Raw genomic sequence first — 72089 nt, forward strand, 5'->3', positions numbered from 1 at the left:
GATGAAACATGGCTAAATGCATGCTAGATACAGAGGAAAAGCTGTCAAATTAACCAGGGATCCCAGCTCTTAAAACCTAGATCTGGGTATCCTCCTGTATCAGAAGCACTGGACAAATTATTATATAAACACTAGGTATCATTCTCTCGGGAGATATTTTGTTTTCTTCCCTGTGCCCTATCTACATGTTGTATGTGGCCCTGTACATAAAGACTTGAGGTGTTTTAAAAGCAGCCATATGTATATGTGGCCCTTTAGAGAACATGGTGCTCTACATGAGTAAATTCCCAGAAAATCTGGGCTTATTTCTGGAAACATTAGCACTCCTTTCAGCAGCTTCTAACCTATTTTACTCAGAGCCAGTATGAGGAGCACCAACATTGTTCTGTGCTGAGCTACTGTGACTTGCTACAGCTTGTTCAGGTGTGTAGATCTGAACCCAGATAATGGAGCACTTTTTATTTTTAAAGTTTTATTTGCTGTTTGTTTCCTTGCTTATTTTTTGTCTTTGTTCTTTCCTCTGCAGTCAACTCTCTTATTGCCCTTGCCTTTTTGTTTTATTTTGTACTTTTTTGTTTTATACCTCACTGCCTAGAAGAGGGCTTAAAGGCAACTCAATGCTTTCCCAAATGTATATCAACTGAGCTCTGTGACTCTTTGTTTCTCAAAATGAGGCTTGTTAAACTTCCTATCAGGATGATGGGGTTAAAAGGCTAATCTTCATAGGGTTATTTGGGTATGAAAGTCTGTTTTTAGAAATCAATAATTAATTCATAAAATAATTATTTGCATTAATAAATCTGCTTTTTTAAATAGGGAAAGCCATGGGCACTGTGGGGTGAGCACTAAAGGGGAAATAAAATGTTGAGAAATCAGGGCAAGTTCTTGCTCTATGAAATGTGAAAGACTGCCTCTCTCCTTGAACTTCATGTTTTTTTAATCTGCAAAATGAGAATAGGAACATGCACCACAGAGTTACTGTGGAGTTCAAATGAGATAAAATGTATAAAAGTACTTTGCAAAGACAATTGTTATGACATAGCATTGCATTATAGTTATTTGTAAGCATATCTCATCATCTAAACTATAAGCTATTTCAAAACAAGAAGTTTGCCTTACCCAGGTGATATTCAAAATTGTTATATTCAAAATATTTAACAACTGGTAGAGCATCAACCAATCAGACTGGACATTGGCCTAATCAAAGCAGACACTGGCTATGGACAGCCAGAATGCCTAAGCCCAGGCTCACAACAGCCCTGCACATGCCCATGGGAATATTCCAAAGGGACTAGTACAGTGCCTTGCATATAAGGTATGCTCAGTGAATTAATTTGAAACGTTGTCTGCTTTGTGAAACTTTATTTTGCTCACAACATTTTTGGAAGAACTTCCAGTATAAAATGAGCTACGTCTCTCTATATTTCCCCAAGATTTCTTAGGGGCATGTGATCTATTCTTGCCCTACTTGACTCCCCAACAGAATATTTTTTTTCCCAAGCTTAGTTCCAGGTACTAGTCCCTGAACACTTGAAGCCTCTTTTCTTTTACCTAAGTTACAGATTCATTAACCCAGACTTTTAAAAAATGTTATTATTAGAAGTTTAATCACCCATGTCCTCCTTTTAAGTTCTTTCTAAAATTACTTTCTGGCAATAATAATTATGTCAATCAGGGGCCAGCCGAATATAGCTGTGGCCCTTGGGCCAAATCAAGACGGGAGTTTCCAGCCATAATCTATTATTTAGCTCCAAATGGTTGTGCTAGTTTCCCCACCCCCACTCCCTCTCTGTCCTACCTACCATTCTTTTGGCATAAAGTGACAATCTAGCAGGTGAAGTCCTAAAGACCAGGATAGAATGTCAGAACTGGGGCTGTTTTACTATCTTTGCTACATTGGTGTCTGTGGCCAAATTTTGCAAGTTGTATCTTATAGGAATGCAAAGACAAAAATTAAATGGTAAGTCAAGGACAGAAGCCAAAATGGTGATGGTGTCTGTAGTGATGGGGAAGGGGAATGGTAATATTAGGGTTGGAAGAGAGAGAAGCCAGGGAAACCTAGAAATGAAGAGTAGCAGACAAAGTGCATGGATGGTAAGATTCTCATTTTGAAAGATGATCTCAGGCACAGCTGATTTTGATGTAATCCAGGAACACTTTCATGAATGTACCAGATTCAGTGAAGGAAGCCACAACCAGTAGATGCATTTCAGTAGTGGCTTTCCTACCTTTCAGCCTCCACAGCACTCCACATCCATTGTTGGGGTTCTGTGACTTTCTCTATCGGCTCTGGGATCTGAAACCACCTTGACCATAATCAAGAAGCATTTAATGACACCACTTTCATGAGCTCTGCTCAGTATGAAATCAATTGTTATTCCTTGGCTTCATTTATTCATTCAACAAACATGTACTGGATGCCTACTATTTTCCAGGAACTGTTCTGGGTGTTTGGAATAACCAAATGTCTATTCTTAGTGTTAAGGAACTAAGAGGCAACAGAAATATAGGCCAAAAATCTTACGTGAAGGAAACAACATGCACAAAAACTCAGAGATCAAGGAAAGGACAGATTCCAGTATTTCGAAATGCCAGGCTTATGGAGAGTTAACTGATCCATGTCTGGTGTTTACATGGGCTATAAGGAAGCAGCAGAGGGTCAACCAGTGGAATAAAGTGTTAAGATTTGGACTTTTGACAGCTCACTGGAGCAGCAGTGTACAGAAAGCCTTGCTTGGATTTGCCTGGCAATATCCAGGCAAAATTTCAAGGTGGCCTAGACTAGATTGGTGGTAATAAGGATAGAGAGAAGAGGGTGGATTTGAGAGCTATGTAGGGGAGAATATCAACTAGGCTGGTGAATGATTAGTCAAGGCAGGTGAAGAGGAATACTCCTCCATATTTCTGGCTTGATGCCTTGGTGATGGAAGGCACCAACTCACGAGGAAGAGTAAACAAACAGAAGAAAGTATAGGAAGTAAGGTGATGAGTTCAGGTTGGTTAGAGACATCTCTGAAGTATTGAAATTGATATGTCAGTAGGAAATTGTGTGGATCAGTGTTTCCCAAAAGTACCTGCTCTGGACACTGTGATGAGAAACAGAGTGCTGCCAGAAGTTAAATTAATGCTGTGCTTCTTTCAAAGAGAAGAAGAAAATCAGTTGTTTACTTGCATTCCAACACAAGCTTCTTCTCTGAATTTGAGCCAGAAACAAACAATCTGTAGTCCCGCACTGGACCAAGGGACCCCGACTTTGAGAAGCTCAGGTCTAGGTTAGGAGTTCAGGAGAGTGGGGACTAGATATTCAGGTAGACCATCCACATATGATGCTGTCTTCACTCTCCATAGCTGGTCTTTTCTCCTTCTTCACCTCTTCAACTGCCCTTCTCTCCTCTCAACATATAGCTAAATGTTTATCCATATTTCCATTTCATCTCAGAAGCAAAGGTGCCTCCTCACTTTTGAAGGCTATCAAATGCCCCTGGCCGGGTGTGGTGGCTTATGCCTCTAATCCCAGCACTTTGAGAAGCCAAAGCAGGTGGATCACTTGAGATCAGGAGTTTGAGACCAGCCTGGCCAACACGGTGAAACCCATATCTACTGAAAATACACAATTAGCCAGGCGTAGTGGCATGCACCTGTAATCCCAACTACTTGGGAGACTGAGGCAGGAGAATCACTTGAACCCGGGAGGCAAAGGTTGCAGTGAGCTGAGATTGAGTCACTGCACTCCAGCCTGGGTGACAGAGCAAGACTCCATCTCAAAAAAATAAAAATAAAAAATACAATAATTGCCCCCGATCCTGCTGACCTATTCATTCATTCTCCTTCATTCAGGACATGGTGCTGACAATGATCTCCCCTTTGTACTTTCCATGTATTGAAAGGAGTTCATTTCCATGAACTCCTCAACACAGCCTCCAATACACTCAAGTCCTCCATTCCGAAAAAAAATAAACAGGAAATCTCCTGGGTACCCCTGGCTACTGTGTCTAGCTCCTTAGCTCTCTCTTCTCCTTTATCACACACTGTCTTGAAAGAGGAGTTTTTGTCTGTCTGTCTCTACATCCTCACCTCCACTGTCCCTCAGGGGACAACTCCCTCCCTCTCTGCAACCTGTTTTTGGTGAGATTCTCAGTTGTTATGGCCACGTATTTTTCCATCTTCTACCTACTAAAATTCTCTACAATGTTAGTCAAACATCAGTTACTCTTCTTGAAACTTGCTCATTTCTAAGGTCCTCATTCTCCCAGTTTTTCCCTCAATTCTCTGACCACTTGGCCACAAATTCTTCTCCTTCCACAAATGCCTAGCAGATATGACTAATTTCTGAAATAGTTTTCAAAACTACCAAAAATAGTTTTTGAAAGTAGTTTGAAAATAGTTTCTTTTGAAGAGTTTCTTTTCTGAAACTATTATTGAAAGTACATTCCTGCATAAGTTTCTTATGAACATAGAAACTTTTAATGAAAGTATGTTCCTGCTATAGTTTCTTTTGAAAATAGTTTCTTTTCTGAAACTACTATTGAAAGTATGTTTCTGGGTAAGTCACTCCAACTTTGCCTTTTTTCTTCCACAAAATGAGCAGGGTTGTGTTGTGACACTTCCAAAGTCTATTCCAGGTATAGTTTGATTCAAGAAACACTTATTGCATGTTTTATATGTGCCAAGAATAGATTTAGAAAATATACTCAAGAAGTGTGAGTTACATCAGGAGTCAAAATTCATCTACAATCTGCCATGCAACAATAACCTAACCAGCTACTGAAAACACTTTGTAGAATGAGGCAGCATGTAAATAAAAAACTAAATACGGTTAGGGTGCTTCGTTGTTTTAGCCATCCAAAAACCATTCATTGAGCACCTACTCTCTGTGTCAGACACGATGCTAAGTACACAAATAGAATCATTATTTCTAATCCTCACAATACTCAGGTAGGCAGTGTTATTATTCCCATTTTACCAAAAAATAAACTGAGGTTCAGAAACAGTAAGGAATTTTTATACAAGAAAAAAGGTAAGTTGGGGTTGTGTTTTTTAATTACATATTTATTAATGTGCCTTCTGGTTTAATGTCTACTTTCTCTTCTAAATAGTACATTCTTTAAAGCAGAGAAAGTGTTCACTTTGTTCGTTACTGAACCGCTAGCACTTAAGAGGTAGGTACAGAGTAGGCTACTGAACAATCTAATCAATCAGTTGATCAAATTAAACTCCAGGGTCTCTTGATTCTAAAGCCCATGCCCTGTTTCCTAGGAGACTTGGTCCTTTATAAATGCAACGTTTGTGTCACAAAGTTTTTTGGGAACACAAAGGAGAGCCCCATTAATGAATTTTTGAGAGATCTTTCATGTCATTTTTGGCTATATCTTGCTAGAAGGTGTATATCCTGTCAGATAGCATCCTAGATGGCCAAGTAGTGTTGGGAGCAACCATGAAGGGGCCTAGAGGAGGAATGCAGAAATAAATAGTTTCACAGCAGCTCCAAGGAGCGGAGGAGATAGATTAAGAGATGGATCGAGTACCTGGTGAAAAGTGACCAAAGGAGCAGAGAAGTTACTCTCCCTCACAGTCTCTCCAAGTCCAGCTCTGTTGATCTAGAGGAGCACTATCCAAAAGAAATATAATGTAACCAGCAATTGCAAACAACATAAGTAATTTGAAATCTTCTAGTAACTACATGTTTAAACATAACAAGAAACAGGTGAAATAAATTTTAGTAATATGTTTTATTTAACCTAATATATCTAAAATGTTATTTCAGCATGTGATCAATAAAAAGTTATCAATGAAATATTTTGTTCATTTTTTCCTACTGAATCTTGGAAATCTGGTATGCATTTTATACTTAGATTAGATCTTAATTCAGACAAGCCACAATTCAAGGACTCAAAGAGCCACATGTGGCTAGTGGCTACTATATTGGAGGGTGTGAATTTAGACAAGCATAGTGTGGTACGTGGTCCAGTTGCTTCAGAATTGATGGAAAGCATGCAAGGAAATGTAGAATTTCCAGTCCTATCCCAAACCTACTGAACCAAGCCCCCAGGGATCTGTGTGCCTTTAGAGTTGGAGCAATGCTGGTCTGGCTAACAGGTGGGGAGTTTTCAGTCTACTAGAAATGAGGGAGAATGACATGTAAAACCACATATTCACAGTCAAGCACTCTACATATCTCTGATAAAGAGCCAGGGAAACCAAAAACATAAGGCAGCTGCAAAAATGGCACGCATTTTTATCTCTGATTTGCTTTTGTGAACTGTGAACCCTTCTTGAGAAATCCACTCCTTAGGCTCTTAGCCGAGATTTTATAATTCAACTATATGTCAATTAACTTGGGAAAGCAGAAGTAACAAATAAATAACCTCAACAAGATGTCAACATTGATACTGAGATTTAAAATGGTTTTCTTAATACAGGCTATAAAATTGGGAAAGCAATCTATTCTTACTATGAAAACTCCTGACAGTCTCAAAATTCAGGATGTTTAGAAAAAGATTAAATATGCATTGAGAGAAAGTAAAAATATTCATATATTTCTTCCTTCAGGCTGAGTGGACACAAATCAGAGGCCCAGAAACTGTATCTTAGGTTTATTTTTATCATTCCAATCTCTAGATTTCTTTAGAATCCCAAAGCCAGAAATTTCAACTGGGATTTTCTATTTTTCCTTAATAAATTGTAGGGGGGAAATTTGTTTTTCTTTGGCATCAATAATTCTATCTTAGATCTATTAAGTGTATTCTCATCACCTTTTTAGGGTAGTTTTAAACTCATGGCAATTATGTTACTCAAAGATGAAGATGAACTCAATTCAGTACATTTTTAGTAATACAGGAAAGGATTGCAGGACACTTGGTACAATGCTCATCTTTTAGGCTATGCTTTGCTCTGTCCACCAGAGAGGAAGAAGGGTGTATTAGGATTCTCTAGAGAAACAGAACCAATAGGATGTGTATGTGTATATATGGAGATTTATTCTAAGGAATTGGCTCATGCAATATGGAGGCTGGCAAGTTCAAAATCTGCAGAGTAGGCAAATGGACTGGTGAGCCAGGAAAGAACAAACGTTGCAGTTCAAGTCTGAAGGCCAACTGGCAGAATTCCCCTTGCTCAGGAGAAGTCAGTTGTTTGTTCCATTCAGGCCTTTCACTGACTAGATGAGGCCCACCCAAATTATGGAGGGTAATCTGCTTTACTCAAAGTCCACCCCTTTACATGTTAATCTCATTCAAAAACAGCCTAACAGAAACAAACACCTTCACAGAAACAAGCAGAATAACACTTGACCACATATGCCATGATCCATTCAAGTTGGCCACAGAATCAACCATCAGAAAGGAAGACTGCACTAGCTTAAACATACAAAGGGAAAAGTTCTGCATCCACACAGAGAGAGGCACAAACTACTCCTCATACCATGGGACTAGCGGAACTTGTCTTTGAGGTTCTCCTGGGTTTAAAGAGAGGGGCCCCAGGTGTGTGCTTGACATTCCTCAACTGTACAAAAGCAGTTGGCTCCTGTCTAAGCTAGTGCAGCGTTCCTTAACATGCACCAACAGGGACAGCCCTATTCCTTCTTTCTTATCCTGGGTGGTGGGGCCCAGTGTCTGCTGAAGTCAATCAGAATGAGTTTTAGTAATATCAATTTTTTTTTTTTTTTTTTTTTTTTTTTGCCAGCAAACATTCAACGACCCCTCTGTAACCAGATCCTGTTCTATTTAATAGCTTGTGAAATTGTAAATTTCTGGAAATAGCAAAATTCCCTCTACTTGTCCACTCCTTGTCTTCTCTCTGCCCAGAGTCACCCTTCCCAATCCTGGAGTCAAAATACAAACCAAATTTTAAAACAAAAGCAAAAACAAAACAAAACAAAACAAAAAACCCAAACAGCCCACTGTTTTTTTTGCCTGCCTACCTTACTTCTTTCAGTCCTCCTTTAATATGCTGGGCAATCTTGATGAGTTAAAATGTCTAAGTCTTTAACTCCTCTAATCCATATTCGGGAGGACTCATGTATTACATGAAGATTAGGATTGTGTTGAAAAGGGAGTCCAAATCTATTGGCATTTCTATTCTGTTGATTATAGAAAAGACACTTCATTGGACTGTTTGCTATTATTAATCCAATTTAAGGTTTAGAATGGTGGTTCATAGAGTTACATCAGTTTTCCTAGTTACTGGGAATAGGAATTGCAAACTGAAGCATGAAGGGGGCTAAGAATCCTTGTAGTTATACATCTTAGTTTACTACTGTAGAAAAATGACACAGTTTTTCTGTCACCGTACCTGTGATGGTGAGCGCTGGTAGATGAATGAAGCACAGTGCCAGCTCTCTGTTTAGCTACTTTCTGATCCAATCTATTTATCTTCCTTACATTCTAAATTTTTGTGAGCTGCAAGTTAATGGCAAAAATAACACTTCCTTCTTTTCTAACATTTCCACCTGAACTAAAATTTTAGCCAATTCCAATAGGGATTTTTCTCTTACCTGTTGAATAACTTGAATTGACTAGACCTGACCTGATTTGGATTAATTTGCCTGAGTGGTACTGTGGGCTCAGTACTTAGCATAGCATAGATGCTTACATTCACCCAGAAAGGACTTCATCCACCATGTTCATACATTCGTGGCCCTTGCTGGTCATGAGTATAATTACAAAGTGTTTGCTTTATTTACCACGTAAACCAGGGAAAACACTGAACCCTCCTCTGGGTGGGAAATCCAGGTGGACCTGGGCCTGTTCACAGAGCATTAGAAACAGGACTTCTCGGGGTGCTGCTCCCCACCTAACCCAGAATCAATAGTGGCATTTCCTTTCAGAGCACATCCATGAGGAACACGAACTCATTGATGTCCAGGCTCAGGTCCTTGATTAAATGCCTTTCTGAAGAAAGCTATTTATTGGCATCAGTCACATGCTAGAAAATAAACACTGGACAATCTGTCTGTCAGGGAGATAAAACTGGGAAATGGAAAATGCATGCTTTTGAGAATTACAAGAAGGAAGGTGTTGAACGAGAAAAGGAAGATACCATCATCCTGCTGAAACTCAGTGAACAAGAAGAGGAATTTTTTCTAAGCATTAAAGACAATTATAACTGCAAAGAGCACTGACCTAACAAAAATCAGGTATGGTATGGAGTATAATGAGAAGGATTATAACGAGAAAGATGTTGATATTTTCTAAATTCTATGGGGGAAAAATGGAGTTAAACTGTAAAGAGGGAAATATGGTCACAACAAAACAAAACGAGTGATGTGTAATCAGTGTAGCTCCCCAGAGATAGACACTTGGCTAATATCTGCATAAATTATTCAAAAGAGGATTGAATTTAGGGAGTTTGGAGGTTTCTAAGTTTCCAGCTATTACAGAAGGCCAAATCAGTAGCTGGAAAGCTATCATCAGATGGACCAGGGTATGCCTCTAGAAAAAAGAATAATTCAAAGATACGTTCGTGCTACAGCCTGAATATTTGTGTCCCCCCCGAATTCATATGTTGAAATCCTAAGGTCCAAGGTGATAATGGGGGCAGAACCCTTACAAATGGGATTTGTAAGAGGCCCTAGAGAGACCCCTCGCACCTTCCACCATGCGAGGACACAGCCAGAAGTTAATAGTCTGTAACCTGCAAGAGAGTCCTTACCGGAACCCGACCATGCTGGCACCTTGATCTTGGACTTTCAGCCTTCAAACTGTGAGAAATAAATTTCTGTTGTTTGTAAGCCATTCAGTTTGTGATATTTTGTTATAGCAGCCTGAATGGACAAAGACAGTATGTTTAAAAAACATTCTCAGTTCATTCATTCATTCAGTCACTCACTCACTGAACCGAAGCTTAATGAGTTCAAACTATGTGCTAGCTCCTGGGCCACCTGCTAGGGATGGGATGGCAAATAAGACATGGTTTTCCTAATAGAGGTGTCATAGACTCTTCCTTGAATTTACCAGTCCAATCTGCAGTAGCAACCATGCCTTTGACACGATTTAGGGCAATATTTGAGACTGTTCTGGAAATAAAGTGGAGGTTTGGATCCATTTCCCAATGTGGAGGCTGCAGTTGTAAGATTGAGATCACATGGAGATACACATCATAATGGACTTAGAAAAGTCTGGAAGAAAACAAAAGAAAAAAACAGCAAATTCTTATGAAGAGGCAATTAAAAATATACTGCAGTCTGGAGACTGAGGGGGACACGATAGAAGTTTATAAAATCACAACAAGAGTGAATGAAACAACACACAATGGTTAAAAGCAGATGCTCTGGTGCCAGATTGTCTGGGTTTAAATGTTGACTCTGCTGCTTTCTAGTTTTGTGACCTTGGGCAAATTACTTACCCCATCTGTATTTCTGTTTTCTCATCTTTAAATTAAGCTAATAAAAATGTACTTACTTACAGATCGATGTGACTGTGAAGATTTAAGTGAGTTAATGCATGTAAACCACTTACAGCAATGCTTAGCACACAGCAAAACACTTAGTAAATGTTACCTATGATTATTTTTCCCCAAATTCTAGATCTTTAAAATCAGTTCAGTTAACATTCAATTATAAAGATAAAGTACATTATGATGCACTTTGTCATCTAAAGGAACTTCTTACATGTAGAAGTGGTACAGTGTGAACCTACTAGGAGATGCTGAGAACGTTAGATTAATTCCTTAGTGTTAGACCTGAAACAAGTCTTGAGGGGGTTTAGGAATGCTTTGCGTGCATGTTTACCTTATAACTTTTCATCCCTCAGTAACACAGTCAGACCCAGCCTCCTGGGGTTGAGAAACTGGCGCTGACAGCATATCGTAATGATAAAACATGATTGCTCAGTTTAGTGAGGAGGAAAATGTTAACAGACTTTGATGTAGCAACACATAATAATAACAGGCCATCCGCCACTGAGGAGGGCATTGTTGGAGACCCAAGGCCAGTGAATGTTTTATGTGTGTTATAAAGAAAATAAGTTTACATCCATGGTCCACACACTTGGGCTGAGGCAGAATCCTCTTCTGAGAAAGAGCAGCAGATGTTTGTGGGGTTACAAATAGGGGACCAGTGAAGCGGAAGAGAAAACTGAAAGGGATCCACTTGCCTAAATGAAGATAGGGAGCATATTAATTCTCCTAACCAGCCAGTCACCTCTGTGTGATCAGTAGAGGCCAGGATGAACCTTGAAAAGGGGTCTGAGGTCACCCATGCTTTGGCCATGCCATCCAGTGAAATTACTTTACAAAAAAAAAAAAAAAGGAACAGGATTAAAAAACAAAACAGAGGATGGGCGTGGTGGTTCACGCCTATAATCCCAGCACTTTGGGAGGCTGAGGTGGAGGTGGGTGGATCATGGGGTCAGGAGTTTGAGACTAGCCTGACCAACATGGTGAAACCCCGACTCTACTAAAAGTACAAAAATTAGCCAGGCATGGTAGTGTGTGCCTGTAGTCCCAGCTACTCAGGAGGCTGAAGCAGGAGAATCGCTTGATCTTGGGAGGTGTGGGTTGCAGTGAGCCAAGACTGTGCCACTGCACTCCAGCCTGGGTGGCAGAGCAAGACTCCATCTCAAAAACAAAAAAACAAAAATCAAACAACAACAACAAAAAAACAGAACCACCACAACAAAAAAATCCCAACCAGGATCCTTCCTTTAACTGAAATTTTACTTCAGAACCCCACAAATAAGACATACATCTATCCATAGCTATATCTACATCTGTCAAGTGTGGAGGTGTGGAGAACAAGATTGTGGTCACAGAGGCTCTACCAGTTCACCTCTGCCCCCATTTCTATTGCCCCCACTTGTATTTTAAGCTTATGGCACACCTCAATTCAGACTAGGCACACTTCGAGTGGCCGATACATGTGTCAAATGACCACCACACTGGAAAATACAGATATAGAGCCTTAAATGCTTCAGAGTCTTTTCCTGAGTCACAAACACACCTGCCCATGAATTTTGTAGGAAAGAACTGCAGGCCTCTTGTGTCCAAACATGTGGATAGTGGGACAAGCACATGGCCCTGCCTCTGTTTCCATCATTGCAGTAGCCACTGTCTTAGTCCAGTTGTGCTGCTATAACAAAATAGCTGAGACTGGGGAAGTTCTAAGGAACAGAAATTTGTTGCTTACATGAGTTCTGGAGGCTGGGAAGTCCAAGATCAAGGTGCCACCTGCAGGTTCACTGCCTGGTGAGGGTCCAGTCTCTGCTTTCAAGATAGCACCTTGTTGCTGTGTCCTCCAGAGAGGATGAAAGTTGTGTCCCTACAGGGGAATGGAAGAAAACTCACTCACTCCCTGAAGCCCTTGTGTAATGGCCCTAATCCCTTCCATGAGGCCTCTGCCTTCACGACTTAACCACCTCCTAAAGGCCTCACCTCTTAATACTGTCACACTGGCAATTAGGTTTCAACATATAATTTTCGGGGAACACATTCAAATCATAGAAGCTCCTTCCTTCAGGGAATCCTTTTAATCAGCCCTTCCCTAGGACTGGAGAGTATTGTTGGATGTTTTGCCAGACTAGCCTCAATGACCTCAAACACTTACCATGCCACTTTCCTATTCTTCAGCTTATTCCCTACTCCTTCTAGTATGATATCATCTTTAGCCTGGATTATTATTTAAGTTTTCTCCAAGCCATTCTTTGCCTTAATTCTAGTACCTCCAGAAATCTACCTTGACCTTGAGGATTATTTTGAAGGCCACACCTTCTGTCATTACCCCACACACTTAACCATTTGAGTGCACAAAAAAGAAGTAATTTAATTAATACCGTTGCTTAATATTATCCATATTATATCTTACATGTTGGCCTAAGTTATCTTCAGTTTTTGTCTTTAATACATAGCACTTTGCACTGAAACAGTCAATATTTTTCTTATGATGTTTGTGGGAACAAAGATATGACTCAATACAATCACGTTACAACATCCAAATTGAACGAAGATGCTTCACTGTTTCTTTGGGACTGAAACTAACATTAAGGCTCTGCTGCTGGTTATTGACATACAGATCAGGTTTGTAGCCATTGGCTGACTAGCATTATGAATTTAAGTCTCAGGGCAGTATATTTCGGTGTAGTATTTTCACATTTATGACTCAAAAACAGGAACCAAATCACCTCTTCTTGTCCAAAAGATGTTTTGAAGAGTAGTGAATGGAAAAAAATTCCATCTATAATCTGATTTTGTTCACCAGTCTTATGACTTGAATATAAGCTTAGAGATGCCTAACTTTAACTACAGCTTTGCTTATATTCACAATCTGGTAATTATTCCATGTTTCAGTAATTATTCATGTTTCAGGTTTGATACATGATAAGGAATTTTGCCATCTTTCCCAATGTTTCAGCCTGGATGGCTTAGATGCTTAGTCAACTAAATTATAATAATCTACTAGTTTGAAACTGTAATAAAACAATCATCTCATTACAAGAGTTACCTTTCTTTTTGAAATTACTTTTCTTTTTAGGGCCTTGTGGGAAAAGCTGTTAAGAGCTCTTCTGCAATTGTATAAATCTATACTTTGGGCTTAGATATCGAGGCAGTAGCAATTACTTCATCATTTATAGATTACACATACCTTTAAAGATAGGCACCTTATTTCCTAAAGCAAGTAAATTAATTTTTTTTTCCACTGAATACCTTTTATCAGCAAGGGATCTTTTTTCCCCGCTAAGCACTTGAATGAGTTCCCTTTTTCTTCTAAGTTGGGGTATTACCATTTTATGGATAAATGAAGACAGAGACTGGATGAACAGATATAACAGATAGAGTCAGAATCAGAACTTAGAACTCTCAAACTCTGAGTTAATGAAAAATGTTCCAATAATTGTCTACAATTAGGGAAAGGTAAGCTTGCAGCCTTTCAGCTCCAGATATATCAAGGGTAGAACCTCTGGGAAGTTCTTTTCAGATTTGTATAGAAATTACCCAGCACCCAAGTTTCCTGACCATAACCTGTTGATCTTCAAACATTTAAGAACCAAATGGTGTGCCCTAAGCATTCTGCTGTTATCAGGAGGGTGAATGGATGTGTGTGTTGGTGTGTGGATGAAGAGAGGTGTAAACCAAAAATAAAATTCTAAGCTCCTCACCCCCCTTCCCAGGCAACCATCTGAATGGACTAATTTCTGAACCAGGACTCTTGTAAAATTTATTCTGAAAGACTGGTCCAGGCCATAAGGGGAAGTGAGGGTGGGATGCGCCCCATTATATATCAACATGGACTTTAAGTCTGAAAGAAACATTTTACAACCTATTCTCTCTGAACCTGCTGCCTGGAGACTTCATCCGCATAATAAAACTTTGGTCCCCACAAGCTCTTATCTTAATCCAGTCATTCCTTTCTTTAATATCAAGTCTTTAGACAAACTCAACCAACTGTCAACCAGAAAATGTTTAAATTTACATATAGCCAGAAAGCCCACCCCCTCCTTAGAGTTATCCAGCCTTTCTGGACCAAACCAATGTATTTCTTAAATGTATTTGATTGATGTCTCATGCCTCCCTAAAATGTATAAAAGCAAGCTGGACGCCAGCCACCTTGAGCACGTTCTGAGGACCTCCTGAGGGCTGTGTCACAGGCCGTAGTCACTCATATTTGGCTCAGAATAAATCTCTTCAAATATTTTACAGAGTTTGACTCTTTTCATCGACAGATGTTACAGAAAATCCTCTCCTATATAAGACTATCAGATGTACGTGATGCCAGTTGTAACACTGGTGTGAAAAGCTGGACTGGGGGGTATGTGCCTGCATGTAAGTGGAAGCGCCCAAAGATATTTCTCTTCACAGCTCATTGAGCATAGCTGACCTGCCAGCTAGGGTCTGACACCTGGTGATTTCAGATCTGCCCTGAAAACAATTACATGAATATGCCCCTGCTACTTAGTATACTATTAGGCCTGGAGTCGGAAGTAGACCTCCAAACCCCATTCAATCAGGTAAGGGAGAAAAATGATAGCCCAACATTCCCTAGTGCTCATAATGTATTATTCCATTATAATTATTTCACTTTTTATCCCTCCTCTCACAGATAAGAAAAGAAAAAGCTCTACTTCTTTAGGGTTCTTGGACGTAGACTCTCCACAGTTCATCTGGGGTTGTTCATCTCCACTTCTTTTTGTATCCCAAGGCAACTTTCCTGCAGTTTCCCTAACACGAATATTCTCCGGACTAGGCACGGGGCGGCTTGCCCCGCCCCCCAGTCGTCTCCCGGGATGCGCGCTACGGCCAGCTACCTGGTGCGGGCCAAAGTTAGGGGAGCCGGGAGAGGCGGTGTCGCCTCCTCCACGCTCCTCCGGCCCCATTCAATCTAGCTATTTGCACTCGGCTCTGGCTCTTTTCCGCCCAGCTGCGGCTGTTCCAGAAGCGCCGGGCTGGCAGTCCTGGCCTCGGCAGGGGCCGTGAGGGACTGGGGGGGAGGGTCGGCCGAGGCATGTGGGGCGGGTGGGCTGCGCGCGGCTGGCACGGCGCGGGGACCCAGCGCGCCAGGCGGGAAAGGGGGAGGTGGCGGTGGGGACCAAGTCCCGGAGGGGCGGCGGGCGCGTAGCGGGCCCCAGGACGCCCGGCCAGGGGATTGGCCTCTGCACCGCTGCTCAGGGCGCGTCCCTTGCCTCTGGCGTCGACTCAGGCCTCTTCCTCCTAGCAGCCCTCAGTGGCGCCGCCTTAGTGCTCCGGGTCGAGCCCCGGGAGAGTTAGTCTGGGGACGACAGGGGCGTGACCAGGGCGCGGAAGTAGGTGAGCAGGAGGGCGGCGCGCGGCGGTCAGGCCGGGACAGCCGGAGGGGCAGCGACATCTGCGGGCCGGCGGGAGGCGGACGCTTCCCGGGCGGAGCAGGGCTGTCCGGAGGACGCGGGCCGCGTCGAGGCTGAAGGGCCTCCCTGTCCGGTACTGTCAGCTGCCAAGCTCTGGCCCCAAGCGCGTGGCCCCGGACCTCGGCTCGGAGCGGAAGCGTCGCCCCTGCCCGCCCGTTCACGTTGGTCCTAGCGCAGAAGACCCGGCGAGGTCCGCGAGTTTTGGCTTAGGGTTTGTCAAGTCACCTCGAGCGACGCGGAGAGAACCCGGCTTTCCCACTAGGGACGGTGATCGCAGTCTCTTTCCTTTAGAAAGTTACTCCGACACTTTTGATCATCCGTCCATATTAAGGAGGAAAAATAGCGTGGTTTGCCCCCGGGTGAGGGAGTGTTGGAGGATCCCGTCCAGTGGGAAGAGCCAGTTTTAGCGGAGCGGCGCGTCCAGTCCGCTGGCGCTTCAGCCTGGTAAAGGGTTAACTGCATCCTGCCGGTTCGGTTTACAAGTAAATAGACAGCAGCTGCTCAGCGCGGCCCCGGCTGGCTCTTTTTAAGTTTTTGATTGGTTGCCAATGACATCACCGCCCGTGTTATAACACCGAGGACCCAGAGTAGCGTCGGATAAACCCTCCTTAAAGAGATGAGGCCACGCCTTCTTCCCCGCCCCCTAAGCTGCCCATTGGTCGCGGGGCTTTGTGAGGTAGCGGTCGGCTTTGTCCGGATTCTTATTGGTCCAACGCGCCGTCGGTCGGTGACGAGTCCGCCCCCTCAGAACCTTACATTTACAGTGTAGCAAAAGAGAAAGTAACTATGTTGCTGCTGGAGATCAATGAAGCCAAGTGAATGGGGGTTGAATGTGAGAGTCCATAGCTGAAGCGGAGCGCCAGATGGTGGAGGACTACACTTATTTATGAAGTAAGTGGAAGTCACCGCGACTACTCCTGAGAGCCCGGGACTGGAGGTGGAGGATTGTAAGGCGGTGCTTGCGTGAGTGTGAGTGTGTGTGTTTGTGTGTGTGTGTATGTGTGTGAGAAACAGAAACAGACAGAAAAAGAGATGCGATGCTGACGGAGGAGCTACAGCAGGTAGGGTTATAAGGTTCCGGCTGTTGGCTCCTGCTGCCCTGTGCATTTACTCTGTCTGCAGTCTACTTGGATTTGGGGCGAAGAAAAAATGAGGTTTGTTGGGATGCTTTGCGGCAGTTTTAAATGCCCGGGGTTCATTAGTGCGCTGTGTGCCGAGGAGTGAAGGCGGGTGGCGGAGGGACGGGGGGATGTTAAGTGCTCCAGGAGTGGGGAAGAAGCATTCTCTAACCACTTAATTTTCTCTCCAGCTCTTGCCTAGTGGTGGAAGGGAGAGGAGATAGCTCAGTATTTCTCCGGGAGATTTTCTGGGCCAGACTGAATGGTTTCACGGGCAGTATATACGCCCGACCCTCTGCTGCAGGGATGCAGATCTCTCTATACACTCCGTGCGTGCGTGTGTGAGCCGCGCACTCTGTGTGGAGGTGTGCGTCCCAGCGTGTGTCTCTGTGAACACGCTTATGCGTCCCTCTCAAAATAAATGGTCTGTTGATCCTGGACGTGTCCTACCAGGTAACACCATAGCGAAGACTTTTTCAGCGCTTGGTCCAACTGGGAAACAGTTATAGCTTCTGGAATAGTACTCGCTCTTCAGAAAAAAATACTACGCAAGGGAAGGGGGTTGGCTTCTTCGCTCCCATCCAAAGGTGGGTGAGAGAAACCCGAGTCGTTGGAGATCTGCCAACGTGATGGGTGCATGCCCCCGTGTGCGCGCGTGAGTGTGGATTCCGCCTGTGACACTTTGGTTCTGTGTCAGAGAATGGTGACGGTCGTGTGTAGACGGATGAGAATGGTGACGGTCGTGTGTAGACGGATGATAGATGGTATTTTTCCAGACAGCTCTTAAAGTTCGTTTAGGTGAGCGACTCTTGGCGTGGGGTTTGGTGTCTTTGCTGTGTGCATGTCTAATAGAAGAAGAACAGTTAGCAAGCCTGGGTTGTAGAGTGTCCCTGTGCCTACAAGAGGAAGGAGCCGTCTTTTTGCAGACAATATTTGAAATCAGAGATAGATCCAGTGGGCAACAATTCACTGCCCCTTTCAGTGGGTATAGGCTAATTGGGAGGTCCTCTTTATGGAGTTGGTACTCTTGAAGGAGGGATATCTGTATGGGATTGGAACCTTATACAACGTGACTGCCTCCCATTGAGAGAAGCTCTGGGATGCACAGTCTGTGCTAGCCAGGGAGATGAAGAGGGGAGGTGAGCTCAAGTTGTCCTTTCCAGGCAGGAATGAGGGTAGGGGTAGGTGGGAGAGCAAAGGGTGATGGATCTGCCAGGGTTGGGGTTTCCAGGTTTCCAGATCTGGCTCCATGGCTTGAGATTTCGTTTTAGGACACCAGTTAGTAGTGAAAAGGGGAAATGCAGATTAATTTATAAGAGGCCAAAAGACAACATGTGAGGTTTTAATATGACTATGTTGTGCGTTTCAAAGGACCCCAATAGGATGGAAGGCAAGAATAGCTCCAAGTTAAAGAGATTCACTTAAGGGGATTTGCAGAAAGTTGACATCCACTCTGATGTATATTTAGCTGCTGTACATTTCTGTGAACCATGCCAGTGCTCTTGGTTGCCCCTTTGCCTTTGCAGCGAGTGAGGGAATTAACTGGCAAGCATGCAAGGGTGGACAAATGGGTCTTTCTCAGATGTTTGCAGTGTACTTCTGCGCAAGAGCTGAGGTTCAGAATAGATGCCTCTTAAGAGCCTCCCTTCTGTCTTCAGCTTTTCTAATTATTTGTGCTTATACCTTTTCTACAGCTGAACTTTTATGTAGTTCCAGGAAATATTCATTAACATTTACAACATTACATCCAAATTTAACCTTAGATTTAGCAACCAAATTGATTGGGGCCCTCAGGTTTGCATCCTCTTTGAATACATAAAAATAAGTTTCAAGTTTTGATTATGGTATGATAGAGGGCAATTAGGAAGACTTTGCTCAGAGGGATGCAAAGGCCTTTCCTAGGGATTGGATGAGACTGCCTTTTGTGTCACGTGACTTTATCCTTTCTTTCTCCCTTCCCGTTCTTTACAGACTGTCTTGAGTTCTTCTTGAATTGCCAGTTTTCAGCCTCCTCATGCCTCCATCTCCTTTAGACGACAGGGTAGTAGTGGCACTATCTAGGCCCGTCCGACCTCAGGATCTCAACCTTTGTTTAGACTCTAGCTACCTTGGTTCTGCCACCCCAGGCAGTAACAGCCACCCTTCTGTCATCGCCACCACCGTTGTGTCCCTCAAGGCTGCGAATCTGACGTATATGCCCTCATCCAGCGGCTCTGCCCGCTCCCTGAATTGTGGATGCAGCAGTGCCAGCTGCTGCACTGTGGCAACCTACGACAAGGACAATCAGGCCCAAACCCAAGCCATTGCTGCTGGCACCACCACCACTGCCATCGGAACCTCTACCACCTGCCCTGCTAACCAGATGGTCAACAATAATGAGAATACAGGCTCTTTAAGTCCATCAGGTGGGGTGGGCAGCCCTGTGTCAGGGACCCCCAAGCAGCTAGCCAGCATCAAAATAATCTACCCCAATGACTTGGCAAAGAAGATGACCAAATGCAACAAGAGTCACCTGCCGAGTCAGGGCCCTGTCATCATTGACTGCAGGCCCTTCATGGAGTACAACAAGAGTCACATCCAAGGAGCTGTCCACATTAACTGCGCCGATAAGATCAGCCGGCGGAGACTGCAGCAGGGCAAGATCACTGTCCTAGACTTGATTTCCTGTAGGGAAGGCAAGGACTCTTTCAAGAGGATCTTTTCCAAAGAAATTATAGTTTATGATGAGAATACCAATGAGCCAAGCCGAGTGATGCCCTCCCAGCCACTTCACATAGTCCTCGAGTCCCTGAAGAGAGAAGGCAAAGAACCTCTGGTGTTGAAAGGTAATGCCCCTGCTCCCTTCCCAAGCACAGTCCTGATTAGCCGGGTTCACTTTGGGTCTTCTCGTAGAAGTGACAGCATTCTCCTTACCCTGGCTACCAAAGACCAAAATAGACTTTATTCTTGTCTTCCCTTCTATGCTCTTTATTATGTTGGTTTAGTAAGAAAAACCCAGCAGTACTGAACTGGAAGCCAGAAGATCTGGGTTCTACCCTTAATTCGGCTTCTAATTTGCATTGTGCAAGTCATTTCACCTCTCTGGGACTGTTTTCTCATCTTTCTAAAAAGGGGCTTTATATACACCAGATGGTATCTCAAGTCATGCCTGGTCTGCTAGCTCTATTCCAGTCAATCACTAGTTGGAAAGTTATTGTCTCTCAGACTTAACCAATGTTGATGGAACAGAGGAAGGAGCAACTATGGTGAACTACAAGTAAACCTACAGGTACCAGTTCTTTTTGTGGGAAATTCTTTCTCTTTTTCACCTTTCTGACCAGCTTGACTTTTATGTGGTTTATAAAGTGACCTTGAAGAAGGGCAGAGCTTCTTATTCTAAGGTTCCATATAAGGTATAAGTTCACCAGTTACATCCATTCCTCTGCCAAGGCTCCAAGGGAACAGAGACGTTTTTATGAAACACTCCCCAATCCATTGTTTTTTCTGGCCTCACCTGACAACAGTTGGCATCATGGCTCCTCCCAAGATGGAGTAGTGGGTCACTTGCCCCAGTATACTGAATGCAGAATAACTGAAATTAGTGGAACTAAGCTCCAGCAGAAGGAAGTATTCACCCAGTCTTCTTGGAGCACCGTCCATACCGTGTTGCCTAACCTTCCCAAGTAGCCTGCATCCTGTGTCCAGCCTAGTTGCACCTCTTTGCCCTCAGATACTGACTTTTGGGGCACCGTACATCACTCTCAATCAGCATCTTTTACCTGGTGGTGGTAGTGAGAGATAGTCATCTTCTTCTCTCCTCTTGTGTTGTGAGCCAAGGTACACAGTTTCTGGGTCACATCTCCAACCAGTCTCCTAAAGTGTGTTGACCAAAGGTGTTGCTGAGTTTGAACACATTGCATATTTAAATTGCAATAGGCCATGTGGGTGAGCAAGTTAGTTATTTTGTCTCTATGGGACAGCTCTGCCATTCTCCTTCTTGTCTTCCCAGTGAGGCATTCTGCCTTTTGTTAAGCAGCGTTCTGGGAACTATAGTTCTGAATTCCATTGACACAATCTCCTTTTCCCAACCTCTACTCTCCTCAAACTTGTCCTCATGGGGCTCCCCTACCACAAAGGCACATCTGTCCTTAGAGCTGGTGGGCTTTGCTGGGAAGGAGAACATGATGGAATTGTATGTAGAGAGTTCCAGAAGCTTCCAGGCATTTCCTGGTGGTGGTGGTGGTTGTGGTGGTGGGTTTTCTTGAGGTCACAAATATGTTCAGATTTCCTCGCGTAGCTCTGTATTTTATTGTTTCTGTATTCTTGTTTGGTTGACTTTGAGCGATTCCCAGGATATTTACCCTGCTATTGTCTTACCATAATCTTGGTGTGTCTGGCCTCTTACAAATGAGAAAATCCTACCTAGGAATTTCCCATTTGTAATAGTTTGTCTTGGGGAGCAAAGAGGAGGATAGCTAATGATCTTGATGATCTCCTCTTTGCTCATGCAGAGCAGGTGTTCACAATTAAAAGCAAGTCTTTTGTGTCTGCATGATTTGAGGAGAGGAAAAAACACGGATCAAGATGATCCTAGACCTCCTAATCATGACCCTAGACCTAGACCTAATCATGAGGATGATTAGAAGGAGTTGCGGACTCTGCTGTCTATTTTGCAGCGGGTGAAGTTGTGGATAGGGGTGACCCGTCAGTCACTGAAAAGTGAATCTCCTGGGTGCTACCTGTGAAAGTGGGGTGCCTCTCTCCCTTTCCTGTGGATGCAGCTGAGATTCCAGACAGCCTGGGCTTGTTCTTCAGTGTCAGAGAGTAAGATTGCCTCAATGGGGCGGGGCCGGACACACTGCTGACCTCACCACTGGGCGCCCTGGGCAGCCACTGCGAGGCCTCGTCATTTTTGAGTTGGTGAGACACCGCGTTGGTCGACTTGGAAGACGCTCTGGTGGTAGAGGTTAGATTATTTGTAGTTTTGGGGGCCTTTTCTTCAAATATCTGGGAATTTCATTGAAAATATGTAGTTCAGGAGTGAAGGGGTCTATATTCTACTTTATAATTATCATTGTCATTTTGGTATCTTTTGGGAGAACGGCCTAAAATTGGGACCAAGATGGAAAAGAAGGGAAAGGAATGGGTCAGTATTAGAATGTCCTTCATAATCCTTTCAACTTGGGAAACCAGTGATTAATACCATAGCACCATTGTGGTGAAAGACGGGGTGGGCATTCCCCAAAGGCATGACCAGCAGACCTCTCCCAAATTTTTGAGTGGGTCAAGCAACAATTCTGGTCTGGCTTCTCCTCTCAGATTTATTTGAGTAATCCCCTCCCTTGGTGATAACATTGTATTTCAGCAACAGGGGTAGTGGTACCATTTTGGAAAGAGTAATTTTTGTAGGGAAGTTGGTGGGAGGGGGGCATAGTTAGAACATAAGGAGGAAACTTCTAAGAGCCTGTTAATTTATTTTCAGAGATTTCAGTACAATCTTGGGTAATTTATGGCTGGCCCATCTGATGCTCTGGTTTATGTTTGTAAACACTGGTTGCTACCCTCCCTGTCCAAGCTCCTTGTCCCCCTGTCTCCATGCCATGCTCTCCATTTTTGGTGCTGTCTGTCAAGTAGAGCGGCTGCTAACTTGCCATTTTAGTAATGCTGTGTCAGGCTGGGAAGAAACCGATCAGAGGCATGGCAGCCCCTGGGATTAAGTTACTGTTCTAATTTACGGTGCCCTCCCTGTTGTGACCTATGTTAGAATCCATGTTTTAGTCTCATCTTCTGAAGAATAAATGGCATCAGACCTGTGCTTCCCTTCAACTTGGTGAAAATGATCCAAATGAATAAATATTTAGGGATTTGTGAGGTCTTTGAAAGAATTATATTCTGTTTTACTCAAAGCTGATTTTTAATCAACTAAAACTTGCTTTCTAGTCAAACTGAATAAGAAAGCTAAACAATTCTTAAAATTCTTTTAACAATTTTAAACAATTCTTAAAAATAAGAAAGGTAGACCATCCATAATGAGAGCTATCGTTTTTGCTATCAAGATTTTTGGGCTCCCTTTCTTTTCAGTAAAGCTGGATCCAGAGAAATAATTTGTCATTTACTTAGGTAGGAAAAAAATAGTCTACTGCCCCTTTTTCTTAAAGACAATACATGCCTCCAAAAATGTTATTATAAACATTTTCAAGCATATAGAAAAGCAGAAAAGTGTGTAATGAACACCCATGTACCTGTCAACCAGATTAAACAATTTTATTTTTCCTATTTGCTTTCTCTTTTCTGTTGAAATATTTAAAAATATAGATAACGTTTTAATGTATTTAAGTATGTTTAATGTTTAAACTTAATGTTTCCAATTCAATAAAGCTAGAAATATTTTATAGTATACTAAGAACAACATTTTCACTCCTAAACACTTGAGTGTCATGTACCCATTTTTAAGTGCTTTTCAACCTAGAATCCCCCTGTGACTGATCGGCAGTCTGGTCTACAGAGGAGCTTCCCTCCCTGGGAGTGGGAGGGCTCCAGGTGCCTCCTTGGGGTCTGTATCTCCCCCTTCCTCCCCTGGTATGTCAGAGCCCATGCCTGTACTTGCTCTATGCTATTGTAAAACAAATAATGACCAACTGCTACAATCTTTATAGGCCTGCTCTGTACCAAAGGCCTTTACTGGGGAATGAGAGAAGAGGGAAATGGTTTAAGAGGATCCATGGGGCGGATTTGACCATGCAGTGAGTTAGGCCTTTATACTGTAAAATTTCATCACTTCTTAGAATTGAGCACCATAGATTGCACACTTTTCCCTAGTTGAAAAGGATTCTGAAATATACTCTTGTTAGCAATGTAGAGTTCTATGACAAAGTGGATGGCTAGGCTCAGAAATCAGAGACCCTGTGAAAAATATTCTGTTTCTGCCTTTTCTGGGGGATGGGGAAGGGAATAAAAGTCTCCCCTTGTCTCTCAGAGATGTTATAAGGATTTTTAAAAAGGTATCTGAAATGAAGACGTATCTGCATTCACAAACGTGCTGTTGTTATTCTGTGCCTCTGGTTAACATCCAAGGCTAAAATGTCAAACATTAGCTTTGTAGCAAATGATGGGGAAATCAAGACAGAACTTTGGATCTAGTCAGTCTGTATGCTAGTCTTGGCTCCCCTCTTACTAGGTATGTGCCCTTGGGCAAGTTGCCGAATCCCCCAGTTCCTTAGTTACCTCATTAACAAAAAGAGATTATAACAATAGCTGTCTCAAAGTGTTAGTTTCTGAAATAAATGAATTAATGTGTGCAAAGTGTTCAGAACTTTACACACATACATGGTAAGCACCCCATAAATATGGTAAAATGTTGATATTGATTGAAAGGAAATGATAGTGCCAGTAAAAAGGCAAATTTTGCTTCTAAGGAGTACAAACAACAAGCTAGGTATAGTAGAGTGTGTGTTGCTATGGCCTAAAAATAACTTAATGACTGTTAACTAATTTAAGTAGCATAGAGTTGGAGTGCCAAAGTAATTGCAAAAACATACTGGGCCAGGAGGCTGGAGTAATTTGGTATATCCCATAATTATTTGTTTTAGGAAAATTTGTAAAAACATAATCTGTCCAACTAAAGTCCCATAACAAAAGTATAAAACTTTCTAGCTTTGCTTTTTGTTACTTCTCATCATCTCATCAGGAAGATTTATTTTTGGAATAAGGATTGTGGACTGACTATAAAAGGGTAGATAGAAGGAGGGGTGAGCTGGTTCCTGAGCCTGGGGTTGTGAAGGGTTGGAATGTGAAGAAAAAAGGAGGGAAGGAGTTGAATGGCCTGCTCCTGTCTTTCAAGAAGTCCTGAAACCTCTTTCTGAACTGCTATACTGTTAGTTGGCTGTCCTCTCTCTGAGCTTTCCGGTACACTCTCCTGCTTCCTAATTTAAGTGTAGGTGAACAGATAATAGAAATGAACTCTCTCTCCCAGCCATGTTCTTGCTTCATCTGTTCCTCATTCACGATGTGCTCAGCAGCGTGAAATTTTGCTCACTCACACCTGGGTTCAAATCTAGGCATTTCCATTGACCAACTGTATGCCTTTAGGCAAATCAGGGGATCTCTCAGGGGCCAAGTTTTCTTCATTGTAAAACAGGGACAGCTCCAGCATCCTAGGATGAAATGAGGTGACATAAAGTACCTGGCATTTGATGGCCCTCAATAAATCAAGCCTCTGGACCCTGCTCTCCTACTCTCATGCCCTAATGTAAGAACCGCTTACATTTCAGGGGTCGGGGGTGTTGGGGAGGATGGGCAAGTCGTTCTAAGCACAGTACTGTGGGAGCATGTTAAGTATGAATACTCTTGCCCTTACCAATTCAGAACATTCAGCTTGTCATGGACAAGTTCAAGAAACTCTTCTCCTGGCAATAGTAGATATTATTTCAGATTAGAAAAAGCAAAGCAGGGGAAGGAAACTGAATAGATAAAGCACTTTGCCTAATTCTGTTTTCAAAATGTGTGTATGGGAGAAAGGAGAAGGGAGAATGGTGAATATGTACACTTTCCTACTTGGTCCTTTGGGCAAACCCATCTGGAGGTCTGACAAAATTACAAGAGCAGAAAAACTTTCCGTCACATATTCCTGGTGCATACACCCTCAGGGAATAGGTGGGAGCTTTTGACCAGTAGCAAAATCTAGCTCCTTAAACCCAGCATTATCAGAAGCCAGAACCTCCAAGCCCCAGCATTGCTGAAGAGCAGTTTGGGCATGAATGTGTGATATATCGGAGTGCTTAGGCAATTTAATCCAAGTTGGTTGAAAAAGATAGACTACATACTAAGCAGAGAAATTCTAGTTCCAGGAGAGGTCATCTCATCTTTGTGGAATCAAAGAATCCCAGCTTTGAGAAGAGCAAGGAACTTTAGAGGGTCCCTAATCCAGTAGTTTTCACTGCAGGCTGTTCATTGGTATCACCTGAAGGTGATTTATAACTTGTGATGCCCAGTTCCTGCATCCACAAAGCCTGATTAAATTGGTCTGGGGTGCAGCCTGCACATCAAGATTTTTTTAAAGCTCCCGAAGTGATTCTAACAGGCAGCAAAGTTTGAGAACCATTGATCTAGTCCAGTATTCTCATTATGCCACTACAGGAAAGGGGCCTGGAGCAGTTTATGACCTGTCACATGCATGACCTTAATTTTGGAGATTTGGTCCTTAATGTTAAAGTAGGTCTTGCCAGGTTCAATAGATTCAACAGATATCAACAGATTGATGTATTTGTATGTATTATTATTTAATAACAGCATAATCTAATATATAGCATAAAATATAAGATAATTAACATTTTTTAGTACTGATGCCTTTTTTCTTGAATTTTGAGATTTCAATTCAGAACTAAAAAGACCAAAGTCTGAGGACTTTCAAAACCAGCAGTTCATGGTCTATATATTTACCTGGATATTATAATATGGACCAAATATTAATGTTGATTTAATCTCTTCATCTAGGGAACCTAGTAGTTTAAACTGTTAATCTAGTGGTTTAAGCTGTTAACAGCTATCAAAACAGATTTTGAAACAGGTATCAAAGAAGCCCAACCATCTTAGGCTTCTAGGGACTTTTTGGTAGGTGGTCTCCACAGATATACAAACTTGTGGGTAGAGGAGATTCATTTGTTTGTTCAATAAATATTGTTGAATGCCTTTGGTGTGCTAGGCACTAATCTGCAGGCTGGGGAATTTGCATCACAATGCTTATTCAAATACAAGAAAGACAACATATATGGATGGGACCAGGCTTCCAGATCCTTTCCGTCTTGAAAATCATGTTCATGTTTGTATTCTTCATCCTCTTCCATCACACAATCTTATTTAGGGAGTGTTCATCTTCAGGAAATTTTGTTCTGTGAGGCACATGTTTGTACTTTTTTTTTCCTTTTTCTTTTTTAAGAAATAGCCAGCTGGGCGTGGTGGCTCACGCCTGTAATCCCAGCACTTTGGGAGGTCAAGGCAGATAGATCACGAGGTCAAGAGATCGAGACCATCCTGGCCAACATGGTGAAACCCTGTCTGTACTAAAAATACAAAAATTATCTGGGTGTGGTAGTGCATGCCTGTAGTCCCAGCTACTTGGGAGGCTGAGGCAGGAGAATTGCTTGAACCTGGGAGGTGGAGGTTGCAGTGAGCCGAGATTGTGCCACTGCACTCCAACCTGGCAACGGAGCGAGACTCCATATCAAAAAAAAAAAAAAAGAAAAGAAATAGCCTGGCCTTTTCTAAATACGTCATGGGTCAATAGGATTTCTTTCCAATGTCTTGATCTGAAAAGAAATGATTTGCTGGTTTTTAATGAAAAAATAAATATATGTGCCCTCTCTGCCTCAAAAACTCAGGGCTGACAAGTCTCTGTGTGGGACAGTGAAACTTTGTAATTTTGACCCCCCTTATTTTGTACATGTTGCTGATAGGAATAAGGGCTTTGTTTATTTTCACTACATACTCTCTATGGAAAGAGGATGTGCTAAGCAAACAAGCATTGTAAACAATATTTCAGAGGCAAGGTTTTGGCCTGCTTTAAAAAAAAATGTTTGCAAGTACAATTAAAAACCAGTATAAGGGACAGGGGTGGGATGAAAACATGTCTCCAAGATTTCAAACCTGTGCTGTTTCCCCTAAATCCCCTTCGAGGAAGATTTGAATCCCTCTTCAACAAATTTTCATTGATTATGTTTCTATTATATATACTGTAGACTCTGTATTCACGAGTGTAATCATACTAATTCAGAAAAATATAGGAAGAGAAAATGAGTATGACCTGTAGCCTGAATTTCATTATAAAAGATTTAAAAATCTACATTTTATGTTAAAATTGATGTAATCTTTTAATTATGAAGTCTTCGATTCTTTAGATGTTTTCATCCATAACCCCAGAATGAGATCTTGGCATCAGTTTTTTCCAGGTTATGTGTACATCATCTATTATTACTTAAAAGTTCGAGTTACATGTACATATATAGAGAGATACAGATATATATAATTTTTTATTCATTCTAGTCCCCCACCCAAGCAAGGCCCATATTTTATGTAACTTAAAAGAAAACTTGAGCATCTGTTTTTGGATAAGGAAATGAGCTGTTCGGGCCTAGTGCTTTCATATAAGATAAAGGCTATTACCCTACGCTCTGCCTCTGGCAAAGTAGAGAATCACTTACAGAAAGAAAAGGATTTGTGGATGCATCAAATTACCTGCATTGCCCTTAATGTTTTATGTGTGGTAAAGGCCTACCCAGGCCACTGTCCCCAGCCCTGGATCCCTGACTTGAATTTCATGGAACGCAAAACAAAGCACAACTCTTCCTGAGTGCTTCCACAACGGGATTTTGGTTTCTTGCTTACCACTTCAGATAGGACCACCGTCAGGCATCTGTTGTCCATTGCACATATCAAGTAAACAGATTAAACTGCCTGAGCCAAGGGGTAGCATCAGGCCTGTCCTCCTTTTGAGGAGTTTAAACCTCTCGTGTTATAATGTGAACTCGACTGATCTTATTTTATGTGCTGAGGTAAGAAGGCAGTCACCATTTTGCATCAGAACATCACTATCTGGTTCCTTAATATCTTATATTTATTTTATGGAATAAATAATCTCACATTGTTTGTATCACAGCCCTAAGCTTCACTACCATTGAGCTAAATATTACCAGCTGTTGCTACTGGCAAGAGAGGAGCAAAACATGAAAGGAGAAAGAGGAGGGGTGGGGGAGTAGATAGAAAAGAATAACATGAGGGTAGAGGGTCTCAGGGTGACAGCAGCACGTCTTCTAGCTCCCAGACCTGAGTTCTGGGCTCCAGTATTGAAGACTGTGAGTCATTTTCTTCAATCATTACAGTATTTCTTCCTGGCTTACAATAATAAGACTAGACACAAACTTCTAAGAGGGCCTTCCTTGAAGAGACAGGGGACATTTTCAATTTTTTCTTTCAATTTACATTCTTATTGAAATGCTGTGTTTTTATGATAAGACTTTAAAGGAACGGATCTTATGGTTCTCATGAGGTGGTATTTTAATCTGCCAGCAGAACATCAGTTAATCACATAGAACTACTCTGGCTCTGACTAACCTATCATCCCTGAAATTAGAAAATTACTTTCCAGATAGTCTGGAAGAAAAAAAAGTTAAAAGCTCTTGAATGCTTTCTAGATGCTGAGCATTGGGCTGTCATATATATGTGTCTTATTTAGTTCTCAGAGAAGCTCTGTGAACGTCATTTTATATCCTGAGTTTTATAGGTAAGGAATCTGAGGAACAGATTAAATATTTTCTCCCTTCTTATTACTAGCAAATGAGAGAATAAGAATTGAAATCCAGTTCTTATGATTTCAAAGCCCAAGTTCTTTTCGGGGTGGCCATGTCTATTTGCAAGTCTCATTCCTTATGGTGGCTTTAGTTGTGCTTTACCTCTGCAGTGCCTTAGTTACAATGGCATCTTTCTTTCCCCATTTTTCTTGTATATCCTCAAATAAAAATTCCAGTGCTAAGGTGAGTAGCCTATGCTGTGTCCTTAGAGTAGACTGGCTTCCCAGTAACCTTGCCTCAAATTATATCCCAGTTTTTGGATACTTTAAATTTTGGTGATGACAGTTTTTTAAGGAATAACAATTTGAGCAAAACAAACCTTTGAAAACTGTGATAATTCTCTCTAACGTATGTGAAGTATTTCTTACATACCACACTCAGTGCTACAAGTGTTATGTCTCGTGATCACATTCCAATTTACATATGAGGGACTGAAACTCAGAGAGGTTCAGACACCTGTTCAGAGTCACTCAGCTGGTGCCTAGTGGATCCTGGGTGTAGCTCTGGTATACTTCTGCTCAGTGTGCTTTTGATGTCTGGAACCTTAGAATTCATTCTCCTAGTAGCCTGTGGATAGAAGGATGATATTTCCTGCTTTTGCACACATTAATAAACCCACTTTCTAGAGTAGGAAGTAGATGAGTGAATGTAAAGAAAAGTACAGGTACAAAGTTAGGTATAACGAGCAAGAAAGAATCTGTGATGAGTATGATGACTACATCCTAAAGATTCTAATGCCAAAGGTGTTTGATTGTTCATGCTTTATATTCATTATCTGTCCTATTAGTGCGGATGATAATGAAAACTATAGATTGTTTTCCCTCAAGTGTGTGAAGAAAGAATCTCTAGCAGGTTATGATTGCCCTTTGGGAAGGTTAATTCTCAGGGATAAGTGAACAGATCCTATCAAACCATTTCCTGTTTAGTTTCTCTCCTCTCCTTTCCTAATCTTTCTTATCTCTGTTCTTCCCTTCTACAGTCTAAGCCTACAAATATAGCTCAGGTAATCTGGAGGTGTGGCAAGGACAGACTCTGGGAAAAATAATAATGAACACATTTAAGGGACAGCAGGATGGACCCCTTGGAATCCTGTGTTGGGACAGCATTCATGGAGGCAGAATCTGTCTTCTGACAGAGCACCCAGCTTCACACAGTGGAAGTATCTGCCGGTCCTCTCAGATATCAACTATAAAGTTTCATCACTGTCTAAGTTCATTTTATGCTGCTAAAACAGAACACCTGAGATTGAGTAATTTATAAAGAACCAAAGTTTATTTGGCTTATGGTTCTGGAAGCTGTGAAGTACAAGAGCAGGGTGCCAACATCTGGCAAGGGTCAGCCCATGGTGGAAGGCATCACATGATGAGCAAGTGTGCAAGACAGTGAGAAAATGGAGGCTAAGAGTTCATCCTTTTTCTTAGGACGCACCCCTGTGATAACCCACTCCGTGGAATGGCCATGTGATTATGGCCTTAATTCACTCTTGAGAGTGAAGCCCTCATGACCTAATCACTTCTTAAAGGCCCCATCTTTTAATACTGCTACAGTGACAATTAAGTTTCCAATACATGACCTTTGGGGGACATATTCAAACCATAGCAGTCAGGCCACCCCAAACGTTCAGGTCCTCCAGTGAGAGGGGAAGGGTGGGGGATATGGGTGATCAAGGTGATAGAATGAGTGAATGGAGAACAAAATTCTGAGCATTTTTTATTCTGAAATGTAAAAGTAATCAATTTTAAGAAAGCTTAAATTCAAGGAGATTAACTTCATTGATCATAAGTTCTCACATTTACATGGCAAGGTGAGTTTTCTGAACCACAACAACCCCAGGATGACTTTAGAAATGTTGAAAAAACCACAGAATTATAGTCCATTGCACAGCAAGCATTCACTTACTCGATGTTGAATTAAAAAAGAAAGGAAGGACATTTTTCAAGGAACATGGTGTTGCAGAATTGTGAGAGATGTTATCAAGCATTTGATCTAACCATTCCATTTCACAGACATGGAAACTGATTACTTATCCAAGAGAATTTAAGTAGCTAGTAGCAGTACTGGCATAGGATTCATGTTTCCTAACTCTCAGTTTAGAACGTTTAAAAGCCCACCCAGTATATAATTCTTCGGATTAGTATCTGAGTTGTTGTTAAATAAGCAAATCTTGTGGGTTCAAGTATTTAGCCAGGTCATTCCACAATTTTTCTCATTACCTTTCTTACGAGCGTATTTAGTGACTGATTGAATGAGCCGGCTGAGGCTCCCTTATATTTGTATTCAGCCTTCCTATAAGGAGTTTATGTATTTTCTAGTGAAGGGAGTATAGTTTGGAGGTTAAGAGCACAGATTCTGGAACCAGGCTGCTGAGTTTGAATTCTGATTTTGCCAATTATTATAATTCTGAACTTGGACAAATTCACTTTTCTGTGCCTCCGTTTGCTTTTCTATAAAATGGGGAGGGTAATGGCTCTTTTCTCATGTGCTCAGTTGAGAATTAGATAAGATATGTATAAGTGCTTTAGATAATAACTAATGCATACTAGCTAACATTTATTAAAAATTAGCCATAATATTGAATATCTACAATAATAATTCATAATCTGCTTATATTCAACTGACATATGAGTGGTATAGTTCAGTAAAATGCTTTGATGTCACCACTAATGCAGTACAAGTAGGAAATACTTTTCTGATGCATGGTAGATCTTTTTGTTTAAAAGTTTGGAAAAACCCAATGTTTCTTGTGGGGTGGATAGATAACTACGTAGGTTTTTTTTTTTTTTTTTCCCCCCCGAAATAGTGCTGTGCTGAAAAATTATATACTATTTCTATGTAAGGAAATATTATAAAAGTCTTAGCAGAAACACTTTATGTATACTTATTGTTAAGATATTAAGAACATTTTAGAAAGAAAAACATAATATTACTAATCCCGCCCTGACTGGCCTAGTTTCATTTTTATGTTTCTTTTTGTTCTTTACCCATATATGTGCATGTTTTGCAGGCTTTCTCATATAGAAACTGAAATTTATTTTCACTTTACATTGCATGTACTTCTGCTTCCTGTGTTGTCATCATAGATTTTCTTCTTTAATGCTGTAACCTGTCTTATTACCACATTTTACTTACTTGCCTATTAATATAAATTAAGATTGTTTCCAACGTTTTGATATGGCAAGAGAAACCTCTTGTAGGAAACCCTTGTTTGGAATTTTCTCCACCTTCTCACCCAACTGCACTCCCCATTTAGAGAAATGGGTACTAGCTGCCATTTTGGATGCTAGTTGCCGGTTTGAGTTTATTTTTCCTCCCAATTCTCTTTCACTTTTTAACTTCTGCTTTACTTTCTTGAATGTAAGATTCAACTACCTATCAAAGTTGTGAGTTTGTAGGGACATCTTTATCCTTGACTACAGGTCTTGATACTGATCCTGAATTTGTGTGTTTACCACATGTCCTGTAAGGCACATATTGCAGATCTTGGACCTCTTTGGTGGGCAGAGTGAGGGCATGTGGAGGCACTACTCAGCGCTATTAAAAATCAGAAGCTACTGTGGAAGTGAATGATCTGGCAAGCCTAACAACGGCTCCTTGTTTCACAAATATGAGTCACTCCTAGTTTTACACTGTAGATAAAATACCCTTAAAGGGACAATAAAAACCGCAAGAGGTAGACTTAGTGAGATGTTGAGTAGATGTGTTTGTGTCTCCCTCCTTCCCAACTTTTCTAAATCCTGAGGTTTTTGTGCAGTGCTGTAGTCTTCTGGGGGCTTAAGCAAACACAGGCAGTAAAAACCCATCAGAATGGAAAGATAGTCCCCATTAGTTCTTTTTGCCAAATTGAGGTAAAGTGCCCTTTAAATAGGAGATAATTCTTTGACAGATAATTAGCTTGTCTTCCTTGATAAAATACATGAATTAGTTGAGTTTATTATAATTAATTTTGCCTATTATGTAAAAATCTATTCATGTACACTTATTAGGTGAATCTCTTCATTCCTACTTTGAGGGTGGCTAGAAAGCCCCATTTCTGCTCCAGTGATAATAGAAAGAACTGGATGAATGCTGTGGTGATGGCATCCATGAAGCCCTCTCTTACAAAGATTGGGAGGAGCTGAATGTGGGATATCACTATTAAAAGACACAGAGATTTCATATTAATGTATGCATTTATTAAAACAAACTTTGAGAATACTTTTAGGTCTGAGAATGAGATGCTACAAAGTTGCCTAAATAATTACCTTGAAATCAATCTCTTGCTAGTGACATTCTTCTGGCTTCCCAATGTGGAGCTTTTTCCAGGGAGTGGCGTGAGTGATTGGCTGGGTGCAGCTAGCTGTTGGCTGGGCAGTGGCTGTGGGAGGTAGCCTGAGAGGGCATGGAACAGTTGCTCAATGACTCAATGAGTCAAAGCTCCTCTCTGCAGTTTTTCTTTCCTCCACTCCTTAAGCCATTCTGAGTTTCTTCAGGCATCCCCATGTATCTACGCACTGCTTTTGGGGTGTCTTTTCTCATTCAAAGCTATTGTCATGGCTACTTGATTTGGCTCATATTAAAACACGTGCTGGGAGATGTGGGAGTGCTGAAATAAAAGAGCATGCTATGGTTAATCCATCAGAGAGCGTCTCTTCCCCAAGTTGAAGTGTTTCTTTTCCTGAAAAGAGTGGCTATTTGATGATGTTCCATGGGAACCGCATGACTTCTGGTGTAGTGTGGCTTATAGCACCTTAGGTTTTAGTCATTGGTCACTACCTCTCCACGTGCATGCACACACATTCACATGCAAACAAATGCATATTTTAGTTAACATTTGTAGAATGGGAACAATTATGACACTGAGCATTAACTCATTTAATGGGGATAGCAATAGTATTATTAAATCTACCTGTAGTGTCCAATATAGTAGCCTTGCCGCAAGCCAAACGTGGCCATTGAGCACTTGAAATGGGACCAGTCCAAATGGAGATGTGCTGTAGATGTAAAATATATAGTAGATTTCAAGACTTTATATAGAAAATAATGTAAAATATTTCATTAGTAATTTTTTGATATTGACTCTTGAAATAATATTTGGACATGTTAAGAAAAATATGTTAGCAATATTTTACCTGTTTGTTTTTACTTTCTTGAATGCAGCTACTGGAAAAAAATTCTTGTTATTATAGTAGCCTGAATCACTTGTCTATCAAATGTTGCCAATCTCAATGTGGTAATAACTGTTATTATCCCCACTTTTTAGATGAGGCAGTTGAGGCTGAGAGAGGTTAGGTAAGTTGCCCAAGGTCTCACAGCAGAATGCCAAATTCAGACCTGCCTGATTCCAGAGCCCACACTCTTCATCATTAAGAAACTGTTGTATAATAGAGAATTTGTCTGGCTGTTGTCCTCAGTTCCTGGGAAATAATTTCTAAACCTTTGGAACTCCCCGAATGTTAGGAGTGTCTTTGTTGTGCATGATGAGCCCCTTGGATCACACCTGTGTTTATGTTAATGAGATGACTCAGGACAAGAGTTTGTCATCAGAAAGACATCCACATGATTAGAAGTTCAGGGCTTTGTATTAGTTCATCTTCCTCAGCAGAGGAGAGTGGGACTGAAGATTGAGTTCAATCATAATGCCAATAATTTAATTAATTATGCCTAAGTAATGGAATCCCAGTAAAAACTCTGGACACCAAAGCTCAATTAAACTTCCTAGTTAGTGAACACATTGCTGTGTCAGCAGGGTAACGTGTCCTGATCCCACAGGGAGAGGGCCTAGAAGTCCCATATACAGGACCCTCCCAGATACTGCCCTGTATGTGTCTTCATCTGATCTTCCTGATTTGTAGCTTTTATAATAAAGCTATCATAAGGATAGGGCTTGCGTTCTGTGAGTCATTCTAGTGAATTATCAAACCTGAAGCATTGTAGAAGCCACAGAATTTATAACCAGCTGGTTAGAAATGTAGGTGGCCTGGGAACCCCTGAACCTGTGGCTAGAGTCTGGAAGTGAGAGCATTCTTACTGAGACTGTGGCCTTAACTTGTGGAGTCTGCATTGACTCTGCTTAGTCAGTTTCAGAATTATATAGCAGTATTGCAAGAATAGACTGCCTTTTATTTGGATGTATGTATTAGGAAAACAGCAGCTGAGAGAGCTAAGTGCTGCAGCTTAACTTGCTTATCTCTGTAACACCACTTCCTTGGTGACAATGGCCATTTGCATTCTAGACTTGGAAAATGACTCAGTCTTTGAGCAACTGCTTTTGACCACTAGGATCAGTTGGGAGGCAGGCAGGCCTCTGAGACCTTCATACTCAAAACCCTTCAGGCTATAGTCTCTTGGGCCTCTCTATTTCATCTCCCAGTTAGCATCATGTTAGTGGTGGTAACAGAGATATGTGTTGGCCCCTCTTTGGTACCAGGGATTCTTAAATGTTGGTTTTGGGATTGAGATCTTCATGGGAAGCTGACACAGGGTGATACTATGGGTAAGGAATATTTTGATTTTTTTTGTTGTGTTTTTTAATCATTTGCCTTGTCTGGAATTACTCTTTTGTGGTATGTCCTATTACATTTCATAAACAAGGTATTTAATTCAACTGTTGCTTTTTCTTTTGGGGCTTTTGTTTGAATTTTTAAGCCAAGATCCATGTGTTTTATTTATTTTGGTTTAGTTCCTTCATTCCTGCTTAAAATAGACACTGCCTCTTGTCTGTGGTCCTGGTAACCACTACTCTTCTGTTTCCTGCTCAGGCCCGGCCCATGTTCTGCAAGGCCCTCTTAGGTCACCAGCTCCTAGAAAGTTGACTCCTATGAGTACCTCTTGAGGCCACCTTAGAATGCAGATTTCTAGGAAAAGTCCAACATGAACTCTGCAGTTATTGGGAGGAAAGTTTCCTTCACCAGTGAAAACCAGGAATAAAGCAAGATTTTGGAATGTATAAAACAGGACTCTTTCGAAAAGAAATCCATATGACTTGTTTTTTCTAACACGGGCCAGCCCTGGGCACTTTTCATCTGCCACCACACCAGACCTGCTCTTCAGAGGTGTTCAGCTTTGAGACTATGAACAGTTCACACCAGATAACTATGAGGCAGTGTTCTCTGCCACTGAATGACTGTGGAAGTCTCAGTCCCAGTTTCTGACAGGGGGAGAGCAAATTCATCAGGACCAACTGAAGAGGGACAGAACATGAGGCATTCACTTCTCACACAGTCCCTGAGCGTCTCACCTTCCAGAAGACCAGAGGCTTCAGGGCCCTTTTTCTACCTTTCAAGAGCATTATAGTGTGCTATTGCTCTTGGAGAGATCTAGGGCTGTAACAGCCCTTATTTTTAGAAAAGAGAGAACTAACTCCTGTGTTTGAAGAAATAGCTCTTATGATATGATCGTGTGGTTTCACATGGTCTTAAGGTCAAGTAACTTGCCCAAAGGTGCACAGTTAGTAAGAGGGATAAGAGGAACCCCAAATTACTGATTTCAGATCCAGAGTTGTATCCCTTCAAAAGGAGATAGAAGAAACAGGGCCACCCGGGGGTGGTGAAGATACTGTCGGAATCATCTGTTACTGCTTACCACATTTAAGTGAGAGGGCCAGCAAGCTCTTGGGAGGGCCCACCTAGATCTTAGCTTGTGTATACCCTATACTGAGTACTGTGCCCCCATTTCATATTTAGTGCTTAATAAATGCATATTAAACTGAATTGACGGCCCTTCCTACTGCCCAGTGACATCCCTCAGGGTGAGTTTCCCTCCTGAGTCGTCTTCTCTCTTTCGTGACTACCTTCCATCCATCTCTACCATTCATCACTCATATAGAATGTCCAAGGAGTAGGGGCGAGGAGAGACGAGAAGGGGTAAGAGGCCACCAAGTGTGATTTGCCTTGGATCTGAGCCCTCCCTGGAAGGTGCCCATTTATCACATTTAAGGGAGGCCCAGCACCCCTGTAAATTGCTTCTTCCTCATAAGCCTAGTCAGCCCTCCTTCCCAGCCTTGGAATGCCAGGATTTATAAATCCTTGTGCTGAATTCACCCGGCCAGTCCTGCACCTGCCTGTGTGAGTTACAGCTGGATGGCATTGTTCAAATCAATCTTCAGTGTGTTCTGAAAATGTTTCTTCTGCCAGTCCTGTCACTGAATTTCCCTAATGTTCTTTCCTCTTTTCCCTCATTAGATTTATCTTTGGGGATAATTTTTTCAATCAAATCTTGCAAATACATAGCATAGTGCTGAACAGCATATAACAGATGCTTTACAATAAACTGGTCCTCTCTCATCTCATTGCAATGTTCACTGAATCTAAAAATATTTAATGAGCACTTACTATATACAATTCAGATGCTAAACAGTGAATACTTAGAATTTCTATTAATAACTACAATGTAGTAGCTGATTTAATTCTTGCAATAACTATTGTTGCCTGTTAGTACTATTATTAGCTCCATTTCAGGGTACAAAGAGGTTAAACAGCTTTGTCAAGATCATACTGGAAAGTTGTGGAGACAGTCTGGCCCTAGTGCACCAAACCATTATACTCTATTTCCTCTAAGACAAAGAACATCTTGATTTTCTTGGGGTCCACATTTTAATAAGAACAATAAACAGGGAAGAAATAAATAGGTAACTTCAGATAGTGATAAGTGTTCTGAAGACAATGAAACTCTTAAAAACTTCATGATATGAAAAAAGAGATTTGGAAGGGTGGCTGTAAACTGAATGTCAGGGAAGACTTTTCTGAGAACACATCTGGTCTGAGGTCTGAATCACCTATGTGAGTCTAAAGAAAAATAAATTTTTCTCCTACCATACTTTCAGAACACCTCTGTGGATGTTTCCCCCCTACACACAGAGCAGTTCTCTAGCAGACACCAGCAGAATGTCTTACAACTTAATTTTGACTCTACCTGGTGTTAGCCTCAGACCCCACAGGTTGAGGGCTCAGTCCTACAAGATTACCCCACCTTTCCAACACTGGTTATAAGTCAGTATTTCTGAAGCCCCCTCCCTGGGTCCCATTAATTTTCTAGGACAGTTCACAGAACTCAGGGAAATGTGTTTACACATTTATTATAAAAGATATTACAAAGAATATAGATGGATAGTCAGATGAAGAAGATGGATGGAGTTTATGGAGGCTTCATTACATAGGCAAGATTAATTACATCATTGGTCATTGGTGATCAACCCAACCTTCAGTCCCTGTCTCCTCCCTGGAGGTTTGGGGGATGGGGCTGAATGTCCCAACCCTTTAATTACGCTGTTTTCTTTCTGGTGACCAGCTCCCTTCCCGGAGCCATTTAGGGACCCCCAGCCACTAGTCATCTCATTGGCATTCAAAAAACACTCATAACTTCAGAGATTCCAAGAGTTTTAGAAGCTATGCTACAGGAACCAGGGGCAGAGATCAAATATATATTTTTTCATATCACACTGTCACAGTGAGGATCTACAGGAAGGGAGTTCCCGGAAGAAGGAACAGCAAATGCAAAGGCCTGGAAGTGGGAAGCAGAGCACCCAGACTTTACACACCCTCTGACAGCTGATTTTGTTCTTGCCATTGTTCATTCATGTCATATCATACCATATTATATCATATATATCATGTATCATATGCTTTATCAATGCTATACTGAAGTTATAGAACACCAGAGTTGGGAAAAACTTAAAGATTACCCTAAGTCCTGATTGTATAGGGGTGGCAAAAGAGGTCATAGAGCTAGAACCCAGTGTCTCTTTAGTGTGGAAGGAAGGGCTGCCCTCTGAGTCCTTGCGGTCAGGGCTTCTGTTACCTTGCGCAAAGTTAGATATGGCTTCAGGAAAAATGGTCGAAAGTCTGATGGTGCCAGATATGGGGTGCATCCCAGGTCAGTGCTTCATTCCACATGCCCCAGGTTGAACTGACCATTACTTGGCTGGTCCTCCACTTAGCCTCAAGTCCACATTGACAATGTGTAATTCCAGCCCACCTCCTCAGAGACAAGCAGTGTTTTTAATTGTTTTGTTTTGCCCCTAATCTCAGAAGGTAGTCACCCAGGCAAGGACATGCTAGCCTTTTTTTTTTTTTTTTTTTTTTTAACCCAATGTAACTTTGTATGTCTCTTAGTGCATGGAGACCTCACCTTCCTTCGGGTGGACCTGTCGAAGCTCAGCCCTCATGGTATGGTGTGATCACTGGACATGGCTGAATCCATGTTTAAGGACAGCCCATGCCTTTTCTTTCTGGAAGTTGATCCTTTAGTACTCAACCTTGCTCATTATATTCGCCAAATATAGAATCCAGCTCAGTGACTTGAGGAAGTTGTTGCTATGTCTTTTGTGAAGTGGAAACATGGGTTCAGGAAAACAATTCAAATTTCGATACTGACATTTGATCCTTTCCCCTACCACTTCCTGAATTCCCTAAGCCACAACTCCTTGACCTCCAGATCCTACTGAAATACACAGTTATAAATGCCGTTTGTTGGACATGGGGGTTTCATTCAAAGCAAACTCAGATGCAGCATTTTTGGCTTGGCACTTCCATACATGATTTTAGCAATGGAACCCTATCCAGGCTTCACTTGTGTAACTTTGCTAGCTTCCTGCTTTCCCCCACCCCTCCTGTCACGGATGTATCTAGAGGACCTTTTGTGAATGCAACTTCCAATGGGAATGTTTCACAGTAGAAATATGCTCTCCTGTGAGGCTCGTGCGTGACATTTCTGAAGATTTATTTAATTGGACTTTACTTAAATCCCATTGGGAAACATATTTTTGCTGTGAAGCTGTGATGTGTTTAATTTGGGGTCTAGGATAAATGTTGGTCCTCGGGGTGGATGGTTGAGCAACAGTTTTCCTTTTGTACAGTGGGCTTGTTTAATGAATAGCTTTACTAGGCTTTCCTCTGTTTGTTTGTTTAGCAGTGCTCCATTATTTAAACTTCTGCACTGAAAGGCAAGAATGTTTTCCCTCTCTTTAGAGAATTAAACAATAATGCAGAATATCTGGTTGAGCTCTTGGGAGAAATATGGTTTTGTGTTTTATAGCACTCTCCTCCTGTTAACATTCCTCTCTCTGCAGCCTCCCAGGATGATCTCATGGATTTTTCCCCCTCCTTTAATCCGTCTTGATGGATTAACCAGTATTAAGTTTGAGACCAGTGAGCAAAAAAGGTGGAGCCCTAACATGGTATAGAGTAGCCTCCGCAGTACACAGATTGTCTCCAGCTAAAATATTCTTCTGCCCGGAAGGATGCCACATGGAGGTCATGTGCCAGTGCTGATCTGAAAGGGGGTATATCTAATGAGGAGGGAAGTGTCTTTGGGAGCGGAGTGGGCTTCTGTGCATGCATGCAGCTGGTTCATGGAACTAAGGTTCTGCAAGGCTTACTGGGCTTGCCTTTTATAGGCATGCTGGTCCTTTCAGCACACCCCCACCCCCTGCAGCCCCCGCCCCCACCACCCTGCCACCCCTACCACCCTGCCAGCCCCATTCTGACCTTAGACCATTTCTGGCGTGGCTTTAAGGTATGATACCAAGTTGGGCTGGCTCTCAGGGGCTTTGTTCTCAGGCAGCCCACAAGTTTTGGTGTGGCTCTTCAAAAGTAAGTATTATACGTTATATTTCTAAAAGTAAGCTACACTGGGAATTACAAGTGGAACTATATTCATTTGGGCTGCTCTAACCAAATGCCATAGACTGGATAGCTTAAACAACAGAAAGTTATTTTCTTACAGTTCTAGAGGCTGCAAGTTCAAGATTGGGGTGCCAGCATGGTTGGGTTCTGGTGAAGGCTTCCTTCTTGGCATGCAGACAGCTGTCTTCTTGCTGTGCCCTCACAAGGCAGAGAGAGAGACAGCAAGCTCTGTGTTGTCTCTTATAAAGGCACTACTCCTATCACAGGAGCCCTACCCTCATGACCTCACACTGGGGATTAGGGCTTCAGCATACGAATTTGTGTGTGTGTTTGAATGTGGGGAAGAGAGATACAATCAGTCCATAGCGGCCACAAAAAATGCATTCAGAAAAGGAAAGGGTATGAATTTTGCCCAGGATTTGGAGTATAGGTAAGTTGCACCATTTGGTAAATCAGTGTGTTCTCTCTCTCTGTTTCTTTTCCCCCCCCCCCCCCCCCTTTTCTTTTCAAACACATATTGATCACCTGTTGTGGACTTTGGAACACTCACGAGCTTCCCACTGAACTCAGAATAAAACCTGCCTAAGATGCCCTGTGAGGAGGGTCCCTGCCTCCCTACCTCCCCGTCTCCTAGACCTTCCCCCCGCCCACCTCTTGCCCAGTCATTGTGCCTCCCCACATTTGGCTCCCTTGAGTCACTCAGAGACCCCCTGAGTTCTCTGCCTTTCCCAGTGTGGTGTTCCCTCTCCCTCTGTTCTCCTGGATTCTGTCTCCTCTCATACCTCAGAGAGACTGTCCATGAACCCCAATCTAATTAGTCCCCTCTCATAGCACCCAGGAACTGGAGAGCAGCTTCCATTATAACTTACCCTAATTTGTGACTGCCTTCTGGAATCTGTGTTTATGATTTTCATCTGTCTCCTCCTGAGGGAGTGGGGAGGGGCGGGGAAGGGGCCTCTGCAGCATGTCACTTACCTCCTCAACTCCCAGAATGTTTGGGGAGGGTTTGATCTTAAATACAAGAGATTATAACAGTGAAAAATGTGTTAATATAACTGGCGTGTCTGTTAACAAATCCCAGACTTGATATGAGTGTTTATGGTGTGCCTTTCTCCCTGGGAACTGGTTGGTCTGTGCTAACATAGGTAAAGTTTAGACATGTACAGTTAGAGAAACCAGAAAGAAAACTGAACTTGCAAGTTTTCAGGAACATGGGGGCTGGAACTTGGCTGTCTTTCTGTCAGCCCCTGACCCCTCACCCCCAGACTGGATCTTGGTAGGTACCCTTCTTAGCCATTCACTTGATTGAAGCCCAAAATCCTTTCCTGGAAAGCAAAAATACTTTTATTTTCTTTAGTTGGCATTTTTGTCAGTGAGAATGGAGCTCAATAGAAGTAGATAAAATCCTGGTGGAAAAAAAAAAAAGGGACTACACAGGCTGGGAGGAGGGTGTGTGGATGGAGGGGACAACTGGATCCACCAGAAACATCTGTTCTGACCCTTCCATTCCAGACTAGGCTTAAGGGAAAGCAGAAGGCACTTCCCTGCCCCTCTAGCAGAGGGACTGACTTGAAGTCAACCATGCCCGCACCGTGTCTTCAGATGGTTCTTACGGAAACCTTTGTGAGACAGAATGGGGAGGGTGAGTTAAAGATGGTATTCTCTGCACTAGCAGAGCCTTACTGTGTGTCTGGCTGGCAGGAATGAGTGCTCAATCACTCTTCCCAGCCCACCTTTGACTTTTTAAAAATAGGTCTAACAAATATTCTGTGGATTCGTTTGAAATTCAAGCATCAAAATGTATTCCAGGTAGAATGCCTCTCTTTCATTTTTCTTCCCATCTACTGCTGATGGGTTTATGAGAGACAGAGAAGGTGGAGGGAGAGGGAGAGAAGGGTAGAAGAGGGGAGATGTCAGGGACAGGGAGGGAGAAGAGGCAGAGGGGAGGGGAGGGAGGAGAGATCAGGGTAGAGGAGGAAGAGCCTGGGAGAAGAGGTGAGGGAGAGAAGAGAGGAGAAATGGGCAAGAGGGATAGAGATAGAGACCAAACCCAAGGCCCCGGTGGGAAGAAACCAGAGTCTTAGAGTCTCACTGACTTCTGCAAAACCTGAGGGGGTTCCTGGCTCTGGGAACTCTTGAGATCTTAACAGTTCAAATCTGGCTCACATAAAAGTCATCTGCTCATTAAACTAACACAAAGCTGTTTAATTGTTGTCTTTGTGGAAAATTACATGACTGTCATCAGCTGTTGCTTCTGGCAGTGCTTTCTGTTCTAATGTAAATAAATGAGGTAACAGATTTAAAGAAACAGGCTGTATTTACATACTTGGAGGTATCCTCTCAAAACAATCTTTACATACTTGGAGGTATCCTCTCAAAACAATCTGCCTGTGTTATTCAAATACACACAAATTAAACTTGTGGTAGCTCAAACATTGGTTATTCATTAAAGCCTTAAAATCGAAATGGTAGGAGGGGGGCAAGAGAAGTGTACTTTCCTTCAGGGGGTAGGAACCAGAGGCTGACTTTTCTGTGTGGACTGAGCTACTCCAGCCTGCGGAAATATAATCTCCAGCTCTTTTCTATACCAATTCTGTCCTGAGGCAACTTCTGAGCCAGGAGGGGAGGGTGGTGGCAGCAGAGGGGAATCTTTAAAGCTCTGATAAAAACTTTCCAGGGTCAGCATTTCTTGGAAGGCCTCCAATTAAACTTTATTTTCAATTTTCATAAATCACAATTCCTAAATCATTGGATGTTTCTGACTCAGTTCACTTTTTTGAGGTAAATATGTGGGCAAGAATTTTTTAAAAAGTATTCCTATTGAGGACATGGCAAAGGTTTTTATCAAACAAGGAAGGGAACAGTATATTCGAAAATATAAAAAAAAAACCACAAGACCCCTCCGATAAACAAGTTAATGACTGGAAAAAGTAGAAGTATATGGAACAAAAAATCGAGAAGAAAGCACATTGCTAATTATACAAAGATTAGGAAGGAGCAAAAGTGACTGTTTTAGTTCTTGGTAAGTGTCATCATCAAGTATTAGCTTATTTCTGGAATGCTGGATTTTTTAATGTTGGGGTGGGAGGGACGGGACATGATCTGAGAGAAACAACAGTAACTGTTGAAGTGGTTACCTTGTCTGGGTTAAATAACTGGGGTTTGTTGTCTCACACCAAGAAAATTTAGGACATGGACACACAGGAGTTTAGGAGCAGAGGCTTAATAGGCAAAAGAAAGAGAAAGGAAAACAGCTCGCTTTTTAGTGAGAGAGAGGGGACTTCCCAGAGGAAAAAGGCCGGCTGGTGGTGGATGCACCAGATTTTATAGTCTGGCTTGTGGAGGCGGTGTCTGATTTATGTACGGCTCACAGATTGGTTTGACCAGGTGTGAGGTTTACACAGCACTCTGGGGAGGGTGGTCACCCCACCCTAAACTTATTATGCAAATGAACTCTCCCCTTGCCTGGCGCCATCTTGTCTGCTCCTTACCTTACATGTGGCTGGCAGAGAAGGGAAGATGGAGCCTCCATTTTGAACATGCCTAGTCCCAGGTAATTCTTTCCTGCTGGCATCCACCCGTGCAAGCTACCAGTTTGCTTGTCTGTGTCTGCAGCTCGACTTTACAGGCTACTCTTTGTTAGAAAATGATTTGGGGCTTCTCTTCATTAAAAGGAAAACCTTAGGACTTCTTTACCCTCACTATCTGCCTAAGTAATTTCTTCTTAACTCCTGTATCACTATGATACCAAAGTTATTATATGACAACAACAGAAGCAATGTCTATTTCATGGAAGCATCAGTATTCTATATTATGCTGTTTTGTCCAGACAATCCAAAGAAAAGACTACTATTAACTCAAAATTCAGGCAAATTCTGGTATCAACTTTTCAGAATTTTTTTTTCTCTTAAAACATTACTAAATACTACTTGGTTAGATGAACTAAGTAAAAATGAACAACTTTTATTATTGGAAGGTTGTTTTGGGAAGGCTATTCTGGAAGTGATTTCAGCCTATCGTTTATCACTAGGAAAACACCAGGAAGATCTCTTTATTGTTAAGTTTTTGTAAATTATTTCCAGAAAGAAATTGACCACCTATCTCAACACCTCTTTCCCTATAGCTCCTGTTGGTATCTAACACATCAGCAGTCACCTGTCTTCATGTGACTTGGGGCTAATTCCTGTGTACAAAGGGATTTAAATAAGACTAGTCCTGCTCTCCAAGAACATAAATTCTATTAAAGCTCTTAATTTGGAAATACACAGAGAGAAAAGTATATTTTAAAAGAATATGTATTAATAATGCCGTTATAGTTGTAGAGTGAGGCTGCATGTATACGTATAATAAGTTGTTGAAACTAAGTTTTTATAGAATGACTAAGAAAAACTGTAAACACCTCAACTTATTGAGAAAATTGAGGTATGAAAAAGTTGTGTGTGTGATAACTTTTCTATATGTCCATTTCTAAAATTTCTAGAAATATACATATATTTTTAGAAGATATACCAGAAATGTATTTTTGGCTATTTGATACGCCTAAAAAAAGTCTTTTTTTTTTTTTTTCAAGGCTTCTAAAAATCATAGACATAAAGAACTAAATATAATGAGGTTTTCAAGGGCGACCACACTAACCACCAGCGCCAACCCCCATTCTACATGCCACTTCCTCTGGCAGTGATGGAGTGTAGACTAGGCTAACAACACTAAGTACACTTTTAGCAGAGCAGAGCCACAGTGGGCTGTCCCCATGGCTCCTGCTTTGTTCTCTCTATCTGGTGATGCCCTTGTATGGGGTTGCCTCTGCAGGATGGTCTCCTTTTCCCCACTGCTCTGAAGCAACTGTACCAGCGTCGAAAGTTCATCTCTAGCAACACTGACATTGACCACTGTAGTCTCTGGTCATCTTCCTGCATCGGACTATCTCCAGTGCTAGTTAGCTTTGCTGCTCCATTTGATAATCATTCAAATAGCTGCAGGGTTTGAATGCCTTCTTAAAATACCAGGATGGCTATTGTGCACACAAAATCATTGAATCATTACGACAGACCTAAGTAGTAGTATCCTATTTTATAGTTAGGGAAAGATAGACCAGAAGACTTCAATAGCTTTCAAAAAGTCACACACTTGGCATGTGGTAGACCCACTATTCTAAATCTAAGGCAAAGCTCTTTTTTTTTTTTTTTTTTTTTTGCTGCTTTATATATCATCCACTGTCTTTTCTAGAGCTGGCTTTTAAGATATATCTGTAGATAACTGTGCTTCCTTCACACAGGAAAAAACCCATGAGTGGGGGGACTAAAATATTTTTAGATATATCTTCCTAAAAGACTTAATAATATAGCAAGCCAAATAATGTGGATGGATACTCAATGGGATTCAAGATGCCAGTATGTTGTATGTATATATCTGAAGTTTTATGTATATGTGTGTGTATTTTAAGCTTGTGATACCTCCTTGTTTATGTCTTTTCACACATAAGGCATTTCACATGTAAGCCAGACCACACTGGTTTGAGGGAAGCAGTCAAATGACGTGATCATAAGAAGACTTCTCTCTGACTCATAGCCTCCTAAATCTCTCTCTTCCCGTGAGTAAGAGAAACACTTCTTTATCTCTTGTTTCATACCTTATACCTAGTGAGACAACACTCCCATTCAACTCTCTCTGCCTCTGTTTGATAGGGCCTCCCTTCACTCTTCTTGGGAAAGAAATACAAGTTCCCTGGGGGTAAGATCATAAGACAATTTAAGTAACACTTCCTTGGGTATTTTACAGTAGCAATGATTTCAAGTGAACTTGAAAATACCCTACTGTAAAATACCCAATTCCTACTGTAAAATACCCAATCACATCTATGGAGTATAAAGAACATTTCATAGAAAACAAGAAGTAGAAATAATCTTTGTGGATGGAGCTGGTACTGCCCCCCACCCACCGCCTGCTGCCACATATTTCTCCTGTTAGGTGATATTCTGCCCTGAAACTTATGAAGTGACTCTGACCCTGTCTTTGAAGAAGATTTCAGCCTTGGCAGCCTGACATCAGCTCCAGTTCATCCAGGCTTTGTTCTTCCACAAGATTCTGGTGCTTATAGAATCTTTAGTGGCTCTGATGTTCTACTGTTTCTGTGGAGTATATCATAGCATCCATCTGTTCTTGGTATAAACAAAATAGCATCCAACTTACACCAACGTCTCTCCCACTTACAATAAAACACCTAACTCTCATGTAGCATTGTATCCATATTGAGAACTCTGTGAGATAGATATTATTATATACAAGTCACAGATATGTAAACTGAAATGCAGAGACATCAATAACTTGTTACAAGGTAAGTGATAGGAGTCAGGATTTTTAACTCAAGCAGTCTGGCTCCAGTCTATGATCTTAACTGCTATCATCAAGGTACTGTTTTACTTTAAAAGACTAGTTACTCAGTAAGAAAAACTAGGCAACAGAGAGAGGTGATCAATATGCTTATAGCAAACTGTGGAAGAGTCCAATTTTAGCCTACACCCCTCGCCCTGGTCTTTGGACATTACTTCTGTTTGCTGACCTTCAGTGAGAGTGTTCCTTAAATTTCTGGAAACAACTCACTTTCTAGCTTAGCATAAGGCCAGAAAGTGCTGTCCACCTTTAGAATATAAAAATCTCTTGCTTATAGATTCTGCATTTGGATGTGGTTTCTTTAACTCACCACCTCGTGCATTGCTTCTGAATCACATTACAGAGGACTCTTCTGTTTCCAGGACTGCAGTAGCCAAAACAGCAACAGGAGCTGAAATGCATCTATAAAGAGAAGTTTCCCACTAAAACTAGAATCCATTGCTTCAGTAGGACTGTCACTGAACTGAGCCTGTGTTAGCAGAAACTGGGAGGCAGTATTTCCACATACAGTTCTTTAGGGATGCTAGGTATTCTTTGTTGCTGCCATTTAGAATCAGTGTACTGACCATACTCATTTTGGCAGAGAACCTACTTTTGAGATAAGCTTTGAAAATGTTTGCTGCCCACCCCCACCCTGCCCTGCCTCACCCCACCCCAGCATTGTTGCTCATGGCTACAATATGTTTGCAGTAATAACTGCAGGCTCTTGTGCACATAGAGAAGTTAGCCACCTTGGTAGAAATTAGAGGAAGGGAAGAAAGAGGGAAGAACTGTTTTATTTTCAAAATCCAATCCTGTGGAAAAACCAGAAATGCAAAGACATAGTCTTTATTAGGAAAGCTAGCACCAACAAAGTAAAATCAGATCTATTTGTTTAGGAAAAATAGGGAGCTGCTGCTTTCTTTATGTTAAAAGGATGTTATGCAGACTTTCAAACTGCTCAGATACCTTGGTTCCTAATTCTTTTTTGTTAAATCAAATTTTAAAAGTAAAAACTCAGGAACATTAGCTTACTTATATAGAGTCTTTATAGCAAGCAGATTTTTTTTTTTTTTTTTTAGAACTTTAAAATGGTAGTTTCCCAAAGTGATGGAAAGAAAAAGCACTTACAATGTGCTGGACATTGTTTTAAAGTACTGTATTAACCACTTTAATCATTACAACAGTACAGTGAGGTAGGTACTGTTATTATCCCTATTTTGTATACAGGGAAACAGAGGAATAGACAGGTGAGAAACCTGCCCAGGGTCTCATAGCTAGTGTTTGGCTGTGCTGGGGATTCAAACCCAGTAAGTACAGACTCAGTACCCCTGCGCTGAATGACTGCACTGCACATAGGGCTCTCATGGACTAGACGTTTGCATAGATCAGTTGGAATTTATGACAGGTGATAATTTGGGGGGTAATAAGACATTATTTATCGAATACCTGGTTGTGTATCAAAACCTTTACATAGCCTTCCTGAACTATGACCCTGTTGGGTAGATGATATTACATCCACTTAATAGATTGGTAAACTGAGGCTTAATGAGGGAACCTGACCTGCACAGGGTCTCACAGCTGCTAGGAGGCAGAATCATAACTGCAGCTAGGTGTGTTTGTCTCTGACCTTTGCTCTTCACCTCCATACTACACTGCTTCTGCTTTGTTTGTTAATTATCATGTTCTAATATTCTTAAATAGTAATAAATATAACATCATCAAGGTTCCTCATTAAGTGATCAGTCACTTTGGCCTCTGGTGATATTTGATGGGGTAGGGTCGGGGGAAAGTAACTGGAAAAGAAAAACCAGATTAGCTTTACTCTTCCCCCTCCCCTCCAGCTTTCAATTTCAACCCTTCCCCAAGAGAAGAAAACAATCCTTCCTGCCGACTTCTCTGGAAAAAGCCACCACTGTGAGCTTCCACTGTTTTGTTTTACTTTAAGCACCGTCCACAGAGAGAGTTTTTAACTGCAATACGTAGCTGTGCATAAGCCTTATGGAGAACTGATGCCCAAGTTGATTAGCATACTGGCCGTTGAACAGGAGACTATTTCTTCAGACCCCTCAAGGAGAATTTCCTTGTTTACCTTATATGTTTAAATTGTAATATCTCCTTTTTCTCTCCACCCCTCCCACCTCCAAATATTATATGAACAGAGTTCCTACATGGCTTAAACATACGATACACACATACTTTTGCACATAAGCATGCTCTGTGATTTGGAGCATTCTGCATGTCTGTCTCAAATTCCCTCCTCCCCCCACTCCCCATGGTTTTTTCCCCCCATTAGGCAAATGGAAGGCCCATGCCACCTGTTAGCATTACATCATTGGCTCCCCAGAACACAGTTGCACCAAAGGCCTTAAACAAAGTAGTTCTTCTTGTATTGTTTGCACTCAAAGAGCTGATATCATGCCAACTGATGTCATTGTATGTCTTTGTGTAACTGCTATGGCAACTGGGCAGGTGGGGAGCCTCCAGCTGATGTCATTGAGAAAGGAGGTGTAGAGGCAGAATTTTAAAAAGCTGGACGCTGCTTTTTTCTGTGTGTGGGGTTTTCTAGCATTTTTTTTTTTTAAACTAGCTGCTTTTAAGACAAATTACAGCTTGAGTACCCTAAATAAGAACAGAGAGGTTTTTCCCCTGCTTTTAGAGACTTCTTTTGAATTTGTTTTGTTGTTCTTTCCTCTCATCTTATATGGAAAAATGTAACAACTGCCGCCTTTGAAGAAAAAAGTGAATTAGGTTCCCATCACAGAATCTGTGTGGAATTTGGGTTTCTGTGGAGGCAAAGCTGAGCAGATTTTAACTCTTCAGAATCCCTTTTGTGGAGGCTGTGATGATGACAATGGGTAGTTTTTTATCTTATTTATTTTTTAAGTCTTCACTGGTGAAGTTATTTTCAATATTTTCTTTCTTTCTACTTCAGAATTCTCTCTTCAGGTTCAAAGTTTATTATCATAACTGCCTAGCAGAATGAACTATCATACGTAAGAGCAGAGGTTAATTCTGGAAATCAGCTGAAATTTGTATACAGCTCTTGTTTTTCTTTTCAAAAAGCTGAGGTAGGTTTTGACTTTTTACTTTCGATGAGTAAAGTGAACATAGTATTGCCCTTTGAGTTTTCTTTGGATCATAACCATACCTTAAGGAGAATATGATTTCTGTCTTTTATGCAGCCAGCTCCGGCTCCATTGGTTATGAAAAGTCATGAGACTCGGTCTAGGTTATGGTCTGGAGTTTCCCGCTGTGGTTTGTCAAAGATGAGACTTGAAATGGAGAAGAACATATGCTAGGCACAGAGGCTAGTGGACAGATAGACTTCCTGTCCTTATTGCAACATAACCGTCTCTTGTTCATGCTTTGGGTTTTCTGCCTTATCTCCTGGAACTATCAAGACAGCCACAAGCCATCTGTCTGTGAGGGTAGTAGATGTTGTGTTCTGGTGGCTTTCAGCTAATAGGAGTTTTCTACTTCCCCCTCTTTTCAAAGGGAAAGCCAGAGTGTATCCAGTTCTGTTTGATTCGAATTAGAGTTCAGTTGGCACTAATAATGTCAATCCAGATTTTATAGCACTTACATGTATATTATATAATTTGAGCTTTGTAATAATCCTTTGGGTTTATCTGTGCATGTCATTGTGTGTAAAAATATTAGCAGAAAATTTAAACAATAAACTGTGATCCATAAATTCCCTAACTTAAACAATTGTTCATTTTTTGTACAGTCCTTCAGCTTTTGTTGAATGTTTTTTACTTAGCTTTTTAAAAATTTAATGTTAAACCAAAATATTTTATTTATTTTCACATCGTTTTTGCAACTACTCTTTTAAAGGCCACATAATACTCCATGGAATGAATGTAATAACTTTTTTTTCTTTTAATTTGTTTTTGTGTTTTACTTGGCCTTTTAAATATATATATAAAACAGATAATATTGTAGTGACCGTCTCCATGTATCTAGCTAACTGTCTTTGGTTAGATGATTTCCCTAAGATCCATTCCCAAAATGAGATTGCACTTGTTCAGGGGAAGATTTGCATTTTAAAAATGGAGAAACAAGCACAGTTTATAAGCTTTTTATGCTAGACGCATAACTCTTAGGAGGCAGAGCAGAGCCGTAAGCTCAAAAGTATGCATTCACCCATCCACAAGAGGTTTCTTGATGGGTTTATGTGCCCATAAGCCTTGGAAAGTCGAGGAGTAAGCAACTGCGCTGCTCTCACATTCTGTTCTACTGAAAGTCAGGGTTGACAAATGTCAGGGACCTACATGGAGAATATGAAAAAAGATTATAAGAGCAATCCATCCCACCCCACCCTGGCTTGTCTTTTCCAAGTACTTCTCTGCTGATTTCACCTGTGGGCAATCATATAAATAATATAAATTAAAATAGTGACTACTTGGTGAGCTCTACTGTGTGCCAGGAGATGTGTTAAGTATTTTACACATACTCATTTATCTGAGGCTCACAGTTGCACTCAAAGGGAGACGTCATCACCCTCAGCTTACAGATGGTGGAACTGAAGCACAGAGGTAAATGAACTTAAGTCATAGTGTCAGGAAATGATGGTACCCAGAGTATAATCAAGGTAACCTGTCTCTTCCAACGTTCCTGCTTGTAACCACTCTGCTGTATTGGGAGCACACTTGGCCCTCTGGGTGAGGTGAACTATGAAGGGTGCAAGACGTGCTCCTGTGGTGCTGAGATTCCACCCGAGGAGGTCATCTGTGCCTTTCTTGGCTCCCAAAGCGCAGGGTTCTATGTAGGCCACTGAGCATATGGCTCTTTGAGGCAGGTCACATTTGCAGCTGAGGAAATTGCCTGACACTGCGTGGAACTCTTTCTAGGGGAACGTGCCCTCATTTGTAGAAAGAGCACATTTCCAAAGTGCTCCATGCAGTGATACTCCCCGAAGCTTGTCTTGGGTCTCTAAATGGACTTTTATTTTTTGTTTTATTTTTATTTTTATTTTGTTTAAATACATATTTATGTGTGTATTTAAAATATGCTTGAGCTACAATGCAAACTCATTCCAATGGGGAGGTAGCATTTTCTGCCAGCTCTGAAATCTCAGTCACTCTCACTTTCTGTGTTTGTGTTCCAGGTGGACTTAGTAGTTTTAAGCAGAACCATGAAAACCTCTGTGACAACTCCCTCCAGCTCCAAGAGTGCCGGGAGGTGGGGGGCGGAGCATCCGCGGCCTCGAGCTTGCTACCTCAGCCTATCCCCACCACCCCTGACATCGAGAACGCTGAGCTCACCCCCATCTTGCCCTTCCTGTTCCTTGGCAATGAGCAGGATGCTCAGGACCTGGACACCATGCAGCGGCTGAACATCGGCTACGTCATCAATGTCACCACTCATCTTCCCCTCTACCACTATGAGAAAGGCCTGTTGAACTACAAGCGGCTGCCGGCCACTGACAGCAACAAGCAGAACCTGCGGCAGTACTTTGAAGAGGCTTTTGAGTTCATTGGTAACTGTCTCCCATAGGGAATTTTCATCCTCTGCCTTCCTTTTCCCTCCGGCTCTTGCTTTGATATCAAGTTCAAGGTTTATTCCTATGTTGCAAAAAGAAAGCTGCCCTGGAGTTTCGAAGGGCTCTGCTAACTGAAACAGCCTAAGCATTCTCCTAAGTCATAGCCTGTCAAGTGTATCCAAGCCATCAAGATGGATATAAAAGGGCAGTAATTGAATTTGTTGGGATCCGTTCAACTAGAAATCCTCATCCCTCAAGTTCTCAGTGAAATAGTGGTAGGAGTTAGCATTTATGTGCTCTATAACCAGAAAAATGGATGGAAAGTAAGGAATTGGAGGTCAGAGCTGGTGCTACTGCTACTGGATCTACTAGCGCCCTTCAGCACCTTGGAAGCAACATCTAGTGAATATGACACCCCTTCCAAACACACCCATGCCTTCCGGTCACCCTACTAATCCTTATTCATCCAGCATAAGACAAGATGGTACTAGCTTTCTTTTGACAGTCTGCCCCAAACTCATTGAACTAGGAAAGATCAGGTTGTGTAGACAGAGTAGTTTCCAAGGAGGAAGTTTTAGCAACAGCAGGCTTTAATCCCCAGAAGGAAGCAACTATCAGCCTAATCCTAATCCTAATTTCTGCAACTTCTATAGCCCCAAACTGCTATAAGACTCAAAATATCATTTTAGGAACACCTGCAATATAGCAAAACTCAACATTTGTTTTTGTTTTGTTTTGTTTTGTTTTTAAGTAACTTCAACTTTTATCACCATAAAGGGGTGGTCTAGTACTTTTCCTAAATATTACAGCAGGTTGTTATTCCAGGAAGAATACAGTTAAGTGGAGTGGGGTGTTCCTTCGCCAGAGAAAAAAAGCAGCCTTAGGTTTAACAGCCACTGGGGTCTGGTGGATTTGCTGTAGTGTTGACATCTGCGGCCATGTTGCCAAGCTGTTTTCCTTGCTAATTATGCCGTCAGCACAGGACCATGGAATATTGAGTCTGAAAGGAAATTCAGGGTGATCACTGAACTTAGAGAAGGAAAGTGACTTCTCTGAGGTCATAAGAATTCTAGTGTCCAAGAAGGGGCCAGAATCCAGGGTTTTTGACCCAAGCCTGAGGCCTTTTCACAACATACTAAGGTGATGTTTCTGATGCCCTATTAAGTAATTCCCAACTGGCAAACTGAGGATGCAGAGATACTGCAGATTCTTTATTAATAAAATCTGAGCCAAACCTGGAACTCTGAGGAAGAAAAATTTCTCAACAAGCAGATGAGGAACTTCTGGTTGATACATGGTGTTATGACTGAGATTCCATCTGACTTAATTCCAGTTGGAGGAAGTTAGGAAATTGTTTTCTATTTAATGACTAGGGTAAGATATACTTGTTCTAAGAGGATTTCAACCAAAGCTCTCACATTCCTTATAGATTACTCAGGCTTACCTGCCTTTTTTTTTTTTTTTTTTTTGAAAGGAAAACGAGACCAATAACAAATAGCATTCAGCCCAAAGAACAACTCCAAATCACAACCTGCATAGGCACAATTTTATTTTCATCGCTATGTTATTGGATAAACTAAAATCTTACAGTCTTGCGTTAGGAAAAACACAGCAGGTTTTATAAACATAATAGCTTTCACTGAAAGTCTAATATAAATTAAGCAGCATCTAAGTTTAGTGTTTATGCCAGTTTGTTTATTCCTGAATCAAGTGTGTGTAGTGGAACCAGTGGTCCAGCCAGGCACTTGGAAGCTCATTCTCTCATCACCATGCTTTCTGGTCTTGACTTGGAGCTAAATACTGTGCACTGAAGGGAAAAGGTTGAAAAAGAGAGATGCTTACTTTTCTTGAAATACTGTTGACTATGAGAAGTAAACCTCATCTGTAAACTTTTAAGATGAAAATTTACGTCAGGTTTTTTTTTTCCTTGGTCCACTGGTGGCTAGCCAGTAGATGTAGTTTAGGTGAAATCGCTATTCTCTCTACTCCTTCTCCTTCCCTACTTGTTTATCTAATTGGTGTTCCTTCAAGGAAGCTTGCTTAGGGATGCGTTAGAGTCTAGAAATGTCGTTAAGAATCTGTTCAGGCAGTGCCCACACGCTATTGTCCTGAGCTTTTAATATATCCGAAAACTTAGCAAGTCTTCCTCTTTCAATTGCTCTGGATTTTGAACCATTGCTGGGATTCCTCCATCTTCTACATTATTGCCACATTGGAATGTCATATGTGGATGCAAATGGGGTTGAACACTTGAGAGGTGACACCCTGGGCCTGTATGCTACTGGCATTTAGTTAACTTTGCAACAACTGGATTTTCTGGGGAGAAGCTAAACATAGCATGTTTCTAGTTTAGCTTTATTCCTTTAACCTTAATCAGGGTTTAGTAAGACTAAAACTCTTATCCATTTAATTCCCATTCCTGTACAGAGCAATTCTGTAGAATAAAGAAAGTGTTTTTTCTCTATTACAAGTGAGAGAGTTGTTGTTACTAGCTTTAGGTTTGTTAAGTCACACAACCAAAAATTGGAATTAACATCCTTAATCCAAAGAGGAACTGTTATATATATATAACATATATATACACACACACACATATACACATACATATATATATATGTGTGTGAGTGTATATTTTCATGTGTTGGTATAATTTTTCCCCTCCCTCTCTCCTTTTCCTTCATTCTTTTTTTTTCAGTAGTATAATTCCAGAAAATAAGAGAACAAGACATTTAAGAGAGAGGTTCAATGACTGTTAGAGTTGACTTAATCAGTAGCTTGTTCAGCGTGAAAGTTAACTGTGTTATAGGTCTGGCTTCAGGCCACTGTCACCTGTGAAGCAAACTATTCCCTCTCTTTAAATGTAGATGTATAGCTTCTTGTTCATGCTGCTATCAACTTTAGCCAGTTCTGGAAGTTGTGACATAAATATATATAATGAACTAGTAGATTATACTTGGCTTTAAAACAGTTTTAATTCATTATTTCTCTGCAAAATAAGGCATTGCAAAATTTAGATAAAAGTTTCTCTTTCCGTGCCTCTCCCTTCCGTCTGCCCTTCATCTCTTGTCTTTCTCCCTTTTTTCAGAGGAAGCTCACCAGTGTGGGAAGGGGCTTCTCATCCACTGCCAGGCTGGGGTGTCCCGCTCTGCCACCATCGTCATCGCTTACTTGATGAAGCACACTCGGATGACCATGACTGATGCTTATAAATTTGTCAAAGGCAAACGACCAATTATCTCCCCAAACCTTAACTTCATGGGGCAGTTGCTAGAATTTGAGGAAGACCTAAACAACGGTGTGACACCGAGAATCCTTACACCAAAGCTGATGGGCGTGGAGACGGTTGTGTGACAATGGTCTGGATGGAAAGGATTGCTGCTCTCCGTTAGGAGACAATGAGGAAGGAGGATGGATTCTGGTTTTTTTTTTTTCTTCTTTTTTTTTTTTAGTTGGGAGTAAAGTTTGTGAATGGAAACAAACTTGTTTAAACACTTTATTTTTAACAAGTGTGAGAAGACTATAACTTTTGACGCCATTGAGATTCACCTCCCACAAACTGACAAATTCAGGAGGTTAAAGAAGTAATTTTTTTAAGCCAACAATAAAAATATAATACAACTTGTTTCTCCCCCTTTTCCTTTTAAGCTATTTGTAGAGTTTATGACTAAATAGTCTGTGCAGGTTCATAGACCGAAAATACTACACACTTTAAACCAATTAAAAAGAACCAAAAGTAAATAGAAAAGACATTGAATCACCAAGGCCTGGGACCCACCTGGGCTGTCCACATAGAAAACAAAAACCCAACCAAACCAAGCCCTGTTGTGCTCACTGGTGCAAAGAGAAGATCAGGGCAGCTTAAGTGGTCTAAGAATCCTTCAGGCATTCTTTAAAGAGACAAAGGATACCTTTGATTTTGTGTGTTTCATGCTCTGGATTTTTTTTCTTTTTTTTCCTTCTCTGGGTTTAAGAGATTTTTTTTGAAATAGTGAGGAACTGACCATTATACCATATGCCTTCACTGGCTTCTTGTGCAATAATATGATGTTTTAAGTGTGCAAACAAGTTAGAGCTGGCAGCTGAATGGTAGACAAATAGTGCAAATTTGCCAGCTTGGAGATAGAAAGGAATTCAACAATATATCAATTACTTTCCTTCCCACCTTTTTCCTTTTTTTTTTTTTTCTGATTTGATTCTGGTTACAGTGCCATAAACCTTGTTACATATGTATATCAGAATGTAAGAAAAAAAGAAAAATTTATTTAAAAATATTTTTCGCAAAAAAAATCTTGGTGTGTTTCTGTTGATTGTGTAAAAATTTATTTTCATTACATAAATGAAACTGGTTCGGGATGTGTCTTTTTTCCCCCCTCTTTTACCTTAACTCAGGTTCAAGCCTTTGTTAGCTCTGGTAATTTGTATATAAAAGTTGAAATAAAACACAGATTTTTATATAGGGAAAGAGAGATGAGGAAGGAAACATATCCAGTTTTCTCACTGTGAAACAGAATTAGCAAGGAAGTGAAACAGCTCCAGTATTGATCTGCCCAGTCACTATCCCTTCTATTCTCACAATGCTGTCATCCTCTCCTGCAAATATAATTCCTTTTGCATTGGGGAAGCCTTGCATAAAGTGAACTTAAGGGGATCCCATCTGCCTTTGCGCCTTGGTGACCAAATCACTGCCAGATTGATTGGTGAGAATTCAGTGATCTCCCTAGTGGGTATTTGATAAAAACTTAGGACAATCTTCCACTTAGGGATCTTGCTGTTCCTCTCCCCCTCTTCCGCCCCAACCGCCCCATTGTCACTTGCTCACTTGACATCTTTGGTGACATTAACCATGGAATGCATTGCAGCAAATTGCTATTGCCTACTCTTCCCAGCAAACTGAAACTGAGCTCCATACATATGTACAGCTTCCTTATAACTCTGGGTTAATGTATAGCTGGGTTCCCAATTCACTGTTGATGGAGGGTTGGGAGTATGGGAAAAACACAATGCAAATATTTTCAATGTTTAATTAAATTAAAAGTCTAGTGGGACTTGGCCATAAGGAAGATTTATGGCAAACTGAAATTTGCCTGGGGTGAATAAAAGAGTTGAAGAATCTGGCATTTTGGATTCTATGTGACAATATTTGACATAAATAATTTTGTGTATGTTGGCTTGAAAATGTTATAAGGAAATATTTTTGACATTAAAAAATAGCTTTTCTACCAAAAATAATTTAAATTTTTCTTTTATAGAAAAGTGGAGACTGAATTTAACAGGAATTAACAGCTATTTTGGATTATTTTAATACAAAGTGTTAATCAGGTAAAAAGTAAATCTCTGTGCTTTCTATTCTTCAGGCTAACAATTTCCTTGGTTTAAGGAGTCAGGTTGATATATAATTAGTGATTTAAAATACATGGTAATTTATCAGACTTTTTCTTTTGTTATTTTAAGTCTAAATATTAAATTTCTGATAGCATGTAAGGTATATTGCCTCCCTCTCTCCCTTCCTTCTTTCCTTCTGCTTTTTCTTTGTTCCCCTCCCTCCTTTTCTTCCCTCCCTCTTCCCTTCCCTCTCCTTTCCCTTCCCTTCCCTTTCCCACTTTCCCACTTTCCCACTTTCCCTCTTTCCTTCTCTCTTTTTTCTTTCTAACAAAACAGAAAAATCAATACAATTTCTCATCTTTATCCACATGGAAGTGATTTATGTTTTTGGAAATTTATGATTTTGAGAGAACAGCCTATCCTGAGGCAAACAGTAATCCTGCCGACCAGAATACCAAGGATTCTGAGAGGGACTCAGGACTTTTCTACTAATCTGCTGTGAGTCACTTAGCCTCCATTTCTTCATAAGGAATGTTAACCACTTCATGAAAATAATACAGATTAACCAAGCCATAGCTCCAGAAACCAGACTCCACAGGTTGCTGGGCCTCACTAGCTGTCTGGGAGCTATCGGGCTGCCCTAAGAAATAATTGTGTCACCCCAAGAAAGCCGAGTCCCTGACCAATGCATGAACCATTCTCAGAATCCAACAAGGGTTGTTTTATACTAAATGAATCTAATTACTTAGTAGAATGAATCTGCAATTAATTTTTAAAAATATAGCAAACATTGTTATCTTAGATTGAATAAAACAGCAGCTTCAGCTTTATATATTACATTTATTTCAATAGTTAATACTTTTCTAATCAATGCATGTGAACCAGGATAGGGAGTTTTCATTTCTTGAAAGAGTTTGTGCCAGTTTCTTCTGGATAAGAAAAGGCATCATGGGAGGTAGGGCAAGGAAGCTGACAAAAAACATGTACAAGGGGAAATATGCAAGAAGAAACGTGCACAACCCCACAATCATGTGCTGGCAGTAAAGGGGAAAGACGGCCTTTTGTAATATGAGAAACAGGAGAAACTGGGAGGCTAAAATGAAAAGAAAAAAACCTGTGTCAGAGTAAAGAACTAGGATCTGAATGACACTCCAGAAGCTGACTAAGATAGAATGCTAATAAATTGCTCAGCTAGATATTCTGATGTTAAGAAGTCCAATGAGCCAAGTTAAATAGAGACCGATCAATGATGGCCTTCACCTTATTTGGGGACAGGCTCTTGTAAATAGGCCACAACACATTTTATTTTATGCTTTTTCCCCCAAACATGAAACATGCAATCTCACGAAATATACGTTGCTGTTTGGTTTCAAGCTCTGATTGGAGACAGTTGTGGCATATGGATGGAGGTCAGATGAAGGATGGTAGAAAATGACTATTTAGCACTGGCACCCAGAGGATGGGTCATAATTCAGAAGTGCGCCAAATCACACCTATCTGTAGAAGACTTCCCACCTTTTTGAGGTGGTGGAATATGAACACCAGTGCTTTCTGTGGTTCCTGATTTCTTCCTTCATGACAACCTTTGTCAGTGTTGATAGAAGGTACATGTATTGGGGTTTAATAAGAAGCAGAAACAGTGACATAGAATGAGGGGTTTATTCCAGGGATTAGACCTTAGGCAAGTGTGAGATCTGTTGAATAAGTCAATGGGAGTATGTTGCATCTGTCTGATAATGGGCTGAACTCTCCGGGTCAACACAGCCATCAGTAACAAAAGCTGGGCATGAAGTAGAGGAGAACAAAGAAGAATAGGAATTAGGAGGAAAAACTGGAACCCATATCAGCCTTTTACCAACCTCAAGGGGGTGACTTCCGGAGGGATCTAGTGCCCTCTGCCATGGAGCTGAACATGTTCCTAGCATAGGACTTGGCAAAGCTGAAGACAGAGCTTTGGGAGCTTCAACTACAGCTGCTGCGCTAAGTCCAGGTAAATCACCACATCAGGGAAAATGTGTGCTTTGCCATCATAGAGTTTGGTGCCCCCTTCAAATGCTTGCTGCTTCAGTTCTGCTTTTCCAACCTCATGCAAATTTCCCTTAAGACTAACCTTAACTCAGTGTGAATCAGGAGAGGAAATTCTGGAAAATATAGCTCCTGATTTAGCTAAGTTGATACCGTAGAATGCTACCAAAATCCATCCCTTGCCAACTTGGCATCTATGTCCACTTCTCTTAACTAAATATAACTTCCAAATGAAGATATTAGCAAAATGATGCTTCTATCTAGTATGATGCAACTCTCAGTTCTACAGATGAAAACACTCTTAAAAGACGACTGGGCGCGGTGGCTCACACCAGTAATCCCAACACTTTAGGAGGCTGAGGTGGGTGGATGACTTGAGGTCAGGAGTTCGAGACCAGCCTGGCCAACATGGTGAAACCTGTCTCTACCAAAAGTACAAAAATTAGCCAGGCATAGTGTTACATGCCTGTAATCCCAGCTACTCTTGAACCCAGGAGGCAGAGGTTGCAGTGAACCGAGATGGCACCATGGCACCAGCCTGGGCTATAGAGTGAGACGATGCCCCCCCCCCCCCAAAAAAAGGGATACCTAGCCTCATAGGTTGCTTTGTCCATTTTGGAATGATATTCAGTCCTTTTTTAGCCGAGATCCACTTTCCTTCCGATGTCATGTCATATAAATATACTGAGATACAAGGATATTACGGGTTAAATTGTGTCTGTCAAAAAGCCATGTTGAAGTACTAACCCCTGGACTTTGTAAAGATGATCTTATTTGGAAATAGGATCTTCGCAGATATAATCAAGAAGAGGTTATATTGGATTAAGGTGGGTTCTAATTCAGTGACTGGTGTACTTATAAGAGGAGGGGAATTTGAACACAGACACAAAGAATGTCATGTAACAATGGAGGCAGAGATTGGACAAAGGAACACCAAAGATTACCAGCAACCATCAGAGCCTACAAGAGACTCATTGGACAGGTTATCCCTCAGAGCCTCTAAAAAGGAAGTGACCCCACTGTCACCTTGATTTAGGACTTTTCACATACAGACTGCAGTAAAATAAATTTCTGTTGTTTTAAGCCACCCAATTTGTGGTACTTTGTTATAGCAGCCCTAGGGAGCTAATACAAAGACTATTATTACCCCATTTTATATTAGATGGTAGATGGGGGAGAAAAAAGAATTGGTTAATATACAACCAAATACATTTATATCAAAAAATAAGTATTCATAATTCTTACCATCCTAATTTCTATAACTGATCTTGTGGTCATAGCTGGTATTTATAACGTCCTTCCTTCACTACCCATTCCATATACTTGTGTTCTCAGCAAGCACATCACCTAGTCATGGTTTCTTGCCTGGGGTGATGTCAATTTTCATTTTTGAGGGATCCAAGCTTTTGCAATTGAGCCTGCATTGGGTTATTTTCCACTTTGTTCGTTACAGCAACAAAAGTAATTACAAGACTTGAGAGTATAAGATATGATCTTGAATTCCAGACACACTTTTTCTTACTTCTATAGTGTAGTAGTAATCCCATTTCCCCAGTTATCCCAGCCAATACACCAATAACCTATTTTGTTTGTTGATTCTTTAGCATGAGGAGCCCAAAGTCGGCAGCAGGGAGTATCAACTTCTATCTTAATGGAATCATTGCTATATATCCTAGTAGAAGCTAGAACTTCTAGACCAGCAGAATCTAAGTTGAGAATAGAAAGAATAAATTTTGCTGTGGATCACTATGGGTAACAGTAAGAGGAGCCCTTTCCATTTTTCTCCCTTGATTCCTGGATCTATGAAATCTGGATAAGAGAGAAACAGCAACATGCCTTGATTGATCGTTTAGAGAATTTACTGGATCTTTCAGGACATTATTCTAGCCCTGCAAAGTGTTTCCAACCATCTAGCACAGTAAATAGTTAAAAGAAGAATTCCACCTATCTATTGCTTTAGAGTGATGGATAACAAGTTAAGACTAATGAATTCCATAAGCATGAATCTGTTATTCTTCATTTGTTGCAAAGTAAGTTGCTTGGTCAAAAGCAAAGCATCGTGGAATAACATGAAGGGAAATAAGACGTAAGAATTCTTTAAGTCCACAGATACTGATTTTGGCAAAGGTATTACAGGCAGGGAAGACAAATCCCTATGAAGAGTAAGTTTCTATGGAGCAAGAACAAAATACTGTCCTTTCATGCCTTGTGAGTAGAAGTTCATGTTGCCGAATTCATGCATACCCTCCATGTCTACCATCATGGCTATTTTGTTCATGAGCTCATTGGTCAAGAACAGAAGAAACTGGAAAGAAAAATCTGATAGAGGTCTGCAGAATGTGTCCTCTTGTCCATTATTAAAATTCTTATCAGCTGAGATTGAGCTTTGATGAGCATTCATATGGGCCCATTTAGGAAGGTCTATCCATTTACCTCTTCCCCAGATTTTCCTGTCACTAATTTTCTAGTCATGTTTCTTCTAAGTCCCTTATTATCCATCTAAACTGTTAGCTACTGCCCATGAAGCAATGTAGATTTATACCTCTGGCTGTCTTTCCATTGAGGCAAAATGAACAATTAGGTACACTGCTGGAAGTTCTTACTGGGAAAATTTTTCTTCCCCACACCACTAGTATAGGGCCACAACGATGTAATCATTCGGTTTTGGATGATACCAGAATATTATGCAAAAATTTCTGTAAACAAGGCCAAATATTTTTCAGTCCACTGGTCACTGAGTGCTTCCCATGAGGCCATGGGTGTAAGATTCTGAAGCTGTTGTTGCACAAATAGACACCATGAGTAACTGGGTCACTTGCTTATTCAATGTACTTGTGCTTGATCTCATATATCCTACTTCCATTTGATCACTGAATGCTATCATTCATGCACAACTTAGAGGCTTGATGGATCAACAACTCTTAGTTCATCATGGGCAGTTCAGGTTGCATTATAATTTGATGGCCCATGATCAAACTTCCAGTTTCAAACTGGTATTCTAAAGAAGAATTTTGAAAAGAGGAATTTCTGAATTAAAAGAAGAATTTTTCTGAAGAAGTTGTTATAGTTTTACTCCAGAATTCTAGATGTCTGCTCTATGATTCATCTAGCAGGTTAATGACTTCATTCAGGATTCCTGCCTAACGGAGACATTTTGAGCACCATGGAATCTACTGGATCTAGATGTAAGAGCAGTTTGCATGGCAACCTTGAACTATTGGAGAGGCTTTTCTGGTTCTGGACCCCACACAGAACTAATGACCTTACATCTTACTTGGTAAATGGATTATAGTAGCATGCCCAATGAAATATATATTCTCTTCAAAATCCACAAAGGCCCATTAGATATTATCCCTCTTTCTTCGTAGTAGGAGAGGTCAGATATAGCAACTTGTCATCATGTTCATGAAAGGAATATCTTGGCATGCTCGAAACAAGTAGATCACTACAAATTTCAATAACATTCAGTTGGATATAAACTGAATTTTGTGGAATTTATCACTCTATGGTATGCAAGTATCTTAACGTCATATCTAGAACTAGTTACTTCACCCTATTTACCAGGTACAGTAATCATGATATAAGATCATTAATATAATGTGCCTGCATGTTATCTGATGGAATGGGTAGACAATTAAAGTCCCTGTGGACTAGATTATAACATGGGGCTGTAAAGTTGAAAGAGCCCTGAAGTAGGACAGTGGAGGCATATCACTAACCCTGTTGGCTGGAAGCAAATTGCTTCAGATGGTATTTACCAGAGGTTAGCAAACATTTTTGGTAAAAAGCTAGAAAATAAATATTTTAGAATTTGGAGGACAGATGGACTCTGCCATAATTACTGAAATCTGCTGTTGTACAACAAGAGCAGCCATACCTAATATGTAAATAGATGAATGTAACTGTGTTCTAATAAAACTTTATTTATAAAAATCCAGTAGTCAGAATTTGGCCCATGAGCTAGAATTTGCTAATTTCTGGACTTTATTAACAGGTATAGAGAAATAAGCATTTGCCAGCTCAATGGCTCCTGACCAGGTGCCAGGAGGCCTATTGATTTGTTCCATCCAACTACATTTGGAACAACAGCTGCAATTGGAGCCAACATCTGATTGAGATATTAAAAATTCACTGTCATTCTTCAAAATTCATCTGTGTTCTGCATGAGATAGATCAGCAAAATAAATGGGGAATTTAGTAGGAATCACCATCCTCGCATTTTGTTTCAGTTCCTGTTGGTGGCTCTAATTAATCTTCATACTCCTTTAAGAATTCAGTATTCCTTTTGTTTACTATTTTGGCATGTTTCTTATTGCTGCATAATACACTACTACACAACTTAGGGACTTAAAACAATAACAATTGTTTTGTTCACTAATCTGTTTTAGGCAGGTTCAATAGGGACAGTTCATCTCTGATAAACTCATGCAGATAAAAAATGTCATCTGGGAAGGCTTGACTGGGGCTGGAGAACCTATTTCCAAGATAGCTTGCTCAAATGACTGGCAAGTGCTTCTTATAGTTGACTTGGAACTCATCCAGGGTTATCTACTGGATATCTTGGATCCTCTCCACATGGACCTCTCCATAGGAATGCTTGGGCTTCCTGAAAACATGGCAGCTAGTTTCCAAGAACACGTATTCCAAAAGGCATGGATGAGAGTTGTAAGTCTTCTGAATCACTTAAATTCTGAAGTTCTGGATCACTTCTGCCAAATTCTATATATTAAATGAATCAGTAATGCAAGCCCAGATCCAAGGGCTGGGTAATTAGACTTCACTTCTCAATGCATAGAGCAGCAAAGAACTTGTGGCCATCTTTAATCCACGATAGTTCACTTCGCGCAACAAAGCCAAAACTAGGAGACTGACTAAGGTTACTATCCCCAGAGGAGAGGTTTTGTAAGAAAATAATATCGAATTTCGCAGATCTACTAAACCACTGGGGTTCCACTGAGCAGTATTTCAAATGCATTATGGTCTACCAAATCAGGAAGAGAAGTTAGAGAGGTAGAGAAAAAGGCCCAAAGAAAAGAGCAGTACACAAGTATTTACTCATTAGTTCTTATTCCTTATATATGTCAATTTCAGGAAAGTCATCAGAAAGACATTTCCTTTGTCCTAATCTGGGCATGAGTCTCTGGGATTCTCTTGAAAGTCATCTTCTCAATGCTAGGCAGCACTGCACCTTAGCATTTATCCATTTATTTGTTCATTCAACGAACATGTGTTTCATTTATATCTTTCAGTGGCCCAAACTATGGCAAGTGTTTATTAAGAAGACTCTACCCTTGAGGGGCCCACAGCCTCCCATGTATCTATTTAGACTATAGGTTAAAGACGTACTTGGTCTTCCCTATAACACTTAGGTCAGTGTCTTGCTTGTAGTATTGCTCAGTTGTTTTTTGTTTTTTTGGTTTTTTTTTTTGAGATGGAGTCTTGCTCTGTCGCCTAGGCTGGAGTGCAGTGGCACGATCTCCGCTCAGTGCAAGCTCTGCCTCCCGGATTCACACCATTCTCCTGCCTCAGCCTCCCGAGCAGCTGGGACTACAGATGCCCGCCACCATGCCAGGCTAATTTTTTTTTCTTTTTGTATTTTTAGTACAGACAGGGTTTCACTGTGTTAGCCAGGATGGTCTTGATTTCCTGACCTCATGATCCGCTTGCCTCGACCTCCCAAAGAGCTGGGATTACAGGTGTGAGCCACCGTGCCCAGCCATTGCTCAGTATTTTATTACTGACTCATCAGAGCATTTTTATTCCATTAGTTTTTGATATCTAAAACAGTTGTCAGCTTATAAAACTCCAAGATATTTAACAATCAACTCTCATAAGCTGGTATGTTGGATGGTATCAAAAAGCTCTCCTCTACCTCGTAAGGCTGTCACAGCAGATGGTACCTCAAGGATCTGTTTTTTGTTTTGTTTTGTTTTTTAGCTAATTTAAAGCTATCTCTCCTTATTTTGGATGGGAGGGAGAAAATAGCTGATTGGAAGTAGAGGGAAAAATATGTCAGGGTCAATGGTAGAAATAGCAGTAAAATAATTATTATTATAGTTGCAATGCTCCGCATTTACATGGGATTTTTTCCCAAAGGTCTCAGAACACTTTTCTGAATATCGGCTATAAATTCAAAAGCAATTATGAAGAAGTCAGATTAAAGCATAATTATACTAGAATTTTACTCTGAAATATAATTCAATACTGTAATACAATTTTACTCTCAAATATAATTCAGTGAAAAGTAGACTTATCATAAACTTAATTATAGACATACATTTAGATTTTCATGGCATATTTTAACATAGGAAGTGCCAGGATACAGGTCTTCAAGGACAGCACTAAATACAGGTGCTAACAAATTTCCATGTTAAGGATAGGGAAACAGGAGAAAGTTATCAGAGAGCAGGTTAAGATGAAAATCAACATTTCCTGACCACAGCCCAACACTCTTGCTGGAGGTATTTTAAATGACATGGCCCCAGGTCTTCAGTAAAAGATGAAATCTTCTGTTCCTGGAATAGCAAGAGAAACTTGCAAATTCCTTGTAAGATGGCAGAGAGCAAGAACTGAATCGAGAAAAATATCTAAGATAGGAGGCAGGAGGCAAGCGGGAGGGGAAAATGCAGCCCACAGAGATTGCTTTTCTGCAATGTTTGGACTACTAAGGAGATTATAAATGGACTAGGGTATCCGTGAACCATCAAAAAAATATGTAAATTTGTGTATGTGTTTGAACACATTCATTACGATGAGGGTGTCTACGTATTTCATCAGATTTTCCTATGGTCTCCTAACCAAATGGGTTAAGTAAGATCTGCTGGCCTGGAGAGCTGCCTTGAGAAATGAATTTGATATTGCCTGTAGAAGATAGTCATTTTGCTAGATTTTGCATGGTTTGAGCCCTTGCTTACCATTTTCATTCTCAGCTGAAAGGCAGCACAAAGTGATAGCATGGCAGCCTCTAGAGAAAGATTGCCAAGATTCAGATCCACATCCTACCACTTTACAGTTGTGTGACCTTGAGCTAGTTATTTGGTTATTCAGCCCGTCTGCAGCCCAGTTTCCTTAAAAATGAGGATAATTATAATAGTATCTATTTCATCTGGTTTGGAGGCACACTAAGCTTCCCCACATTGATCTTCTCCCATTACATAAAACACCATGTTCCTTCTTACCTCTTTTGTACAAGCTATTGTACAAGTTATTCCTTATGCATGTTATTCCTTATGCATTGTACAAGTTATTCCTTATGCATGAAAAGTCTTTTGCTCTCACTTCTTCCCTAGCAAATTACTGATGCTCCCTCAAGGCTCACTTTAAATTTCACTTCATCAGAAAAGCTCTGACCCCCCCATAGCTCAGCTTAGTCCTTCTCTATAATATCTGATGTGACGCAGTGGTCTGCTGAAGTTGGCTCATGCTGGCTAACCAGAGCTGATTGTTGAATATTCTAGAACAGTGTGAGCTGGCAACTGCAACTGCCCATAGCTTGAAATTAACTGTGGATATATTTACACTGCAGAAATTGGCAGATGCTACAAATCAGGACTTCTTTTGAAAGCTCTTTTACCAACAACCACTGTATACAGCATCCTGTATGTTTTCTTTGTCACATTTGTTATAATTTTAATTACTCATTAATTCTCTGATTGCTTATTTAATGTCTGTGTATCTCACCAAGGAGTAAGTTTCATTAGGCAGAAGTATATCTGCCTGTTCACTGCTATACTTGTAATACTTACATAGTCTGGCCTGGGCATTTAAGTTTGTCAAAGAAACAAATCAAAAAGGAAGGTAATCTGCAAATGGCACTTCTGTTGCTTCCATGGGCAAGAGGAGAATTACTTAGGGATAAGGAAGTAGAACCAATGCGACATTCTTCTGAAACTCTCTCCCATGTGTCTTGAGATAGCTGGTGGTGTAATATATTATGTGGTTCTTAATATGGGGACATTAGAAGCTCCTGACAACCATAGAACTTGAGTTACCATGTGGGATGAAAATATGTTTCCTACTCAGGATTGGAGAAATGCAGCCTGTCACCTTATCATAACTGTCCTTCTCGGTCATCTGGGTAGCTTAGTACTCCTAGAGATGCCACCATCTGTGTGCTTCTTTGCTGCCCATACTAGTCCACTTGAGTCAACTTCAGATGGGGCTAAGTGGATGCAAAATTGCCTGTGAAATAGTGTCTCCAGGGTAGTGCTCTGTCCATCACCCCATGGTACTTTGCAGCTGAAAGAGGATGTCATATGGGTGGCTGTGATTGCCTGAAGTCCATGAATTAGGAAAACATAAAGAACTCAAAAAAGACAGTCCAAATGGCTTGTCAGAGATGGAGAGTCTGGATCTGTCTCAACAACTGGGCTGAGTGTCTGCTTCCTGGGTCTTAGTGCCTTCAAACCCTGACAGCAACCTGCCTGGCCAGCAAGCCTCCCAAATACCTGGAAAAACAGCAATTTCCTTTTTTATCTGGGGAAGTTGACCTCTGCTGGAGCCAGCTTCCACCAAACATTGATTCCAGTGGATCTTCTTAGGATACAATGGCCCCTGCTACCACCCAAGAAGTTTTGTAAGGCCAGGCAAACTTAGGGTGAATAAAAAATGGGCTCCATGGAAACAAGGTATACAGCTACAGGAACACACCAAGCCACTTTCCCATCTTGAGGATGTTAGTCACTGAGCTATAGATCAGTGCAGAACAAGCCCCTATGACATTTGGTAACCACAAACACAAGTGAATGTTCTAAATCAATTAGGAGACAGGCCCTCCCAGTCTAAAACCTTTGACTCCTCATCCCTTATGAGATGGATGAAATGGAAAGGCTTAAGAATGAAGACTTGGCCTAAAATTTTACCTTAGGACCCTCAAATGCACCCATCCTGGAAGCCTGAGATGTTGTAAGACTTTCTAATCATCAGACATCAGGAAACACAAACCAACCAACCATAAACAAGCAAACAACAAATACCTGGGGCATTGCAACAAATGGCCTCACACCCTCTCCCAGATACAAGGCAATGGGCCTCCTGGAGAATATTTCTTAAACTTTAATATTTCTCTTAGTTCATATGGATCACCAAGGGACCTTGTTAAAAGGCAGGTTCTGACTGAGTACATGAGACCTGAGATTCTGCATTTCTAACACACTTTCAGTGGAGGCCAAAGCTGCCAATTCAAGGATCACACTTTGAGTAGCAGGTCCCAGAGGATGCATTTTGCAACGAGGTAATTACTATGAAGACTAGTGGCCACAGGAACTCAGGATGGCTCTCTCTGGGACTTACTGTGGGCTCTACCTATGGGTCTGAGTTTATTCTCTCCCCCAACAATTTCTAGAAAATAAAATCCGTAAAGTGGAGCTAATATATTCAGCACCACCTCTACCCTTGAGCAACATCATGAGAAAATAGAGACCGTGCAGTATTTTCCAATCTTGTGTGCTATGAGCTTATTACTTAGGAGTGTCTTTTCAGAAGGACAGAAAAGTGCTGCATTATGACCCAGTGTCCACACAACTGTTTGGAGTCAGAAAGTGTTGTAATTACATGCTATGGCATCCTTCCTTACCCACTGTTTTTGTTTTTTCAGTTGTTCTTCCTCAGATATAAGGTTTACAGACACACTGGACTCTCTCCATGCCTTCATCCTAAGCTAAACTGTCCTTTTTAAGAGTTGGTGGCAACCCTGTGGCTTGGCGAATAGGGCCCATAAATGTTAGGTGCTTTCCTGGGGCTGATGTGGTTTTCACTCCTGAATTTTATCTGACAGCCCATGTGGGGCTAAAAGGCCGGAGCATTTTTAGCTTGAGTTAAGCAACACCAAAATCCTCCAGGTTGAAGCTAAATCCCCCTTTCCTGCTGTTGGAGTGCTAGCTGAGGGCACAGTGTATCCTCAGAACCCAAGGCGCCAGCACAGATGGGGCTGTTCTGGGTTGATTCTCCTATATTTAACACGGCCCTAATTACCCACAGGTCTCTGAGTGAGGAGGGCTGATGAGCAGTTCAAGTTCCCTGCATAGAAATAGCCTCAGAACAGTTCCAGTGTTGTTTCTAATTGCAATGGATGAGCAGACTGTCTCATTAATCCTCCCCTATCAGTGTGCAAACTGGCTGCCCCAGAATAGCCCTGATCTCAGCCAGCCCACTTGGGCTTAGGGACTGGTGGTTTTGTACATATTTGGAGAAGGAAGAAACTTCTCCCCAGGGATGGGGGAGTGAGTGTGAGTGTGTGCATGGGTGGAGGGCGAGGGGGGCAGTCTATGGATTCTGAAATCTTAGATAAACACAGGAAAGAGATATGCAAAAATTTAGGATACCACCTTGGGTCTGGGAAGGAATTGGTTCAGAAAAGTTAGGAAGTAGCTGAAACATGTCCTTCCAAAATCTTCAACCCATTCTTGTGCCTTTTTACCTTTCTACGTGAATATTTTATTACTCTGTTTAATTCTTGCTCCATTTTTTCTGTCATTACTCAGTGTAAGGTCTGATTTCAGCCATTTACACCTTAGTGTGAATGTGCCACTGGTAGGTTTTTATGTTTCTAGCTCTACAATTTACAAAAGTCATTTACACACTCAATTTTTTTTTTTTTTTTTTTTTTTAATGAGAACCTCAAGATCATGCAATTAACAAATGACACATCTTGGACAACAAACTAAATCTTTTCTCTGATAGTTCTGAGAGATAGTTGGTTCTGTGTTAGAAGAACATAATATTTTAATTATGGTCAGGATGATACCATGGAAAGAAAAGACTCATTGGAATCAAATAGACTGGGATTTCAATCTCTGCGACTTTGGGCAAGTTTCTTAAACATTTCTGAGCCTCAGAAATGAGGATTAAATGAAATGATGTACATAGTGAACTGCTAGTGATTAAAGCAAACTAAGATATATGGCAACTAAATACAACGTGTAATACTGGATTTGATGCTTTATTAGGAAGAAATAGCAATAAAAAACATTTTGGGAGATAGTTGGCAAAATTTGATTATGGACCCTGGATAAGTTAACACTTTCATAATAATGTTAATTTTTTAAAAACATGGACAATTGCACTGTGACTATGTGTGAATGTTCTGAGGAAATACACATGGAAATATTCAGGAATAAAGAGGCATGATATATACACCTACTCCCAGAAGGATGGTTACCAGAGGCTAGGAAGGGTAATCGTGGGTGGGAGTGGGAGATGGTTAATGGGTACAATAAATAGTTAGAAAGAATAACTAAGACCTAGTATTTGCTAGCACAACAAGGTGACTACAATAAAAAATAATTTAATCCTTCATTTTAAAATAACTAAAATATTATAATTAAATGGACTGAAACACAAAGGATAAATGCTTGAGGTGATGGATATCCTATGTACCCTGACAGGATCATTATGGATTGCATCCTTGTATCAAAATATCTCAGGTAACCCATAAATATGGACACCTACAATGTACCCACAAAAATTAAAAATTAAAAAAAATAAAGTTATATCTGGCAAATTAAAAGTAAAATATATATTTATATTATATACATATGAAACTACTCTCCAATGATTCAGAAAATAGTATGTATATAATTCAAGGCAATAACACAATAAATATGGGCAAAATTTTAATATATAAGGAGACTGAATAAAGAATATATGGAAGTACATGTGATTCTTCTGTACATTTGATACTATATCACAATAAAGTTATAAAAACAAAAAATAAAGGAGTCTTCTGTAAGGCAGAAATCTGTATGTTTTCTGATAATTCAAAGTAGTGTCGGGGTTGGAGAGGGTGGTGCCCTGCCATGGTGATTCTTTACCTCCACCCTCTTGGCACACCCCAGTTGACAGCTTTCACCTGAGCCTTCTCCCGCTGGGCTCTGGAAACAGGCTCACTTGGCATGCTGCTTCACTCTGAATCTGAGCTGGGAAGCCCCATCCTTCCAGTCCATTCCCTTGAACCTTAGCTAAAACCCAAAATGTAATAAATGGCATGTTCAGGGAAACAAAGCACTTAGAAAAGTAGTGTTACCTCATCACACTTGACT

At 41.0% G+C, this 72089-nt stretch overlaps 1 protein-coding gene across 2 annotated transcripts; it reads left to right on the forward strand.

Moving 5' to 3' along the window:
• Positions 1–16422: 16422 nt before the first annotated feature.
• DUSP10 (dual specificity phosphatase 10) lies at positions 16423–56991 on the forward strand. Of its 2 annotated transcripts, none has more exons than XM_003893084.5 (4): positions 16423–16700; positions 18899–19752; positions 52330–52701; positions 55790–56984. In XM_003893084.5, the coding sequence occupies exons 2-4, from the start codon at positions 18942–18944 to the stop codon at positions 56053–56055; spliced, it is 1449 nt and encodes a 482-aa protein (XP_003893133.2). In that variant the 5' UTR covers positions 16423–16700; positions 18899–18941; the 3' UTR covers positions 56056–56984. The 2 variants fall into 2 exon arrangements, with proteins under 2 accessions (XP_003893133.2, XP_009185240.2); XM_009186976.4 differs by lacking the exon at positions 16423–16700 and adding an exon at positions 16725–16963 and having other exon boundaries at positions 55790–56991.
• The last annotated feature ends 15098 nt before the right edge of the window (positions 56992–72089 follow it).

The sequence above is a fragment of the Papio anubis genome, chromosome 1, assembly GCF_008728515.1.
Source record: "Papio anubis isolate 15944 chromosome 1, Panubis1.0, whole genome shotgun sequence".
In the NCBI taxonomy this organism is placed as follows: Eukaryota; Metazoa; Chordata; class Mammalia; order Primates; family Cercopithecidae; genus Papio; species Papio anubis.

What these genes read in the sequence shown, in the direction of transcription:
- DUSP10 (XM_003893084.5), top strand. Translation starts at nt 18,942, where the DNA reads ATGCCTCCATCTCCTTTAGACGACAGGGTAGTAGTGGCACTATCTAGG. An exon ending in AGAACCTCTGGTGTTGAAAG is followed by an intron (nt 19,753 to 52,329) that starts GTAATGCCCCTG and finishes TTTGTGTTCCAG; the next exon opens with GTGGACTTAGTAGTTTTAAG. An exon ending in AGAGGCTTTTGAGTTCATTG is followed by an intron (nt 52,702 to 55,789) that starts GTAACTGTCTCC and finishes CCCTTTTTTCAG; the next exon opens with AGGAAGCTCACCAGTGTGGG.